Source organism: Coenobita brevimanus, chromosome 26 (assembly GCF_032717465.1).
Source record: "Coenobita brevimanus isolate Jiangsu-jjx chromosome 26, ASM3271746v2, whole genome shotgun sequence".
NCBI classification, from domain to species: Eukaryota; Metazoa; Arthropoda; class Malacostraca; order Decapoda; family Coenobitidae; genus Coenobita; species Coenobita brevimanus.
Window position 1 is genome coordinate 39,793,917 of NC_136979.1, and position 68,549 is coordinate 39,862,465.

At 41.3% G+C, this 68,549-nt stretch overlaps 1 protein-coding gene and 1 pseudogene across 5 annotated transcripts; both read right to left on the minus strand.

The window, feature by feature from the left end:
* Positions 1 to 8,455: 8,455 nt before the first annotated feature.
* On the minus strand, positions 8,456 to 8,574 carry LOC145394242 (5S ribosomal RNA; annotated as a pseudogene).
* Positions 8,575 to 19,582: 11,008 nt separating this feature from the next.
* LOC145394091 (battenin-like) lies at positions 19,583 to 53,032 on the minus strand. 5 transcript variants are annotated; one of them, XM_080268066.1, is made up of 11 exons: positions 52,806 to 53,032; positions 52,307 to 52,586; positions 40,812 to 40,890; positions 38,886 to 39,050; positions 37,670 to 37,902; positions 34,364 to 34,507; positions 33,008 to 33,161; positions 32,749 to 32,817; positions 24,176 to 24,325; positions 23,324 to 23,377; positions 19,583 to 21,168 (listed from the first exon to the last, which is right to left on the minus strand). In XM_080268066.1, exons 1-11 carry the CDS (start codon positions 52,921 to 52,923, stop codon positions 21,034 to 21,036), a joined length of 1,581 nt encoding a protein of 526 aa, XP_080124192.1. In that variant the 5' UTR covers positions 52,924 to 53,032; the 3' UTR covers positions 19,583 to 21,033. The 5 variants fall into 5 exon arrangements, with proteins under 5 accessions (XP_080124192.1, XP_080124190.1, XP_080124191.1 ...); XM_080268064.1 differs by having other exon boundaries at positions 23,324 to 23,464; XM_080268065.1 differs by lacking the exon at positions 32,749 to 32,817 and having other exon boundaries at positions 23,324 to 23,464.
* Positions 53,033 to 68,549: the final 15,517 nt, after the last annotated feature.

The window sequence follows — 68,549 nt, forward strand, 5'->3', positions numbered from 1 at the left end:
ATCAGGCTGCGCCACTGTTACCACTGCCTTGGGTTGGATGGTATCCGGTGGACAGCAAGCCGAAGTTGCTCTTCTGCAGTTCACCCCCTCCATTCATGAGTTAGAGAGGGAACTGGACAATGTTATGTGGGATCAGTAGACAGTGTTTGATAATATTAATCATCTTTCTTTTGTGAATACAAGCTGTGTAATATGAAAATGCTTTTGTTGCTTAAGCATGCTTTGATCTGTGCTTTGCCTTGTTTTTGCTTATTTTTTTTATGGTGGGTAAATGCTTGATATCTCAGTTTGTGTGTGTGTGTGTGTGTGTGTGTGTGTGTGTGTGTGTATTTACCTAGTTGTCATATACAGGAATTGAGCTACGCTCGTGGGTCCCATCTCCGTGTCTCAACCAGTCAAACTTTGCTTTAAACTCATTTAAGCTTTTGGACTGGACGATCTCTTTGTCCAGGCTATTCCACAGGTCAGTGCATCTGTATGTAGAACTGTATTTCTTGATATCCTTCAAGCAGCATGTCTTATTTTTCCATATCCTCTTGTTGCTCCCCCATCCCATACAAACAGATCTCTGTCAGTTTTGTCTACTCCCATCATGGTCCTGAACACGGCAATCATGTCACCCCTCTTCTTTCTTCTAATGAAGGCAGACTTAGCTTTTCTATTATTTCCTTGTACAATAGATTTGCCAGACTAGGGACCATCTTGTTCGCTGCTCTTTGTACAGTACTGTATACTCTTGAGCTTGTACTGTATATAGCTTTCTTTTTATGTGGGGACCACATCATTGCCGCATATTCTAACCTCGGGTGGATCATAGCCACTATCAATTTTTTCGTCATCTCATCTATGTATTGAAATGCCACTCTTGTTTGTCAAGAGCTTGTATGTCTCACTGACAATCTTGTTAATGTGTTTTTTGAGTAACATTATCCAGGACCAATACTCTCAGGTCCTTCTCTTCTCTCGCTTTTAAGACTGGTTCTTTTCCCATCGAGTAATTCAGTGATATCCTCTTGGTACTTTTACCCATTTCCAGTATTTTGCGTTGAATGTCATTTCCCATACCCAGCTCCAATCATAACAGATCTTCCTGCAGCAATTTACAATCCTTTTCAGCTTCTACTCTCCTCATGATCTTTGCATTATCTGCAAACAGACTTGGATAACTGTTCATTCCCTCCATCATATCATTTACTTAGATCAGGAACATTACAGGCACCAGCACTGAACCCTGCAAGACTCTACTTGTTACCTCCCTCCACCCTGACATCCTGTCCTTTTTTACTGCCCTCATCTGTTGGTCGTATCCACTCTAAAAGGTTCCCTTTCAGTCCTCCTGTGTGCTCCGATTTCTACATTAGTTGCTAATGGGGTGCCTTGTCAAAGGCTTTCTCCAGATCTAAGTACACACCATCCACCCAGCTATCTCTCTCCTGTAGCATGTAAATCGTCCTTGGGTAGAAATTCAGCAAATCAGAGACACATGACCTTTCATTTCTGAATTCAAACTGACTTTCTGCCCAAATGTCCATCTCTTCCAGATATTTTATCTGTCTTTCAAGATTCTCTTGCACAGTTTTGCGACCATGCTGGTCAGGGACACTGGTGTATAATTCAAGGGTTCTTCCTTAGTCCCTCCTTTGTAAATTGGTACCACACTGGCCCTCTTCCATTCCCAAGGCACTTTCCCTTCTTTCAGAGAACACACAATTAAACCATGAAACTTATCTGCCAGTTGTTCTCCGCAATCCTTAAGTATCCAATTAGAGATCCCATCAGGCCCTGGGGCCTTCCTTACATCTTGAGTTTCCAGCAATTTATACACTTCCTGCATTTCCACTTTTATATCTCTTAAAACTTCATTTCTAGTCGCTCCTTCCCCCTCCACAAAATCACTTTCCTTAGTGAAAAACGATTGGAAACTTTCATTCATTATATCAGTTTGCATTGCTGCATCTTTGTAGACCTTTCCTTCTACTTTCAGCTTATTGATTCCTTCCTTGTGTTTTGGTTTGCCATTGACAAACCTATGAAACAATTTATATTCCTTCTTACGTTTGTCAGTTATACCTCTTTCAAAGTTTCATTCTTCCTCTCTGTGGATTCTTGTATATTCATTTCTAGTTCCTTTGTATTCTTTTTTAGCTCTATTGTTACTTCTCTTTCTCTGTTTGTACCATGCTGCATCCCTTTCTGTTTTTGCTACCATACACATTTCAGTTGAACCAGTCCTTTTTCCAGTTCTCTCTCCCACTTACTCTTGGCACATATTATTCCACACCCAAGCCTAGAAAGATATCCCACTTCTGCATCTCTCTTGTTTGCCTGAATTCTCTCCAAACTGCTTCTTTGAAAAATTTCCTCAATCCAGTAAATTTTTACACTCCCCAATTTGTATCTTCCATGCATGTATAGCTCATCTCTTGGCACCACATTCCCTTCTGTCATTTGGAACTCAATCACATGAGCACTTTTTCCTTTAAGACAGAGATACAGTAATCACTCTAATATCCAATTTCTGAACATCCCCACTACCCGGACATAATCTTCCTGGGATCCAATATTCCCAAAATGGTCCGAAAATCCCAAAAAATAAAAAAAAATAAACGATTTTTTCCTGCCCGTTTCATACTGTACTTTTTTCCATACTATACTTACCTCATATCACTCTTTAATGTCCTTTATTGGTGTGAATAGGGTGTTAGGAGCTATGCATGTGCAGTAGGAAGGTGTTTTTCTGAGTTAGGCTAGGTTAGGGTCCATAAGTACCAGAATGTTTATTAATGCATGAACATACTTCTAAACCCTCATTTTATGTTTCTTTTGCATTTATTTCAGTCATTTATGTCCCTTATTGGTGTGATTTGGGTCTAAAATAGGTGCTATGCATGTCCAGAGGGAGTTGTATAGGTGTTTCTCTGAGTTAGGGTCCATAAGTAAAGTCCATAAGCTGGGGCCCAGTATCCGGACAGAACCAATATCCGGACCTACCTATGGCTCTATTACGTCAGATATTGGAGTGATTACTGTATTTCAGAGATTCAGTTGCATCAGGTTCTTTGGTTAGCAGTAAATCAAGTCTTCCTGGTATATCATCACTGCTAAATCTTTTCTTTGTGTGTGTGTATTCTACCTATTTGTAGTATACAGGAATTGAGCGATGCTTGTGTTGTCCTGTCTCCATATCCACATTTATCTAGTCTACCTTTACACACATGAATGTTTTTCTCCTGCACCACCTTTTCGTCTAAGTTGTTCCAAATACTTATGTATTTACCCAATATACCTAATTGTGATACACATAAAATATACTATGCTTGTGGGTTCCCATCACTGTATCTCAGTAAGTCAAATTTAGCCTTAAACTCATTTAAGTTTTTAGACTGGACGATCTCTTTGTCCAGGCTATTCCTTAAGTCTATACTTCTGTAAGGAAAGCTATATTTCTTGATATCCTTGAGGCAGCTTGACTTTTTCAATTTCATTCTGTGTCCTCTTGTTGCTCTCTTATCCCATAAAAACAGATCTTCTTGGTCAAATTTATCTACTCCCACCATGGTCCTGAACACTGCAATCATGTCTCCCCTCTTTCTCCTTTCCTCTAAGGAAGGCAAATCCAGCTTTTCCAGCCTCTCTCTGAATGACAGATCTGCCAGACTGGGGACCATCTTGTGTGTGTGTGTGTGTGTGTGTGTGTGTGTGTGTGTGTGTGTGTGTGTGATAGTACATGCATGTGTACATATGCAAGTATGTGTGCTTTGCCTGTGAGATGAAGCCAAGATTCTCAAAGGCTTGAATGAAGGATTGGTTGCATGACCCACCTCACTGGGTACTCTGTTGATAGGTGTCCAATACGAGGTCTGTTCAGAAAGTATCCGACCTCAGACCCCAAAAAAATAAATAGCTGACCTTTTGAGCAAAAGCACTAATACTCCTCAGAGTAGACCCCTTCTGACTTTACAGCCCAGCATTCTTTCCACTGCCTGAAACAGTTTTCAAAGTCAGTTTTCAGTATTTCCTGCATTCATCATGATCTCTTCTCATGGATAATGTTGCTGAAACATGTTGGAGTGTGTAAATCACGACCCAGACTTTCTGAAGACTGTTATCACTGGAGATAAGACTTGAGTGTACGGGAACGACCCAGAAATCAAAGTGGCCATCCCAGTGGAAGCATGTAGGGCTGTCTTGGCCGAAACAAGCACAACTGGTCCGCGGCAAGGTGAAATGCACTGATGTTGATTTTTTTTTTTTTTTTTTTTTTTTTTTTTGGTGACTACCATGGTGTTATGCATCATGATTAGGCACCAGAAGATCAGACTGTCAACAAACATTACCACATCAATGTTATCTGTTGGCTTCGTGATGCAGTTCAGTGGAATAGACCAGACCTTTGGAAGGCGGGAAGTTGGAAGCTGCAATATGACGATGCCCCTGCCCATTCTTCTCAACTGATTTAGGAATTCTTGGTCAAGCACAACATCCTGCAGGTCTGGCAGACTTCCTGCTCACCAGACATAGCTCTGTGCGACTTTTGGTTACTCTCCAAGCTCAAAACTCCGCTGAAGGGTTCTTGATTTGAGACATGAGAAGAGATCATAACAAATGCGATGAAGCACCTGCAGGAAATACTGAAAATCTGGCTTTGAAAAATGTTTCAGGCAGTGGAAAGAATGCCAGGCTACATGTGTCAAGTCAGAATGGCCCTGCTTTGAGGAGGGATTAGTGTCCTTGCCCGATAGGTTAGCCATTAATTTTAGTAGAGCCTAAGGTCAGATACTTTCTGAACAGATCTCATATTTGTGCTTTCTGTACACCAGGTTCTGAATACTACTCATTCCATTTATTAGCAGAAAGTAGCATTTTGATGATTTGAGTATGAGTGATGGATGTCAGATTTGCATCCCCTGAAGCATCTGCAAATTTGTCACATCTGCATCCACATCTAGAATGACCTGATGTATAGAGGATAAGATTTTTACCACACAGTAGTTGGTTACCTTATGAGGGTTCCATTTACATGCAAATCCTTTTTTGTGGTTGACCCAACTTACATCAGATTTCCTGCTTATTTACATGTTCCTAGTCAAGAAAAAATAAAGATGAGCGTCATGCATGTCTTCACAAATAAGTAACTCAAAATCACATAATTTAACACCTTCTTTAACTTCCTCATGCTTATTTTTATTAATTTTCTTTCCATTCTTTCTGACAACACTCAGCAAACATTTTGTATAATTATTTTTGCCACTTTTTTTTTTTTTTTTAAATCAACATTGCATTTACACAAAGGTATACTCATTCCACTAATATAATTTGTCAAATTTTCAGGCATAATTTTCACAAGCAGTTCATTGCTCACCCTCCACTACATTGCATCATTAGCCATTGCATAATTCTCATCAACACTGTCGTCTTCTCATGCATAACTTGTTCAGGCGCTTACTCAGAAATTTTTGTACCTATTACAGACAGTAGCTGAGTGAGAAGAGTAACTACGTATCATTGTCTGTTTCCACCAATCTTGTGGTGAGCCTGGTGCAGTGTTTGTAAGTTGATGTAATCTTGTTCATAGTCTGGTGTAGTTCTGTTTGTTATCTAATGCAGCTTTGTTTGTAGCATGGTGTGTGTATGAAGTGATGTAGCCTTATTTGTAGTCGTGTGTACTTTTGTTTGTGGTGTAATCTAGTTTGCAGTCTGGTATAATTTTGTTCACAACCTGATGTAGCCTACTCTTGTTTGTAATCTGGTGTAGACTTGTTTGTAGTTTTGGTATAGCTTTGCAAGTAGCATATTAGTGTACTGTATTGCATTTGTAGGTTGGTGTAGCTTTAAATATACAGTACAAAGAGCAGATAGCAACATCATGACCAGTGGCTTGAGTAGACGGTTTTAGGGACAAAGGCTGTAGTTCGTTTCGTTTCGTTTCATTTTTAAAGGCTCCAACATGCTTGCATGTGTCGGCCTTGGTCACCTAATGGCAGCTCTCCACGCTGCACGATCCATTGCAGCCTCCCTGTTCAGTCCCTTAACCCTAAGGTCATACTTAATGACCTCGTCCCATGTCTTTCTCGGTCTACCTCTCATAACCCCACCCCCAACATTAACGCTTCTCACCTTCCTCACCCAATTATCATCCCCCATCCTCTCCACATGTCCAAACCACCTCAATCTACCTCTCCTCATCACAACACCAATACACTCCAGTCCCATCCTACCTCTCAACTCTTCCATCGTAAATACACATAAAATCAGCATTATCTCGCAGTCTACCTCTGATACCACTACATCTCTTATTCACCCATTTATCACACACACCGCACAAGATGGAATTACTTCCCACACCCTTGTGGCAAACTGCACATGGCCACTCTCCCTCGTCTTTGACAGCACCGCCACCAACCCTAGATATCATCACTTTTGTTTTATCTGCATTTACCCTTAAACCCTTTTGCCCCATACCATCTCTCCACTTCCTAAACCTTTCCTCCACCTCCCTTTCATTCTCTGCTGTAGTTATTTAAAAAAAAAAAAAAAAAATCCAATTACTACTTGAGATAAACAGATACACAGTTAGATACAAGAATGAGAGAGAGAGATTAGTGTAAGAGGGCACTTGGTAACGATCAGGAAGAGGACATTTAGCAGCCTGCAGGTTGAAGAGGCAGGGACTGTGGCCTCTTTGATCTTTGCCTGTGTACTGTATTCCCTGATCCATGACCAAGGAAACATTTCTTTATAGTGTGCAGTACTGAAATACAATTTTTACCCCAATGATAGTTCCAGACAGTGCTGTCCTAACCCTTTTAAAGAGGAGACTTTGGGTTATACTGTAATATGACACAGTATGATGTATATACTGTACTGTAGTGCTACTCATTAACTGGAAATCATTCATTATATAATGTTTTGAGCACTAGTACGTTCTTTTGAAGAAGTGGCATATTTGCAGTGCAAAAAATTAGCCATTAATTATTTATTATATTATTGTTATTACTGTATTATTATTATTATTATTATTATTATTATTAGTGGTAGGTGGGAGCACTCACCATCCACTCACTCGATGTACAGTAGTGCTGCTCTCGGGTGCCCGCCTTTTCCTCTCTTCTTTCCTTTTTTCCTTCCTTCATCTTCTGTCTTTCTTTCCTTCATTCTTTCCTCTTCCTTCTGTCTATGGGTGACCCTACAGCACACTGAGTAACAAGCCAAATGGATTCCTGTATCCCAGGAAACCATTTCCTGCGGTGGGTGGTAACCAGATTATGGCACCAAGTGGTTTAGTGGGTAATTGAGGCACTCCAGTTGGATTAAGTTGGTGCAGGTTTATATCCAAGGGATGGTTGGGGTTTATTGCATACATAATGCCACTCAAGGATGATTGAGGCTGGTCATTCTCATCTGAAACATCCGGACTAACTTGCCTAGCCCTGGGCTCCTGCACTCCTCATGGGGCACCACTGGATTAGATGATGAATAAATGAGTGATTATTATTACTAATTATTATTATTATTGTGGTAGGTGGTGGCAATCATCATCCACTCACTTGATGTAGTACTACCTACTTCTTCCTTAGCCTTTATCATTCTTTTTCTGTGCCTGCCCTCCTGTCTTCCTATTTCTTCCATCTTTTCTGTCACTTTTTATTGCTTTTCTTTCCTTTACAGGTGGCTTTACATTGAGTGACAACCGTAATGGTTTCCTGTAAGCCAAGAAACCATTTACAACGCTGGGTGGTAACCATATAACCAACCCATATGTGCTCCCTACGTGTCAACAAGTGGGTTGGTGGAGGATTAGTGCCCCTCCCTGTAAAGCAAATAACTCAAAGTCAAATGGCCACCCCTTACGGGATTATGGCGTCTGGCAATAGATAGATAGATAGATAGATTATTATTATTATTATTATGACCTTGTTAGAAGGATGCAAGTCAAGAGTGAGAGCAGTGGAAATGAGTTATTTGAGAGGAGCATGTGGAGTTACGTGGAGAGAGAGAGACTGACAAATAAGGAAGTGAAGGAGCTTTGTGGTGTGGATGTGGATGTGATAGAAAACGTTAGGAGAAATACGCTGAGGTGGTTTGGCCATGTGGAGGTTGGAGAGAGAGAAACTAACAAGGAGAGTGTATGTGAGGTGGAGGGGGGGAAAGGGAGGGGGAGTCTGAGGATGAGATGGAGGGATGGAGTGGAGAGATATATGAGAGAAGGGGGTGTGAGCTGGGGGGAGGGCAATGAAATGGCAGGGGACAGGGTGACATGGAGGCAATTTGTTTGTGGCCACCCCTTATGTAAGGCATCTGGCAGTAGATAGATGGGTTATTATTATTCATTCATTCATTCATTGCCAGACGCCATGTATCCCAAACGGGGTGACCAGGGGCTTAGAGTTAATTGTTTTACAGGGAGGGGCACTAATCCTCCACCAACCCCACTTGACACGTAGGGAGAACATTATGCCAACAGCATCTGGTGTTACCAGGCGGTCACCCATCCAAGTACTAACCAGACCCAACGTTGCTTAACTTCTCTGATCGGACGGGAAGCGGTGTACTCAACGTGGTATGACCGTTATTATTATTATTATTATTATTATTATTTTGCTATAAATGAAATTAACATTGATTGTGGTCAGTCATAAATAGTCACAGATATGTAATGGTAAATGGAAGGCTTAAATGAAGAGATGAAGGTTTATTGACAAGTTCAGATAATTTTGCAGACAGATATTGTCAAAGGTAAGCAGCAGAGATAAATAGAACTCTGAAAGAAAGGAGAAACCCCTGTTGGAAGAATGAGTAGGAATATATGTGATGACAGATTCCTGAAAGTTGCAGGATAAGGCTGAAGTAGAGGAAACAGTTTGAAAATTAATGAAGAGAAATGAATTGTAGAACTACTGTATATGAATAAGTGTACTCTTTAAGCAACAGAATGAAAACGAAAACATGATTTGTGGTGTGCTAGTGATATACAGTAGGTTTAGCTTTTATGGAAGGAAAAAAAAGGAAGAAGAAAGATTCTTATTCAGAAGAATGTGCTGCAAGATCTAGTAAATGATTAGGGCATGAAATTAAAAGTAAGGGATTTACAAGAAGCCAAGAAAGGAATGGATATTAAATATTAAAAAAAAAAAAAAAAAAGTGTACACTACAATATCTTCTAAAATATATACAGTAAAAAGAACAAAACTGTCAGAGAGGAGGGAAATACAGCGTGCAGAGTCTTGATGGAAGGGTAGCCTATATGAGGATGTGGATAATATAGTTTTGAGATTGAGAGAATATTTTAGCCTGGCAGCTAGCTACAGATTAAAGTACAGGAGGGTTGTTGAAGGAACCAATTAATGAAGAGGAAATTAGAATGGTAATCAATAGGCTGAAGTCTAGTAAATCAGCAGGAATGGATGGAGTACATGAAATTTTTAGTTAGGGGGATGAACAGGTACACTAGTTAGCATAATGCACAAGGAAAGCTATATGAACTGGTGTAGTATGCAAGAAAAGATATCAGAAGACTGGACAGGTAGTTATAGTTCTTTTCAAGGAGATAGTAAAAGTGAGTGTAAAAAGCATGGAGATACTGGAGATACTGCGTTGGGTTTGTGTCCTCTTTGCTGAACTGGGCCACTCCCACAACTTGAATGCAAAGTAGAAATTTGATAAGCCTAGGTTATTAGGCAGGAATGAATCTTCCTGGTTACTAATCAAATTGACCCTACAGTCAGATTACACCTGACCCTCAGTTGAACTGAAAGGGATTAGAGATCTTCACATTTGAATATAGCACTATAGTTTGTAGAACACACTTTGAGAGTAAGCATATAGAGGAGACAAATCATTGCAGAGGATGAGACAGGTAAGGAACAGAGTAAGCTTAGAAAGGATAGGGTGTTGTATATATCAGATACTGACAGTGAAGACATTAGCAGAAAATTGTATTGCAACAAATAAGTTATATATTACATTCATAGGTTTGGACAAGGCTGATGATAGGGTGGATTGGGAATGACTGAGGAGGACCCAACTAGTTTATATGGTGTTGAAAGGATTTGGTAGGTAGAGTAAAATACTTTTTTGTGGGTATTGCTGTGGTGCATATGTGATGGTTGGAGAGAGGTTTAGTGATACCTTTCAGAGGCATAACCCAGGGGAGGGGAGGGGGTGCCTGAAACCTCTCCCTTCCTTCCCCTTCAGTAGGTATGACATGCCACTGATAGACCTCATTATAATGGACCAGTTGGGGGAAGATGCAGATAGTATATCTGATAGTTCATTATATAAGATGTTTGATAAAGACCAATTATACCGGACCTAGGATTGAAATAATGTATGAGGTCTGTCCAAAAAGAAACCGAACTTTTTAAATATCACACAGCTAGCAGGCCTAGTGTGATTGTGAAGGGAGCTCTGCGTAGCAGCGACTTTAAACATTAACACTAGCTGTATCATGTCACATTACTTAGTCATCAAGGTACATGTGCTTGAGTGAATGTGTGTTTAGTGCACTTGGCAACTTAATGCAAGCTGAACAATGAAGGATCTTGAAGGGATACACGTTTGTGTGAAAGTCTGTTTCATATTGGGAAAAACTCTTACGGACACTTTTCAGATGTTGCAGCAGGCTTATGGTGAGGATTGTTTGAGCCTTACACAGTGTCACAAGTGGATCCAGCAGTTCAAATCAGGAAGAAGATCCACGTAAGACAATCTCAAATCTAGACAACCTTCCACATCAAGAGACGACAATCACATTGAGAAGGTCCATGCTGTGATCCGCAAAAATCGTTGCCTGACCGTCCATGCAGTTTCCAAAGAAGTAGGCATCTGTAAAAGTTTGTGCCACATGATTTTAACTGAAAAGCTGAAGATGCATCGTTTTGCCACAAAATTTGTGCCGCATCTGCTGACAGATGAGCAAAAAGAGAACTGAGTCATAAGGAGCTGTTTGATTGTCCAAATGGTGATGCAGATTTATTGAAAAATGTCATAACAGGTGATGAAACTTGGTTGTATAGCTACATCAAAGCAAAAAGGCAGTTGTCACTTTGGGTTTGAATATAGTCATCACAACCAAAAAAAGCATGTCAGAGCTACTGAAATGTGAAGGTGATGTTGATGAACTTTTTTTATTGGAAGGGTGTCATTTATCATGAGTTTGTTACACATGGTCAGACAGTCAGTAAGGAGTTTTACTTGGACATCCTGAAGCATTTGAGGGAGGCAGTGCAAAGGAAGAGGCCGGAGGTGTGGAAAAACAAAACCTGGATGTTGCACGATAACAAGGCACCTTCTAATGCATTGCTCCATATCCATGATTTCTTGGCAAAGCACAAGATGACTATTGTACCCCAGCCACCCTACTCTCCGGATTTGGTGCTTGTGGACTTTGCTTTTGTTCCCAAAGGTGAAGTCCACCCCAAAAAGCCACTGATATCAAATGATAGAGGATCATATAGAAGAAAATTTGCCAAGTGCACTAAACACAGTCACTCAAGCACTTGTACCTTGATGACTAAGTGACATGGGATGATGCAGCTAATGCTAGGCTAAAGCTCAAAGTCACCACTACATAGTGCTTCCATCATGACAATGCTGTGCCTGCTAGTTGGTGTGCTACTGTATTTAAAAAGTTTACATTTACAACGCTGGGTGGTAACCATATAACCAAACCATACGTGCTCCCTACGTGTCAACAAGTGGGTTGGTGGAGGGTTAGTGCCCCTCCCCATAAAACAAATAACTCAAAGTCAAGTGGCCACCCCTTGCGGGATTGTGGCGTCTGGCAGTAGATAGATAGATAGAGTTTCTTTTTGGACAGGCCTCATACAGTATATGAAATGTACCCCATGTTGGGACAAGTTATAAGACATCAGTAAATCAGTATTGTGTGGGTTTGGCCTGTGTTCCTTGATATACAGTCGAACCTCACTGTACGATGGGATTATGTCAAGTGACAACCCATCGCATAGCAGTGTATCGTATAGTGAGGCAATTATAATGTGGGATCAGTGAGGATATGTTTTTGGTCAAGGGCCACCCACCCCAAAAAGTCTAAAAACTGTATGCCAGGCTATAGCTCTGAGGTACAAAATAACCAATCTGAAGTACAGGGTGTGCAAGGGAGAACAACTATGAGAGCAAAGATCAGGCAGTGAGGAAATTGAGGAGATGCTGTATTCTTGTATGTTCATTAATCATTGTGGAAATTTATACAGAAGTACAATACAGTAGAAGTCCGATTTTTTGGCATCTATGGGACCAGGCAAGTGCCGAAAAATCAAAATTGCCGAATTATCAAAAACCCTACCCACTCAGTACCTTATATGTTTCGGTGAACACTATCATCACTACTCATATCATTACAAATGTGTTTGGAGACAGTACTGTATACTGTTTGATACTGTACAATACTGTAATGAATACAGTACTATACATGAATATGAAAAATAAAGAAATTAGTGAACATACTGTATATAAATGTAAGTACAGTAGGCCTACAAGTTCACATGCACTTACCTAAACTTATAGTAGGTTCCTTATTTACATATGTACAATAGAAGGGGTTGATTGGAGTCTGCTACTGCTGGAAGAAGTCCCCAGCAGCAGAGGGTCCTGCAACAGGTCCTTAACAGCTCAATTTTCCGAGCAATAGTCAACACCTTATGTGTACGCTTCTTGCTAACACCAGTTAACTTTCCACTCATGGAGGCCATTTTCAGAGCACGCAGATGTTTATACTGTTCACAACACACGGCTGGTCCACTCAGGTGTTACAAAGCTCCTGTCTGATGTTACGGTGCTTACAGCACACTCGGATAGTAATCTCAGATATATTTCAGTACGAAGTTCACAAAGCACACAGAAGAATCGAGAGAAGTCGGCAGCAGCACGGCAACAACTCGGAAGAATGGCGGAAGAATGGCGAAACGGATTCTCTTTCCCATGCTAGACTCACTACATGATTGTCCTCTCTTTATGCTATGGGAGAAAGAGCTAGCCTCTGAGCTTCATGGCAGTGGTAGACTCGTTCCATCACTTCCACTATCTCACTCACTTAGGTGGGTAAAGGCGGGTAGCTAGCTGGCGAGCCTCATGGAGAATTTCAAGACTGACGAAAAAAATCGGAAAATCTGCTGAACGATCAGAGATTTTCATAAATGGGACTATTTCTCAAAACTGCCGAAATGTCAGATTTGCCGGGGAATTGGATGCCGAAGAATTGGACTTTTACTGTAGTAGTATAGTTGTTCCCTAGGCAGTCAGGCCGAACAGCCCTGAGTCCCAAAGGAAGGCCACGGCCAAGACCAGACTTTCCCACAGAGCTCTCAAGGAGTGTATGCCGTGTTGTTGGCACAAGCAGTTGTGTAAAGTGCAGCCTTCGATAATGACCTTAACAGTATGGGATACAATATTGCATCCTGGACAGGCATCCGCAGTGGAGTCATCCAGCCTCTTCTGATAACTCAAGAGGACTGGATGATGCCCACATATCAGCATGGCCAGGTGGACCCTGTCCTCACGAGGGAGGTAGGATTCAGAAGGGTGGATATCAGGAGGCCATGCATGCTGCTGTGTTTTGTATTTGAGTGACAGACTGGAGCAGTGAGTAATTTGAGCATGGATATGCTTTTGGAAGCTGGGTTGAGGCAGGTGACAGGGGGAGAGATGACAGTATTTGTGTTTGATATCGTGTGCTGGGTGCTGTTTTGATGTTCCTTGGTGTGTGTGAATGTGCTGCCGTGTTATGTAGTGGATGGTGTGGGTTTGTGGAGGCTGCAGCAAGAATTTATGTGCCTCTCATGTCTAGATGATCCTTGACTTTGAGAACTCTGGTTTCTTGGTGTAGGTGGTCTGTAGGTGTAGTAGCTGTGCAGTCTGTGATTATTTTTAGGGCCTTGTTCTGAATGGTCTGTAGGGTGTTGTAGTTTGTTTTAATGAGGTTAGAGGCCCAAGCAGGGCTTGCATAATTCATCACTGAATGTATATATTGTTTGTATACTGTGGTGGTGGTTTCTTTGTTGTGTCTGAATGTTGTATGGGCAAGTGACCTTTGGGCATTTGAGTCTTGGTGTTAACTTATTTTTAATGTTTGTGATGTGTTGTTTAAATGATATTGATGTATTGTATGTTACTTCAAGGATTTTGGGTGTCTGTGTGTGTGATAGGGGAGTGTTGTTTATGGTGAGATGTGGAATGTGACTATGTTCTGCTGTCCTGTTTGTGAGAAGAGTCACTGTAGATTTGGCTGGGGCTATTGTGAGTCTGTTTGTGGTGGACCATTCGTGTATTGTATTGAGGTAAGGTTGGAGGATGTGTGCAGCTGTGTTTGCATTTGGGTGTGTCAAGGTTGTTACGATTTAAATCAAATGATTTAAATCAGAGTGAAAAAAATCATGATTTAAATAAAAATGGATTTTTTTTATATAAATGCAGTAAAAATGAAGAAGACAATGTGATGGATGTGTATTGTACAGAGGCATTAGGTCTGCTTGGCCTGTACTCTTCCTGTACTGATCTTGATCAAGTGAGGCACCAGTGATTGCCTTTTATTACAAGGCAAATATTAAAAAACAGAGGAAAGAGGGCTCTTTGATAATAACAGTAAATGTGATTATACACAGTGTTAATGAATGAACTAAACTGTTCTTTGAATACGCAGTAATATGATTCAGTCTAATGATTATGATCCTAATTTGACAAAATATAAAAGACAAGTTGGCAACTTTCTTCAGTATCTGACAGTGTGAGACTGTAACCTCCCCCATACCAAGAAGTGCTAGTCTGTGGTGCACTGCCATACTCCCACTTCCCATTCACATTATTATTTTCAATTTTATAAGTCTGTTTACTTGAACAGTGATATATAATTATGTCTAATGGATGCATTGCAGCAAGTGGGAGGAAAAAAGACCCAGTATGGTACTCTTTTGACAGAATTTCCAAAGGCACAAACAGGGTTGGGAAAAAAAAAAAAAAAAATACAGATTTTAAAAAAAAAAAAAAAAAAAAAAAAATCTGATTTTTTTCCAACCCTGTGGTGTGTACGTGTAAGTGTTATGTCATCTGCATAGGAAGCTGTGTGTATTTGTGGTGTTGGGTGTGGGTATGGTATGTTGTCCATGTATAGGTTAAAGAGTGTAGGGGACAAAACAGATCCTTGAGGGATGCTGTTTGTGAAGTTTCTGATGTTCAGTGACTGACCAGCAATGTTATATATGCACATCTGTGTGCTAAATAGTTTGCCAGTCATCTTTTTGTGTTATTGTGCATGTTTGTGTTGAATAATTTGTTTGTGAGGTTATGGCAGGGAATGGCATCCTAGTGTGACTAGGATTGTTCTGTGTAGTGGCCAGCTGAATTGATGCCATCAAAAACTCTTTATGTAAGTCTGTAAGAAGAGTGTTTGTGGACTGTGATGGTCTAAAACCATGTCATGATGGGGCTAGGGGGATGTGAGGTGTTACTAATTGTCATACCAGTCGTTCAGTGACTTTCGAGGGGGTGCAAAAGAGTGTGATGGGACAGTGAGAGGAATTTAATGTGGGGTCTTTGTTGGGTTTGGGGATAGTGATGATAGTATCATGCTTCCAGATGTTTGGTATTATGTTGTGTAAGTAGCTGTAGTTTGATATGTTGGTGTGAGTGCTTGTATGCCTTGTGGTCCAAGATGTTTAAGATGTATATTGCCTATGTTGTCTGGGCCACAAGCAGATGAGTGCTTAAGGTTGCTAATGATGTGCTTTGTTTGGTTGTAAGTAGAGGGTGTGAAGTCTGGGTCTGTGGGGAACTGTCTCTTGCTTATACAGAAGTATATCCGTGTACTGTAGCTGTGTTGACATCATCCTGCATTCTCTTAGGAATGTTGGCAGCCATTTATGTAAGTATTAGTCTTTGTAAATTATGTGGATACTATTTTATAAAATTAAAGTACGTTACTGCATACACTTAAGCATACTGCAGTGTTAGTACCTTACCCCTTCCTTGAAAATACACACGTACCTTATTCTGCATAAAAACTACTGTGCGGTATTAGTATAAGTAAGATAAGTAGATTAAAAAGTGAATAAAAGAAGTATAAATAGGAATTGACTTTCACAAGGAAATAAAATGAAAATAATAAATACATGTGGATGACCAAAAGTTAATAAAAAAGAAAAATATCTTGTGTCTGGCCATTGCTGCAATGATTCTTGTGATTGCTCAGTGATTGAGTAGAACTTCTTATTCAGTAAACTCTCAGTTATCTGTTGTTGCAATATCCGGCCCAACAAAATATCTGGCGCTGCTGGCTCTGTTCCGTTAAAGCAATATCTGATGAAATTACGGGATGTAACTGGCAGTTCTATGCAATACCCGACATCAAGGTGTATCAACCGGCTCATAAACGGTAGCCACCTGGCATTGTATTACTGTATTGCTGTATTTTATCATTATTGTATTTTAAGCTTAATTTTCATCTTTTACTCATGGGAAAGCTTTTAGGATAGAGGGTGAGACATAATAATGCAATATCTGGCTCACTGCCAAATTTTGAGCCAGTGGGAGTGTACTATGCAATGTCAGGCATTTTGTAATATCTGGAGTTTTGCACTATCCAGCATGGGGCTTGGCTGAATTACATTGGATAATTAAGAGTTTACTGTACATTATTCTAGTGAGTCATCACATTGCAAGGTCCAGCAGGACAATAGGTCAGTAAGCAATACAGAGCTAATTTTTGCCTTATTTTCAATAGGTAATTGTGAAAAGAAGAGGAAATATCAGGCCTTGGTTGGGTACTTAACAAATTTGCCTTGTAGGTTGCCAGATGCACCCCTTATACTGCACCTTGGTTTGGTAAGGTCAAGGGGTCTGTTGTATCCAAATTCTAGTATAAAAGAGTCAGTTAAATCAAGGTCTCACAGTATTCTTTGATAGGTCATTGGAAACATCAGAAAAAATTAGGATAGGGTCCCAACTGAATCATGTGTTCTATACTATGTACAGAACAGTATATTTTTTAACACTTCCCTCTCCTCCCTCTCAACATTCTGAACTGAGGCTGTTTGCTTTGTGGAACCCACTCCATGCTGCAATTCTGATTACATTTTTGTCTTTAATGTAAGTACAGGAGTAAGAAGGATATGTCAAGTTTGTCTTTCGCTACATATGTGTAGTTGAGAAGCTGAAACTGGCAAGCATGTGTAGAGTAAATAAAGTTAGAAGGTAATGGGTAGAAAATGTTACCAGTATTTGTCTGTATGCAGAGGAAGCAGTTGTGTTGGCAGAGAGTGAGAGAGAGCTGCAGAAAGTGGTGAGTAAGTCTGAAAAGATATGCACTGGCAGAAATTTGCTGGTAGAATACTAGTAAAGACAGGTATTAATACTGTACTATGTAATTGGAGTGTAATAAGGTTTGAAAGAAAAGAATATTATGCTGAGATTTTAGTATGCACTTCAGGATAGAGTTAAAGCAAAATTAATTACCGAGTACAAATAGGAAATGAGGTGCTTGAGGAACTTGAAAAGTTATGCTGTTTTAGAGATGTGTTTGTAAGCATGGCAAAGTGGAATGAGTGAAAGATTAGTTAAGGAGAAAGTGATATTTGGAGAAATTGGTTATTTGGAGATGAAGAGAATCCTTTGGAGAAGAGGAGGCTTTAGGAAGGGGAGAGGTTGTGTAGATCAGATATTCATTCGTAGATCTTTAGTGGAAAAGTTTCTAGAGAAGGGAAAGAAGTTGTATGCGGCTTTCATGGATTTGGAGAAAGCATATGACAGGGTGGATAGACAAGGATTGTGGAAAGTGTTAAGAATATATGGAGTAGATGGGAAGTTGTTGAATGCTGTGAAGAGTATGTACAATGATGCGAAGGCTGCAGTGGGTGTGGATGGTGAACTAAGTGAATTTTTCTCTTTGAAAGTTGGGTTGAAACAGGGATGTGTCATGTCTCCATGGTTGTTCAATCTGTACATGGATAGGGTAATAAAAGAGGTACAAGGTAGGGTAGTGGATGTTGGAATGGCCCTGGTGAGATAGTGTTTGGAAACTCCCTGTACTGTTGTTTGCAGATGATACTGTGTTGTTGAGTGAAGATGAAGGGGAGCTGCAATGCTTGGTGGATGAGTTTGGGAGAGTGTGTAAGAAACGGAATCTAAAGGTGAATGTAGGGAAGAGTAAAGTGATGGTCTTTGAGAGAGGTGAAGTCAGTGAATGTACAGCGAGGTTGGATGGTGAGGAATTGGAAAATGTGAGTACGTTTAAGTACTTGGGTAGTGTGATGAGTAAGGATGGAGGTTTGGAGGGTGAAGTGCTTGAAAGGGTACAGCAGGGAAGAAAGGTTGCTGGTTCTTTGAAAGCAGTGATAAGAAACAGGGAAGTGAGCATGGAAGTGAAAAAGTTACTACATGACAGTATTGTGATACCAATTCTAACGTATGGAAGTGAAGCTTGGACGTTGTTGGAAGGACACAAGTCAAAAGTGAGAGCAGTGGAAATGAGTTATTTAAGAGGAGCCTGTGGAGTCACATGGAGAGACAGGCTGACGAACGAGGATATAAAGGAGCGTTGTGGTGTGGATGTGGATGTGATAGGAAGCATTATGAGGAACACACTGAGGCGGTTTGGCCATGTGGAGAGGATGGAGGGTGAAAGACTGACGAAGAGAGTGTATGTGAGTGAGGTGGAGGGGGGGAAGAGGGAGGGTGAGGCCGAGGATGAGATGGAGGGATGGGGTGGAGAGATATATGAGAGAGGGGGGTGTGAGTTTGGAGCAGAGCAGTGAAATGGCGGGGGACAGGGTGACTTGGAGGTGATTTGTTTGTGGCCACCCCAAACGGGATTGAGGCGTCTGGCAATAGATAGATAGATAGATAGATGTTCTTCATCAATCTTATGTAATAGTTTACAGTCAGGTAATTTATCAGAATACTGAAGCCTTGATTCCAGTCTCATTGTGAACACATCTGGCGATAGGACTGGTACAAAGGAAAAAGTTGAAGAATGTTTCATAAGGAGTAGGAGAGGGCAGGCCTTGAATGTTAGGTTTAAAAGTGAACATGAGATTATGGGAAAACGTTGTACCTGTAGGTCAGAGACCATTAAACATTTAAACTGAGGGGAAGGGATGAAATATGTCAGGGGAAATAAAAATAGGATTTATTGTATTCTGAGTAGTAGCCTACATGAGCCAGAGGTCACAGCAACAGTATATGTGTCATAAAACATTTTTCACTAATATTTGCAGTGTGATTTACTGTATACTGTACCACTTATCTCACTCACACCTTCAGGAGATCTTATTCAGAGAAATTAAATCCTAGGAGCATGACAACCTGAAGTCCACATTAGCCCCTTTGCAATGATGACATACCCTGTGTGTCATTTCTAGGCAATATGAACATACAAAGATGTACCCAGGGCATCAGAACCCAATGCTTTACTATGGGAATAGCAGAGGGCTGTCTAAAGCTTCCTAGTTCCTCCTACCACTTGGATATGGTACTGGTGGGAAGATAAGATCATGGCAAAGTGGTTTAGAGGTTAAGCTCATGGCGAAGGTGTTAAGGTGTATTTACATAGGGTATGAAGAAACTGTAAGGAGCTTCTTTTATTATTATTTCATATACAGTAGTTCAGTACACTGTTTCTCTTAGCTGTTATATTTAATGCATTACAGCAATAGAAAAATACCTGTATGAATATATGCATCTTCCTAACAGTCACGATATGATCAAAAGAAATACTGATAGCCATATAAATTCTTGCTTCCTTCTTCCTCTGCTGTGCATTTGGACGTTCTCTGGTATGGAAAATGTAAATTGCTGCCTACTTTTGCGGTAGATGCTTTTGTACTTTTACTATTTTTTTTGACTGTTAGTACTGTAATCTGAGTGTCACTATGCTTGGAAATGATAAATACCAGTACAGATGTTTATTATGTAGAGGTGTTGAAAGGTCACATATGTTTGTTAGACTGGATGATTGATATACTTGAAAACTGATGAACATCATGATACATTTTTGATGAATATAAACCCTGGCAGTAAGTGATAAAAAATGACTGCTGTGGTACAGTTCAGCTAATGATGGCTGTTTGTGTATCATTATTAAATTTATTCTGTGATTGTGTTCATGTAGAAATCTTGTCAAAATGTTAACTTTCTATTATGCAATTTTGTGGTAGGTAGGGATGCTCAACACCCACCCACTCGATGTAGTGCTGCTTTGGGTGTCTGCCCTTTCCAGTCTTCCTTCCTTCTTCTTCTGTTTTTCTTTCCTTCATTCTTTCCATTTCCTTTTGCCACTAAGGGATGAGTGAGGCTGGTCACTCTCATGTTAAATGCCAGGACTAACTTGCCTAGGCCTGGGCTCCTATGCTTCTCATGGGGCAATGTAGGATTGGATGATGGATGGATGGATGGATGTCTCTCTCCCAACCCTTCCCTGCGAGGGCTTTTTTTCTCAGCTACACAAAATTGTCTCCTGGTGGTCGAAATTATTAAATCTACCTAAGGCACTAGAAGGTTTCGTGTATTAGGATTTCGCGTACTGGGGGGATGTACTGTATCTATCTATCTATCTATCTATCTATCTGCCTATCTATCTATCTATATTTATATATATATAATTTTTTTTTATCAGTTAAGGGGGAATTTACTTCCCCTACTGAGGTAATCATTTGCATATTATATATATTACTGTAATTAGTAGGTATCATTGTTTATTTATAGACTATAAAAGCAAAGACTGCCCATTTCTTGGGATGCATAGCACATATCCACAGCATCGCCCTTTTTTGCTTCATAAGCCTTACATTTCTTTGAATCATACTGTAATATGCCCACCATATGAAGTTTATATTTAACTTTCAGAACCAGTGTACTTTTTCCATAGCAAGTATGACAGCAGTCAGTAGTTAGTACAGCATTGTACTTATCTTGCATTTCTTCACAGTATGCACCACTTCAGTGAGCTTGGTGCAACAGACCACCACTGAAGCCCCTGAAGGTTAGTCTTGATTTGGTTGCTCAGAGTCACAGGCATTAGGGAGACTATTGACCTTGGTTATACAAGTGATGATGGCAGAGAAAGTCATGAACAGGGATGGATATGAAGCCAGCAAGCATGGCAGGCAGGAAGAGTGATGAGGGGAAGATGCCCAGGCAGAATTCTCGCTCTTCATTTGCCTGAATTAGAGAAGAGAATAAACTATGTTAGTTTTAGTACACTACATAACTTTCATTAATGTCATGTGTTGGTTTGTGTGTTTTAGTATATTAATCCTAGTAATACAATAATGTTTTCTATCGTATTTTTGCTTCTTCTGGATTATTTTATTCAGCTTTGGGGACACTTTGAACTGGATGAGTTAGATATTGCCTCCAGTTACCACTTAACTAAGAGACATCACTCCTGAGATTAACAAAATTGACTTTTAAAGGATATCCCCAGCCTGAGGGAGTTCAGTTTAAGTTGATTAATTCACAGTAATTTATGCTGACATTAAATAAATCAGCAAATGTGCTGCTTTTGGTTTTTGCTTATGAGCAGTTTAGCCCCTTCAGGCACAGAGCTCTCTCCTGAGCTAAATAAAATCCTATCACCTGACTTGATTAGAAAAAACATCATCATACTGAACAAGTCATTCTCATCTTTGCAGTCTGGGGGTCTCTTCAGAGTTGAATAAAATTGTCCATAACAAGGTAGGAGAGAATAACAGCATTTTTCTTTATGCCCTTGGGGTTGAAGCAGAGGAAAGTACAGGAAAATTTCAAGCACATGTCATGCTGACATGCCAGGATTACCTTCTTGCAAGATAATAATTACTCATATATCTTAGAAATCTTTCATGCAACCCACTGTGAGGCATCGTGCACACACGAGGTACATGCATACTTCTTCAGTAGCAATGTTTTAGATTTTTGTTGTTTTTTATTTGAATTTGACAGAATCTTGAGATGCAGTTACTACTTAAATTTACTGTAGACTTAGTAGCAAATATTTAAATTTTTTGGGGGAAAAAAAAAAAAAGGACTAATGTCTATCTATAGTATCTGTCTATTGCCTGACGCCTTAATCCCATAAGGGGTGGCCACAAACAAATCGCCTCCATTCCCTGTTCCCTGCCATTTCATTGTCCTGCTCCCAGCTTACTCCCCCCTCTCTCATACCTCTCCACTCCATCCCCCCATCTCATCCTCGGCCTCCCCCTCCCTCTCCTCCCCTCCACCTCACTCACATACACTCTCCTCGTCAGTCTCTCGCTCTCCATCCACTCCATATATCCAAACCACCTCATTGTGTTTCTCCTAACGCTTCCTGTCACATCCACATCCACACCGCAACGCTCATTCACTTCCTCATTTGTCAGTCTGTCTCTCCATGTGACTCCACATGCTCCTCTCAAATAACTTATTTCCACTGCTCTCACTCTTGACTTCTGTCCCTCCAACAAGGTCCAGGCTTCACTTCTATACGTTAGAGTTGGTATCGCAATACTGCCATGCAGTAGCTTTTTCACTTCCGTGCTCACTTCCCTGTTTCTTATCACTGCTTTCAAGGAACCAGTAACCTTTCTTCCCTGATGCACCCTTTCAAGCACTTCACCCTCCAAACTTCCATCCTTACGTATCACACTACCCAAGTACTTACATGCACTCACATTTTCCATTTCCTCCTCATCCAACCTCACTGTACATTCACTGACTTCACTTCTCTCAACGACCATATTTACTCTTCCCTACATTCACCTTTAGATTCTGTTTCTTACACACTCTCCCAAACTCATCCATCAAGCCTTGCAGCTCCCCTTCGTCTTCACTTAACAACACAGTATCATCTGCAAACAACAGTACAGGTAGTTTCCAAACATTGCCCTTTCTAACTAGGGCCACTCCAACGTCCACTGCCCAACCTTTTATCTCTTTTATAACCCCATCCATATACTGATTGAACAACCATGAAGACATGACACATCCTTGCCTCAATCCAACCTTCAAACAGAAAAATTCACTCAGTTCACTATCCACATGCACTGCAGCCTCAGCACCCTCATACATACTCTTCAAGGCCTTCAACAACTTGCTATCTAATCCATATATTTGTAATACTTTCCACAATCCTTGTCTATCCACCCTGTCATATGCTTTCTCCAAATCCATGAAGGCCATATACAACTTCTTTCCCATCTCAAGAAACTTCTCCACTAAAGATCTAAGAATGAATATTTGATCTACACAGCCTCTTCCCTTCCTAAAACCTCCCTGTTCTTCTCCAACTAATTCCTAATGTCCTTGACATTAATGTATATTATACATCACAGAAGAACTGTGTTAATCTGACCTTTTTGTGGATATTGAATACAGTAGCCCTGAAAGCAGCTCCCTCCAGCAGGCCCTGAAGGAGGAGGAGGGCAAGGATAATGTACTCTGAAGGCAGGTAGTGGTAGTGAGCCTCTGTCCCCACCACCACCAGGATCAAGATCTGAGGGAGGGAAAATTAGGACTGGAAGTAGGGAATTAGTGCTTCCAGGCACTTATAGCCCATTCTGACTGAATGAAGTTGTCTAGTTTCAGTTGGAATAGAATACTAGAAATATCCCAGTTGTGACAGGGTTAATAATACCATTAATAATACTGTAATGCCATTATGAGCCATTTTCAGCTGACGTAAATAATCTGGAACTGGCTAGAATACAGTAAGGGAATAATACCATTAATAATACCGTTATGCCTTATGAGTCATTTTCAGCTGAAGTAAATGATCTGGCATTGGCTAGAATATAGTAAGGGATATAACATGACCATTAGAGGGTTAGGATCATGACAACAGGAAATGGAAGAGTAATGGCACAGCTCGAAAGAAAGGTTGTTGACTTCCTTAATTTCTCTCCCTCCTGGATCTGCCACTGTAATGTATGGGTTTATATTTTCTTTCCCATGAGATGGTAAGGACAGTAATAGAAAGCTGCATGTCCATTGCTTTGCTCACTGATGCATCATATAAAAGAAATGGTCTATAGACAGTAAAACATACAAAGCTTTTCAGTTAATGTTTATTAGCTGAGAGAGGCATTGTATGTTTCTTTGTCCATAAATGATTGCACTTTGTTATAATGAAGCAGGGAGGAAAGTGATGGACATGAAAGTGCAAGAGTAAGTGAGACTTTGTCCCTAAATGCTCCTTGTAACTTACAAGAGGGATGTTGTAGAGCCATACAGAAGGCAGGAGGAAAAGTTTGTGCATGCTGCGTGAGATGAGGGTGCCCAAGCAGCGTACAGTATTGCTCCAGGAATATTGTTGTGCATGAGTCAACTGTGATGCAGGGAAATACACCAGTTCTAGCTGTGAGAGATAATTAAAGAAAAGAGTTTATGTTCTGCTAAAATATGGTATTAATAATAAAAGGATTTTACTTGAGATGTACAGTACTCCTATAATAACCATTAGGCAAAAGATGAACCCATTGAGCCCAGAGATTTTTTTTTTCTTTTTTTCTGTTCTTGCAACCATCAGACTAGCTCAGAAGAGATTTTTTGATCTGGAGGAGTTAGATCATAGCCTTAGTAATCCTTTCCAATGAAAGAAATTTTCAGAGCTGAATAAAATTATCTGACAGCAGCATGAATACTAAAAAAAAAAGGACATCATCTGGCTCCAGGGAGTTAGTGACCTGAAAATGGCAGTTGTTACAGCATTTAAGGAATATGGAAAGTTTGGAAATGAAATACTTTAAAGGACTGTGTTAATTGGGATATCAATTAGTGAAGGTGGGAGATAATGAATGTACAGGTATACCCTGCTTAACAAACAGTAAGGTTGTGATTTTGTTTGGTTGAACAGTTTTGACTGTTCGGTTTAGTGGCTACCTAACTTGCATCAGGCACTGACAGGGAGCCTACACTTGGTGGCCCTGTGTACCCTGGGTAGAGCAGCTGTGGTGTCCACCCAGTAACCGAACCTCCTCATATTTCCCTGCACCATATCATAGGGAAGAACCCTGATCTGACCCTGGTGAGGCACTGTCTACCACAAGGGGCCACCGAATCCTTGCATGATGTATGTAGTATCCCTTTAGTATAGCCTCACTCAAGCAATTGCCTACCTGTGGTCAAAAGGTCTGCTTGGCCAGGCAGACCAGAGTTAAGCAACAGTAACAGCAGTCTAACTTATCTCTCAATAATTAGATGTAGTTAGAGATCAGCAGACTAATTTCTGACTGTTTCCCTGTTGTTTGAGTGTGATTGGATTCTTTTTTTCATGTGAATCTTACTACTACTTATAATTTCCCATATTCTCAGCTACAAATGCACTTGCAGGTTAATAGTATGGAATTGCCATAGTGTTTTACTGGTATATGTACTTTGATTTTGATTGAAGTTAAGATTCATTGAGAAGGAGAATCACATTTACATAATGAATGTCATCATTATCATCATCCATATAACCATGTAACAGGGAAAGGACATTACACAGCTGCCTCCAATTTACTTTGTCCTCACATACCTGTCTCACTATCTCAAACAGTTGTCTTTCTCCCCCATCTCTCTCACATTTACAGTCATCAAAAACGTATATCCAGCGGACTCACTACATGTATTTATTTAACAGTTGGTCTCTTAACAGCTGTTGTATCCATTGATGCCAGCACAGTAGTTGTTAAGGGTAGGATACCTGTAGCAGGCTGTGTGAAAGGTGATGAGAAGATTGCAGGCAGTAACTAAAGTTCAGTACAATACAGTATTCAAGAAAGGCAAGCAAAAAAATAATTTATGGTAATTAATATTACAAAAAGAAAGACTACATTAGAGGGGCTGGATTTGTATCTAGAAAATATTCTAGAGGTTATAATACTCTAGCCACCATTTCCCTGGTTTAGGCTTTCCCTCACACACCCAGCTTCCTCACCTTCTCCCTCCGCTCCTTCCAAGCCCTGAGATTTCCCTTCAGGGTGCTTGCCCCTGGACCCCCCCCACACTGAGCAGAGTTGGGGGAAGGGAGGGGTCCAGTGTTGGCTGGGGTCACCTGCACACGCTCCCACCTCCCCTCTTCTATGGGAGGGTTTGGGGGCTAGCTGGCTGTCGTTCCATGCTCACCGCCCTCAGCTTACTGTAAGGGTTTCATTTTCACTCTCTACCCTCTTCCAAGCATTCCACAGCAGTCCATATTTCTATAGATCTTTGTTTTTATAAATGACACACTTCACTCTTTTAACTGTCTGAATTTTGCAGTGTTCCACATGTTATTATTTTTTATTTTTTTCAATATTCCACTCATTGAGTTAAACTATATTAGGTAATTATTGTTGCTATCATTAGTAATTATTGAGGGTTTAGTGTATGTGACAAGTGATAAGAAGGGTGAGTGGTGAACTGAATGAATGGAAGGCAATGACTGATTATTTGTGTGTGGACAAAAGGATGAGAAGGTGTGTAATGGGTGCAAGTGTATATAAAGGTTGGGGGAGTAGACTTTCTGACCACCACCAAGTGATGGTCAGAATCAAGGTCCAAAGGAAATGGAGAAACAGAAGAAGGGAAGGACAGGAGGAAGTAGTTCACGCAAGGAGAGTGGAAGGGTTGCAAGAGGATGGAAAAAAAGACTGAATATAAGAGGGAAGTGGAGGAGCTATTGGATAAATATGGATTGGAGCAGATGGGGGACGTGGAAGGAATGTGTAAGATATTCACAGAAGAAATCTGTGCAGCATGTGAGGTGGTGTGTGGGTTGAATAGAAAACGAAAGGGGATGCAGGGAAGAGCATGGTGGAATGAAGAGGTGAGAGAGGCTGTGGCACAAAAGAAGAAAGCATATAGTGAGTGGATGAGAAACAGGGGCGTGGAAGAAGTTAAGAGATGGAAGAGAGAGTTATATGTAGAGAGGAAGAGAGAGGTGAAAAAATTAATAAGAAAGAGTAAGAAGAGAGTGGATGAGGAATTTGGAAGGAATTTGAGTGTAAAGTGGAGGGAATGTAAGAAAATTTTCTTGAAAGAGGTAAAGAGAGTTAGACAGGGTGCCAAAGAAGTTAGTTGGGGAGTAAAAGATAAAAATGGTATATTACTAGTAGAGAAGGGAGAAGTGAGCAGATGGAGAGAACACTTTAAAGAATTGCTGAACATAGAGAGTGAAAGTAAAGCAAGTGTGGTAAGTGGCTGGGGAATGGCTGGGAGATGGAGAGATGTGAAAAGAGAGGAAGAAATCAGTAGGATGGAGGTTGTGGAAGCAATGAAGAAAGGTAAAATAGGGAAAGCCCCAGGAATTGATGAAGTGTGTGATGAAATGCTGAAGCATGGGGGAGAGGTAGTAGTAGAATGGATGTGGAAAATGTGCAGATTGGCCTGGGAGGAAGGTAGAGTCCCGGAGAATTGGAAGTCAGGTATAATTATTCCCCTGTACAAAGAAAAAGGGGAAAAAGAAGTATGTGGTAATCATAGGGGCATTTGTCTTCTTAGTGTACTAAGAAAAGTATACGGTAGGATAGTTAATGACAGAGTTAGGGAAATAAAAGAGGAATTATTTGGAGAAAAACAGGGAGGTTTTAGGAAGGGAAGACATTGTGTAGATCAGATATTCATTCTAAAATCTTTAGTGGAAAAGTTTCTAGAGAAGGAAAAGAAGTTATATGCGGCCTTCATGAATTTGGAGAAAGCATATGACAGGGTGGATAGACACGGATTGTGGAAAGTATGAAGAATATATGGAGTAGATGGGAAGTTGTTTAATGCCATGATTAGTATGTATGAGGGTGCTAAGGCTGCAGTGCATGTGGATGGTGAACTGAGTGAATTCTTCTGTTTGAAGGTTGGATTGAAACAGGGATGTGTCATGTCTCCATGGTTGTTCAATTTGTATATGAATGGGGTTACAAAAGAGATACAAGGTGGGGGAGTGGATGCTGGAGCTGCCCTATTGAAAGAGTGCAGTGTTTGGAAACTACCTGTACTGTTGTTTGCAGATGATACTGTGTTGTTAAGTGAAGACGAAGAGAGCTGCAAGGCTTGGTGGATGAGTTTGGGAGAGTGTGTAAGAAATGGAATCTAAAGGTGAATGCAGGAAGGAGTAAAGTTATGGTTTTCAAGAGAAGTGAAGTCAGTGAATGTACAGTGAGGTTGGATGAGGAGGAAATGGAAAATGTGAGTGCGTTTAAGTACAGTACTTGGGTAGTGTGATGAGTAAGGATGGAAGTTTAGAGGGTGAAGTGCTTGAAAGGGTACAACAACGAAGAAAAGTTGCTGGTTCCTTGAAAGCAGTGATAAGAAACAGGGAAGTGAGCATGGAAGTGAAAAAGTTACTACATGACAGTACTGTGATACCAACTCTAACGTATGGAAGTGAAGCTCGGACTTTATTGGAGGGACAGAAGTCAAGAGTGAAAACAGTGGAAATGAGTTATTTGAGAGGAGCATGTGGAATCACATGGAGAGACAGACTGACAAATGAGGAAGTGAAGGAGCATTGTGGTGTGGATGTGGATGTGATAGGAAGTGTTAGGAGAAACACACTGAGGTGGTTTGGCCATGTGGAGAGGATGGAGAGTGAGAGAGACTGACGAAGAGAGTGTATGTGAGTGAGGTGGAGGGGAGGAGAGGGAGGGGGAGGCCAAGGATGAGATGAAGGGGAGGAGTGGAGGTGTATATGAGAGAGGGGGATGTGAGCTGGGAGCAGGGCAGTGAAATGGTGTTGGATGGGGAGACATGGAGGCGATTTGTTTGTGGCCACCCCTTATGGGATTAAGGCATCTGGCAATAGATAGATAGATAGTTATTAAGCCAGTGTCCTCCATGCTAACAGTAAGTTAATATTATTACTGTACCATTACTGGTATTCATTCTTCAGGGACCCAGTCATTTCGGCATGGTTCCCACTCTTACATTTAAGCTGTGTCAACTATTATTATAGAAACTACCAGTATTCACTATCTGAGTCTTTACCCTACAGTGGTTTTATGATCTGTGCTCTGTTACTCATCTACTTTTACCAATTCGTACATTACTGCAGTGTTTCTCATCTCTGCATTTATGCTTTACATACCAGGACTGATATGCCATGCTGCCCTGGAGGTCATAGTACTGCAAAATACAGTATTATATTCATGGCTACTGAAACACATCCTGCCACTGGATTCTCACATGCTATGTTGTTCCACAAATTCCTTATTATACTTTATTCATCACTGTTGAACCCATGTTCTCTCCCTAAGAACCCATTATCATATAACTTTTCACATAGCACATAAGTTGTTCTTTGCCTGTGTCAACTTTTGTCTTAGTGCCAATTAGCAGCATTAGTAAGTGCTCATTATTCCAGTTCTCTCATGCTTCCCATTCTTCATCCACAGCACAGTGACATGCTGTTGTAGTGAACTATAGTGTGTTCTTATTGCGCAACCCACCATACACCATTGCAGAGAAGGGGTATGGGTGTCACATTCCATTTTATCCCATATCACTGTTGCCCCTGGAGCGATCAGGTCTTCATTATCAAGAATTTCTCTTATGGTACTTGTCACATGTTATAAGCTGACCAAGCTCTATTATGTGACATTAACTTCCTTTACATAATACCATGGTGTTTACTGTACCTTGTACGTTCATTTGTGAGGCTTTCTGTCTTCGCTTCTCTACCTGTGCTATTAGTGGCATTTAGGGTAAATGTCCTTCACATATATGTATCCTGTAGTTACGCACACAACCAGAAAGGTCATGAACAGCTAGGCACTCATTGTATTGCAACAGTGCTGTCTTTCCAACTCCTTTGGACCTCAGCATGCTGCCTCCCTACAATCCACCAAGTTTTCATCTTGGCATGGAGAGTACTACCATCATTGCTTATAGGACTTGCATAACCTGGTGGTAGGGCATAGGGTAGTCACATGATGACATATTCCTCTGTATCAAATTTCCTAGACGGCAGTTCTTATCATTGTGTGATCTTCGTCACCTGGGAAAACATCTATCTATCTATCTATATACCTAGGCTGCTTCCCCCAAGGAAAGGGAGGTAGCCGAGACAGGACGACTCACTCTCCATTTACTCATCCATTCAAACACATTCATTCGCATCTTAGCCCCAAAGGGGAGAACGGACAGATCCTCACTGCACCACACCGCACAAGGGTCAACTGCACAATGCAATCAGTGACATCCGCAGCAGGGCCCAACAGCAGAACTGGTTTACCCCTGCCACATCATAATAGACCCATCCCCTTACCCGCACCTGACCTGACTAGCTGATCAGACCAAATGCGGGAGAATATCCCCTCAGGGCTGCGTCATCACTTATTCATTCACAATTTCTCTCCATTTATTTGTCACGCACAGCCACTCTTCCTTGCTCAACAGACATCCCTCTCGCATCCAGCGCTCTCTTCACACTGTCCATCCATCCTATTCGTGGTCTTCCTCTCAGCCTTACACCTCTCACATCAGATCTAGTTATCTTTTTCACCAGTCGCTCATTATCCATTCTCTCCATATGCCCAAACCATTGCAACACCCTCTGCTCAACTCTACCAGCCATCTCCCGAACAACTCCAGTTCTCCTTCGCACTTCATCATTTCGCACTCGATCCATACGCGTCACTCCACACATACTCCTCAGACATCTCATCTCCATTACATTCAAACTTTTCCTCTCTGCTACACCCATATTCCATGTTTCAGCCCCATATAATGCAGTCGGTACCACAACACCCTCATACAGCCTTCTCTTTACATCCATTCTAAGCGAACGACATTTAAATACTTTTTTCATTCCTCCCAGCACCAGCAACATGAGAAAACAAACTGGGAATTTCCCTCTCTCTTTCTTTCCTCCTGCTTTATTGGCATTTGTGTCAGTACTGCACAACAAAGGAGAAAATATGCAAATTTTTAATCAGCCAGAGTCCCATATTCCCTCCTTCACAAGGTCATGAAGGCAGCTAAACTTCGTGGGCATTAGCATACTGTGTTAGATAATCAATATCGCACCAACACAGAGCAGAGGGTCATACCCAGCAAGTTTGGACTGAAAATGACCTTGTGTCCAATGTCTCATGCAGATACAGTACAACCAGTGCTAGAGTTTAGCAAACTTTGGAGACAGTTTATTTAAATGCACAGTAAAGTGGCAGCACGTCTTTCCCCGTGTTGCTCTTCTTTTGGTGCTGAAAACCTCCCAGCACAGAATTTTTTGCTTCTTCACAATAACTTGTGTTTATATTGCAGTACAGGCATTGATTTCTCCTTTCTATATTTAATTCTTTCTGTTCCTTGTGCCATGCAGTAGTTATAGTTTTCCAAATTCTCTAAGCTATAATTTTTTCATTGTTTTGCAGAAAAGTTGTGGGTGGTGACAACAACCATCCACTCACTTGATGTAGTGCTGCCTACTTCTTCCTTCACCTTTATCATTCTTATTCTTTGTCTGCCCTCCTCTCTTCCTACGTCTCCCATATTTCATGTCATCATTCATTCACCATTCATCGTCTAATCCTGTGTTACTCCATTAGGAGCGTAGGAGCCCAGGGCTAGGCAAGTTGGTCCTGAAATTTAAGATGAGTGACCAGTCTCATTCATTCCTGTGTGGCATTACATGAGCAATAAACCCCAACCACCTCTTGGATATAAACCTGCACAGGCTCAATCCGACTGGAATGCCTCAATTACCTACTAAACCAAAAGGCGCCATAATTTGGTTATATGGTTACCACCCAACATAGTAAATGGTTCCTGGTGTATTGGAAACCATTTGGCTTGTCACTTAGTATAGAGTTACCTGTAGACAGAAGGAAAAGAAAAAAATGAAGGAAAGAGAGACAGAAGAGGAAGGATGGAAAGAAGGAAGACAGGAAATGGCAGGCACCCGAGAGCAGCACTACATTGAGTGAGTGGATGGTGAGCACCTCCACTGACCACTATTTCTTGTCACTTTTTATTACTGTACTTTGCCTTCCTGTTCAGGTGGCTTTACATTAAATGACAAGCCTCATGGTTTCCTGTAGGCCAGGAAACCATTTACATCACTGAGTGGTAACCATATCACCAACTTATACGTGTTCCCTATTTGTCAACAAGTGATTGGGCGGAGGGTTGTTGCCCCTCCCCGTAAAAGAACCAACTCAGAGAGAAACGGCCACCCTTTATGGGATTATGGTGTCTGGCTATAAATAGATAGTTTGGCAGAAAGTTTAAGTAGTTCTTAAAATAATATACAGGTAGCCTTTAGATGTAATCACAGCTGATTGTGGAAATGGTGTACTGTACATCAGCTGTATGTCAGATATCTGAAAGTACTATAATAACTCTTAGTTTCATAAGAAACAGTAATTCCTCACTGACTAAAAACTACAGTACTGTACTGTGTTCAGTGAAAATTGCCTAAAGCATGGGTAATGTTCCATCAAGAAAGGTTATCATCACAGATAATAAAAAGTCATCTTCTAGGCTGCAGATGAGTGCCAGATTATAATTAATAGTGTAACTGGATGTATCTGTGCATATTAAAAAACCATTTTAAAGAAATGAGCAATATTTTACGATACTCTAAATTGTATCGTGAATTGTGTCAGCCTTGACCTATCATTGCACATCCTGACCACTTAATGTACAAAGGTGTGTTATGCGAAGAGTGCTCTGTGTTGAGTAACAGCTTTATAGTGAAAAATGTGTTACTGTAAGTGAAAATGCACTGAATGAAGAATTACTGTACTCATTAGTGCTGTGATAATTCTTACATGTATTGCGCTTTGTCACTGAAACTTTGTGAACAGCCTTTATGTAACTTACCAGACCCTGATTGGTAAAGTACATGACGAGGTAGAAGACTGCTAGAGGCAGTAAGTATGTCTGTGCTTTCTGAAAAATCACCCAAAATATTTTTGTTAGAAATGACAAGTAAATATATTTTGTCTAAATATAAGTCCATTATATTGTACATTTAGCTGAACTGTGGCAGCTTGTAGTCTTTACTGGAGGCTCATGGATCTGACTTAGAATATTTTTGAGGCATTTAGAGAAAAGAAATGATCCCCACAGAGTACTGTACCAGGAAGAGGAAGAACTTTTCCTTGATAACTGCCACCTTCTTTTGGTTTTTGCTTTCTAAGTCCTGGTCTGATGGAAATCTCACTACTTGCTGTCCCTCTATATCCTCAGAGCTGCTGCATGGTTTCATCTTGTGGCTCAGTATGCATGAGAAACTGTCAGAAGGGAGAAGGATATTGGTAACAATATGCTGGTAACAATATTTTAAAATAACAAAGCATATGCCAGTCCAGGACAGCAGCAATGAAAAGTAGAAAATCACCAACAAAACACATCTTTCTTGTTTGGTTCTGTGAATACTTCAAACCGGACATACCATATCTTCAAGATAAAACATGACTGGCAATATTCATTTTTCATTCATTGCCAGACGCCATATATCCCAAATGGGGTGGCCAAGGGCTTAGAGTTAATTGTTTTACAGGGAGGGGCACTAATCCTCCACCAACCCCACTTGACACGTAGGGATGCCAACAGCATCTGGTGTTCCCAGGCGGTCACCCATCTAAGTACTAACCAGATACAATAACAAAAAGAAGCAGAAAGCAAAGTTGTATACAGATAGTGACGATGTTCATACTGTTTGATTTAACTGCTGAATGGAGATAACAAAGAAAACTCCCCACACGGCAAATGAGAACACACTGGACTATTAATGGGGTATCCTGGAAACCAGTAAAAAGTTTCAGGATAACATTTTGCTGTGGTTTAATAGTCAAGGCTGGCTATCAGTGTAGCCCAGAATTTCCATCCACTGAAAGGGTGCCATTCCTGGCTTGATTGACTGGATACTGTATGCATGCCCAAGATTCAGAGCAGATACACTTACAAAATTAGAGATCTGATTGCTGTACACTGCCTGTATTGTTTGTTTTCTGTTTCACATTAAGGTCAGCTGGGAAGGATGGTTATAATTTCATTGTTTCTGAGATTAGCACATTGCTGCCATTAGTATAGATAATTCACTATCCTTTATTCATGCAAGTGTTTCAGTGGTTCATCAGTGCCATTAGGACATAAATTAGGAAGTCTTATTCAACTAAACTTTGTATTGGTGAGGATTCACTTTTCTTTATTAGTCAGGAATGTGTTCTAAAATATCAACCTTTTCCATACAGCTGGTGTTGTAAATTGTGGGAAACAGGCAAATCAGCTTGATAGCTTTCATTAAAAATTTTATTAGACAATTTTCTGTAATTTCCTTTGCACTTAAGAGTAAAAAACTATATCAGTGAAGATAACATACAACAGGGATTTACTGACAGAAAAACTGTGATATTTTAGAACACCCTCCTGACAAACAATGAGGACTGCATGTATAGCAGTGATGATTTAAAATAAGAAGCTATTGCCTCACCTAACAACAATGATGATAGGGATTGTAATGAAGATCAGGAGGGTGTGCTGAGGGTCGACGCCCCCTGTAGTTAAGAGAGAGTACAGCAGTGGCCCCATAAAGGTTGCCACACCAGTTCCACTAGACCACAATGACAGCACATGTCTGAAAAAGTGTCAGCTGCATTAAATCCTTAGTTTATCACTAACAGCTGTTTAATTATTAAGTTGCTGATGATTCAACAACCCACTCTTCACTTAAAGTTGTTTTTAAAGTTACTGATAACTGAACACCTAAAGTAGCCTTTTTTTCACTTGTTATTTCATTATTAAGTTGCTGATCAATTAACACCTATTTTTCAGTTTGAAGTTGCACGTGATTCATTATAACTTTGTCTTAAAGTCAGAATTGAGTTTGTGTGTGTGTGTGTGTGTGTGTGTGTGTGTGTGCATGTGTGCGTGCTTGCTTGCATGTGTGTGTGTGTGCCTTTAACCTCTAGTCATAAATCAGAAGCATTTCTCATCTACTGTTGTTTCACTTAAAGAAGCATTTTTGCCCCCACACATTGTGGACTGTATGTGAAAACTAACTCTACTGTTTTGCACAGATGTAAAGTGAACTCTAGCCCTTTAAATACAATTAGGACACTACATGAATATATTGTATTTTGTGTTCCACCCGATGATTTAATTTTCTTGAACAACTTGCCCCTAGAGGGTGTCCAACTTGTACACAAAAATTCATCATACAATGCTGAATGTTAAGGTAAAGTTGATGCTCATATCTCTGTGCAGGAAGAGCGTTGTAAAAGAACACTACAGTACATTATCATGTTGTAAACTCCATCAGTCTCATGACATAATGTTTACCAGGTAATTTTGATCAAGCTACCATCAAGTGATGTTATTCAAGTTAGGAAGGATGCCTAGTATGAGGAGGTTAATAATGGCTACATTAGTCCTCTCCAGTTTGAAACATCTCATTTGAAAAAATATTGCCTAAGGAAAACAAAACTAAAGTACAAATTCCCACTGTAGTAAGTTAAGTAAGGATCATTAAGCTGATGGTGTGCTGTTACATAAATGTTGAACTTCACTAGTAATTGCATCAAATATTTTTATGATCCATTTACTGAATCAGATTTCTGCATTCAGTCAAAGTTCATCCTTGTTATCAGAGAAAGATGCATATTATTTTTAGTTAATAGCTGAATGGTTTCTACTTATATGCTGTATACTTCATGTTTCCTACCATGAAGGATGGCCACAGCAAGTGGCTCTTTAGATTTTCCTATCCTACTGTAATGGCTTATCCTCCTGTAACCCATCACCCTCCCACATCTGTTCCCCTTACCCCATCTGTGTCATCTGTTGGAGCACGAGTATATACAGACAGTCATATTTGTATTCTCATTCTTAGTTGCACCCAAGTAATCTCAGTTATATCTTCCTATAAGCTTTTTTTTTTTTTTTTCTTACTGCTTATTTCTTATTTCAACTGTTGTTTTTAATTAATTGATTTATTAAATAACACATTTACATAAATATTTTTGCTGCTGCAGAACAAGTACTCTCTCCCTCGTTTACTTTTGCTCATACACCCATATCATAAACCCACAGCCTTTCATCTCTCCCTTGTAGCATTGCTTTATTCAGCCCATATACAGCAATGCACTGTACAGATGTTTCATCCTTCCTTCCATGTAATTTGACATATATGTGGCAGGGCCATAGTACTATAAGTACAGGAATGAATACACACTGCGTAAGCCAGCGAGATACTTTTGTTCTAGTATGGTACTGTACTGTGACTACCACATATATGCAAAAGTCCTCACAGGGGGAACAGAATACACTGAGGCAACTGTGGTGTACATCCAGCCAAACATTTCATGTACCTGTACATGTTCATACATTTTCAATCACCTTTACAAACTTTTTGCTTTTTGAAATATCATTCATATCCCTAGCATTTCAAGCTATAATCTTGCCATTTCATTTTCTGATCTCATGTCACCATTCCCATTACTTTTGTCACTATCAAGCACTGGATTTTTCTTCCCACAGGATGCTGACCCACCCCTGCCCAACCCCCGAACATCAGCTGGAATATGTGGGAGTTAAGATGTGAGAGATGTGGGAAGGCATGTAATGTACTGTACTCACACAGGTATGTGTTGTGGTCAGCACTGGTGTTCTGATGCTTATGATAAAGTTCTCTGTCCCAGATGGTCTTGAAAGGTATATATTTGTTGCACCAAAGTTAAGGTAAGAGACTGCTGTACTCAGGTGATTGTATCATATAATACAGCAAACAGTATATAAAAATGTTGAGAGAGAGAGAGAGAGAGAGAGAGAGAGAGAGAGAGAGAGAGAATACCATGACTGCCCTCAAACAAAATCTACCGGAGCTCTACTGCATGAGGATCTCTCTTCTTTAAGTTGTTGTCTACCCTTGTATTTACTGTACTTGTTATACATCAAGATACTCATAATATTTAGCTTACCTCCTTTTTGAACATGTAACACACAGTGTCTACAGGTCAGAATATCACCTTAGGAGAAACTTCTGAATGTTCAGTCTACTGTAATGGTAACGGCCAATCTCATCTCACACCCTCTGAGGTGTAAGGGTCCAGTGCAGGGCTACTCTTGTCCAGAATATTTAAAGGTATTTGGCTGCCATATGCTGCTGACTGAAATGCATAACTGATAAACCATTAGTTATCCGTGGCAGTTTCAAAGTTATAGTACCGGTATGTGCATTGCAAGGCTGCCACCATAACTGATGCCTTCTAATCAGCAGATCATCATGCAGCTAATGTACAGGTACTTTGAAAAATATTACTTGTTTATTCTTCATTGGTTGTCATTCCAGTTTGAAAATGAAACTAGGTCAGCTAATGCATGAATCTCTGATAATTATGTGTTTCTGTTTAATATTATTTAATCCAGATTCATGCATCAAACACTCAGACAACTATTCTTTTTATATATATATATATATACAGTTCACCCGCACAGTACTGTACGCGTGGTCACAGTGCGCGAATCGCATAGTACACGAGTGACAAAAAATCATAACCATAAAACTTTGAATGCGCGAGTTTAGTGCACAGTATGCTAGGCAGAGGCAAGGAATGGCCCAAAACTGCTATTTTCCCTGAATACGCGACCTCCCTCCCCGCACAACATGCCCATCGTGACTTAGAGGCTCATGGGGAAGGTGCTCAAGAGGAGTCTACAGTATGTATGTGTGTGTATACTGTATATGTACAGTATGCTGCACTAATAAATCCCCCCCCCCCAAACCATTGTCAGACCTCACTTGTGGTAGTGCGAAGCATGTGCCAGGAACGTTGTGTCTGAGAATCCTCGGGAAGCTGAAGCCAGCGCTACACCTAGGAAGACAAGATTTGGAGTGGCAAGGCCTAGGATGAGGTAGGATGCCACACACAGCCCTGACAGTACCATCACACGTGGCCACACACCCACTAGCAAGGTTAGGGGCGCTGCCAGAGTTAATGCTGTGGCAGGCAGAGTGTCAGCCACAAGAATGGCCTGAAATGAAGAGACATTTTCCATGATTTTGTGTGTGTGTGTGTGTGTGTGTGTACGTGCGTGTGCGTGCATGCATGTGTGTGTGTGTGTGTGTGTGTGTGTGTGTGTGTGTGTGTGTGTGTGTGTGTGTGTGTGTGTGTGTGTGTGTGTGTGTGTCATTGTAGAGAAACCACCATGTTTTTTTTACTTAATTATCATTATTTTGCCAAGTGTGTTGAAAAAAATAGATCACCGTTGATGTTTTGAGTGCTAGAAATGATGAGTGCTATGGAAGCACAGCAACTCAGTTTATGCCATATAGTCACTGCTTGACACATTTATCATATGTGACTACAGGGAGACTTGAACCCCATGGCATGGTAGTCATACAAAATCAGCGAGTCAAGATGAGTTCCTTGCTTCGCTACCAGACTAACAGGCTTTTATGGGGATCAGCCTCCCCCCCCTCCCCCCTGCCACATTAATTTTGTAATTCAAACTTCCTAGGATGTGATAATGTATTTCAAATAACGGAGGCCAGCAATCAGAACACTATTTTCACATCACTCATGGACCCAGTGGTAATTCCTGGGATGCAAAAAACAAGGGCAGTGACCAGGGCATTGACCATCTTATTCAAGATCATACTGTTGATACCAGTACTCATCAGTATATAGGACTGACATGAATGGGGGGAAAAAAAAAAAAAATTAGTCATGATGAAGGGGGAATCAAGCCCCTGTCTCATATGATGGAAGTCAGTGATTTAATCACTGAACAAAGAACACTCCATTTGGCTGTTGTGCTAGGTTGACTTTATAAACATCACTACAGTTAAATGGTGTGAGGTAACGATGTCATAGAAACAATAACTGATATTTTGTTCTTATCATTAATATATCTCTCATGAACATATTAATCATACAATATAGATACAGTTGACCCCTTCTGTGGCTTCCCACCACTAGCAGATGCAATCAAGTGGCCAGAATCCTCCTTCTTACCCCTGTGGAGTGGCGGCGGCACTTGAAAGTGTTGTCTAATAAGGTGGCAGAGTCATTAGTCCAGGTTGATGCAACATCACTGGTCATTTGAACAAACACTTCACTGCTGTGGTTGCTGATGTATGGGGATCCAGGTGGTGGCTGTTGTGATCTTTCCATGTAAGTCTGGAAACAGAAGGCAAAAATACAGTGGAATCTCCTAAATCGCAACTTTATAAGACTGGGCACATGCTGTGATTTGAGAATTCTGCGAATTAGAAATAACTGATCTTATGGGGAAAATTACTAATGGGTATATCATCTCAGAAAAGCTGCCCCCCTTACCCCCAAACTTACATCAAACTGGTCACCAACGAACATTATCCGGGAAAAAAATTAGTAAAGCATATTTAATGGGAATGAACAATTGTAAGATTCTTACCTGACTCTCGAATGATGACATTGCTTGAATGGGGAGGGGTTCCGAGGTTTGAGGTGGACTACGGCCCCTCAGCATGAGATGAGTGTGCTGCCACCTCTATGCTGCTTCCTGCTCATCAACTTTCCTTGGAAACCCGTCAAAGTCCAGTGTGGAGACAATGGAAATGGTGTCATCATCGCCCTCAGCTGCCTCTTTGTTGTCTTAAGGATCATCGATTCGTTGTCTAGATTCATTCTTTACCAAACGTGCAGCCTTTACATATTTTATATTTAAATGAGTCCTTCACAGGTTACTTGTTATAATTCCTGGATTATCACAGCTAATGAGCATTTTTATAAGCTTACCTCTGAAAGCTATAAATGAGGATTTAGAATGTGTGATACACTGATGCATTCAGTCAGAGAAGTAGTTGGTAAACAACGCAGCCAGTTGGAGAGATCGTTGGTAAACACTGCCGCGGCGACCTGTCCTCTTCCTTAAATACCCCAAACTAGGTATATTTTGTTTTTAACCACTCACTTCTTGCAGTCACAATTCAACAGATACCGGTAACTATGTTGCATATGTACCAAAATTACTTAACTTGAGATCAGGAGTTTGTTATAATATAGGTGGAATCACTTCGCCCATTTGGTAAAGAATTACCTCATTTAAAGCCCATAATGGTGGGCAACTTTGGCTTTCTTCTCACCACTGTCAATCCTCCTTATTACATTTAACATTTGGGTGTAATTTAATGTCGGTTTCTTCTTCTTTCCCGCCCTCGAAGAAATTGTAGGCTTAGGAGGGTTACAATCGGCCATGGTAACAGTGGACAGGCAGAGGATGCACAAGGAGGAAAAAAAAAAATCCCCGTAACAAACCACACTGGAACCACATGCTAACAATGGAGAGGAGACAGGGCATTGAGACAGGCGCTGGGGCATCAAGCACATGCGTCTTTCATGCTTGGCATGGAAGGGAAGCACTGTGATTGGCTTACAGTAAGTGTTGTGCTTGAATATGATCGGTTTAGTAATTGCCATGCTTGACTGCAATTGGTTTATGCCCAGGTATGTGCGCGGGCTTGAGGTAATGGTTGCGTGTATTACAAGAGACATAAAAAAAAGTGTCACTTTTGAGGCTAGCCTCACGAATTTCGTGTAATTTTCACGAGTTACTGATATTCCAAACTGTTGCTTGATGTTGCCAGGTATTATGAATGCACTTATTAGGATTGTGCAATTTAGGAGATTCCACTGTAGATATTAAGAGAGGAATTTACTGGAGAAATGTATTTGCTGCAGTGAAAAGAGACCCAGAACTTGAAGCTGACAAACAACAAAAAGGTACTTTCTAGAAGAGTGCCTTGATATTTTTTTTTTTTTTTTTTTTTTTTTTTTTATAACCCAGATTACCACTGACTGCTCTCATTACCTTCTAATCTTTTCTGTGGGTATGCTAATGGTGAAAGAGGAAAAATCCTTTGAGTGTGAACAATTCCAATGTGTATAATGGCTGCTCACCTGTGCCTGGACGCTGAGCAGATCATAGGCAGCGGTGATCATAACCCAGTAAGTGAAGTTGTTGCAGAACCCCAGCAACCTGTGGTGATAGACAGCTTAGACATGTGCAAAGTTAGAGGATTCATCTCACCTTGGAGTGGGAAAGGAAGTCTGGATGATGATGATCAATGTAAGAAAGTCTGAGTTGGAGCAAATGTTGTACGTATTCACTTGGAGAGGTCATGGGAAGTGAGAGACGAATGAGGCCAAACCTCTTAATCTGAGCGTTCAAGGGAAGTCTGTACCTAGTCTGTTTGCTTGCCACGCAATAGCCAGACACAGTATTTCCAGACAGGATGGCCTGAAACAAATCACCTCCATGTCACCATGTCCCTTGCCCTTTCCACACCATGCCATTTTGTATTACTGTACCAGGGAAAAAAAGCCTTTGTATTTGGCAAAGATGTTGTTACAGTTCAGTAGTGGATTTAAATGCTGAACCTTCCACCAGTGTTTAACTGATTTCTTACAGGAACTCAGCTTCAGACCCAGCATGTGGGGGATGCCTGTTCTGCCATTACACCAATCAGTAACTAAAAGACAAGACCAACATTTATTTTATTTGAAGGCAGGCTTTCACTGCTAAGTGCATTATTACCGTGTTTCATAACCATTCAGTGGTCATTTTTGCGCAACATCACTGCTTTTAAGTAGTGGGAGATATGGTGATTACAGGGGGGACACTGACTCTGTCTGTCCCCTTTTTGCACATGCGGCATATGGTAGGTGAAGGGTTTCCATCACCCATTCACAGTGTAGTGCTACGTACCCTTAGGTGACTACAGGTAGCCACAAGCCAAGTGGTTTTCCAGAACCCAGGAAGCCATTTACTATTTTGAGTGGTAGTCATATTTATCTGCTTATTGCCAAACACCTTAATCCCATATGGGGTGGCCATAAACAAGTTGCCTCCATGTCGCCCTGTCCCCCGCTATTTCATTGCCCTGCTCCCAACTCACACCCCCCCTCTCTCATATACCTCTCCACTCCATCCCTCCATCTCATCCTTGGCCTCCCCCTCCCTCTCCCCCTCTCGACCTCAATCACATACACTCTCCTCATCAGTCTTTCACTCTCCATCTTCTCCTTATGTCCAAACCACCTCTGTGTGTCTCCTAATGCTTCCTATCACATTCTGATCCACACCACAATGCTCCTTCACTTCCTCATTTGTCAGTCTGTCTCTCCATGTGACTCCACAAGCTCCTCTCAAGCAGGGTTGGCACCAAGGTGGGTTACCCGGTTTTACCCAACCGGGTTTTTTCAGTAAAACCCACTTGAAGAAAACCACTATTTTACCCACTTTACTGGGTTTGTTAAAAATAATGTATTTAATAACAAATTCAGTTTTATTTGATTAAATGGTTATATTTTTGCACACAATAACAGAAGTAAATAATAGCTACTTAATCACATTCTATTTTGCAGTTTAAAAAAAAAAACAGCATCGCCAAGTATTTATAATATAATATCTTGGAAGCATAATCTTAGTGATTAAAAAGAAAACTTATTACATTTCTCACCACCAACATAAGTAAAACATGCTCTTTGCATTTTTTTTTTTTTTTTCAATGCAAAAAAGAAGGAACCAAACACAGAAGCCCACAAACTGTTCCTTCCAAGAAAAAACAAAAAAATACAAAAGAGAGCCAAATTCAAGATCCGTTCATTTCAAGATGCCTGGACACACTGCGTTTGAAAGACTGGAGATCATAGGAAGTAGGAAATACAGACAGAGTGAGACAGTTCCAGAGTTGACCTGTTGCATAAACAAAGGACTGGGAGTAATGGTTAACTCTTGCATTAGAGAGTTGGACAGAAAAGGGAGGACAGTTTGTTGCTAGACGGGTGCCACGCACCCATCGCAGAGGTGGAGGGATGCAAGCAGACAGTTCAGAGAAGTGACCATTGAAGTAGCAACAGAAAAGAGATAAAGATGCAACTGCACGGCGAAGAGACAGAGGTTGAAGAGAGCCAGTAAGAGGAGGAGAGTTGATGAGGTTAAAAGCCTTTGACTCCACCCTATTGAGAAGAGCTGTACGTGGGGAGCCTCCCCACATATGAGGGTTGTACTCTAAACAGGGGCGAATAAAACCCGTGTATAAAGTCAAGAACTGTGCAGGGGTAAAGAAGGTACAGAGTCAGCTTAGCACACTCAATCTTTTGAAAATACGAATGTTGTTCTTTGATTTTTTCAAAACTGTTCGTAATACTTCTATTTTTCTAATAGCATTTATAGCCAATATCCTTTTCTTTTGAAATGATAATATTTTTGTAATGTAAATTATGGTTCTTGTCATGTTACCCTACCAGTATAATCATTACTGGAGTTAACTTATACCATATGTTGTCTTATATCATTACCAAATATCAATACTTCTATAGAAATATATTATAAACACTGCTTTCTGTTTAAAATAGATGTATTTTATAGGCTTAGATATTTGGTTACCAAAAGTTATTATAACTGTAAAGATAATGTGTGAAATCACTTATGCAACAGAATTTTCAATAATAATTATTTAGAATATTGGCCATGTGGAAAGGATGGAGGGTGAAAGACTGACGAAGAGAGTGTATGTGAGTGAGGTGGAGGCCGAGGATGAGATGGATGGATGGGGTGGAGAGGTATATGAGAGGGGGGGGTGTGAGTTGGGAGCAGGGCAGTGAAATGGCGGGGGACAGGGCGACGTGGAGGCGATTTGTTTGTGACCACCCCAAACGGGATTGAGGCATCTGGCAATAGATAGACAGATAGAGAAATGCAAGTATATAATTACCAAAGAAAGGAGAGTAGCAAGGCAAATGACTCCTTCTCCTATTGTGTAGTGTGGACTAATCTTTGCTAGCTCGTGAGTTGTGCAGTGCTCTCAAGCCTCTCATGTTGAAGCATGTTTTGCTGTGTAGCAGGCAGCCCAAGTGCGGAATTTTCGCGGGCCATTTTGGACCATTTTAGACCGGTTAGGACTCATAAGTGATCGCGAGAACGGGCTAATGTCAGTCCGATCCTGTCCGGGCTTGCTATTGGCTGCATGAGTGACTGGGCATGACCTAGAAGAATGTAAACAAATGTCGGGGAGTAGCGTTGATTACACAAATTTCATGCTTCCCCTCAATTTTTATCTTAGTCATTAATGCTTTAATAATCTTATTTCATGCGCTTCGTAGTAATACAAAGCCTCTACTTCATGGTGAGATTTATTTGGATCCTTTCTTGGATGATCAGGGGCTTCTGCTAGCATTAAAAATGGAATTTAAAACAAACCTTATTCCCAAGTCTGCCATTGTTGACCATCAATATTTACACCCTGCCACAGATGCTCCTCGCCTCCTTCTTGGCTGTTGCTGATGTGCATACGTTTGTTCGCGGACCGGTCTTGCCTAGGCTAGCTTGTGGGGTAGGACTGCTTTGGACCTGTCTGTACCGGTCTAATTGTCTCGCCAGAACAGCAATAAGACCAGTCTAAACCAGTCGATACCAGTCTAAAAGCCTCACGACAACGCGTCTAAAGATAACAGCCAAACAGGTCAAAACATGATCGTGTTCATTTCCCTTATTCAAATAACTGTGTGAAAAATAAGATTTTATTGGGCTATTCATAATTATGTATAATGGAAACATTATTTTATTTAAATTTAAGGAAAACTTTGAGAAAAATGACTTTTGCCCGTTTTGGGGGGGGTAATAAGTGGGGGGGAAAAAAAAAAAAAAAACTGGTGGGTTGGGCTTAAAAAAAAAAAAAAAAGTGTGTTTTTTGCCAACCCTGCTTTCAAGTAACTCATTTCCACTGCTCACACTCTCAACTTCTGTCCCTCCAACAATTTCAAAGCTTCACTTTCATACGTTAGAGTTGGTATCACAGTACTGTCAAGTAGTAGCTTTTTCACTTCCATGTTCATTTCCCTGTTTCTTATCACTGCTTTCAAGAAACCAGCAACCTTTCTTCCCTGTTGCACCCTTTTAAGCACTTCACTCTCTAAACATCCATCCTTACTCATCACACTACTCAAGTTCTTAAATGCACTCACATTTTCCATTTCCTCCTCATCCAACCTCACTGTACATTCATGGACTTCATTTCTCTTGAAGACCATAATTTTACTCTTCCCTACATTCACCTTTAGATTCCGTTTCTTACACACTCTCCCAAGCTCATCCACCAAGCCTTGCAGCTCCCCTTTGTCTTCACTTAGCAACACAGTATCATCTGGAAACAACAGTACAGGCAGTTTCTAAACACTGCCCTCACTCATTAGGGCCACTCCAACATCCACTGCCCTACGTTGCATCTCTTTTACAACCTCATCCATATACAGATTGAACAACCATGGAGACATGACACATCCTTGTTTCAATCCAACCTTCAAATAGAAGAATTCACTCAGTTCACCATCCACATGCACTGCAGCCTTAGCACCCTCATAAATACTCTTCATGGCCTTCAACAACTTCCCATCTACTCCATATAATCTTAATACTTTTCACAATCCTTGTCTATCCACCCTGTCATATGCTTGCTCCAGATCCATGAAGCCGCATACAACTTGTTTCCCTTCTCTAGAAACTTTTACATTAAAGATCTAAGAATGAATATCTGATCTACACAACCTCTTCCCTTCCCAAAACCTCCCTGTTCTTCTCCAAATAATTCCTCATTTATTTCCCTAACTTTGTCAATAAGTATCCTTCCACTTTTCCTGTTACACTAAGAAGACAAATGCCTCTCTGATTACCACAATCTTCTTTTTCCATTTTTCCTTTATATAGGGGAATAATTATAATAATTATACCTGGCTTCCAATCCTCTGGGACTCTACCTTCCTCCCAGGCCAATCTGCACATCTTCCACATCCATTCTACTACTATCTCTCTCCCATGCTTCAGCATTTCACCACACAGTCCATCAAATCATGGGGCTTTCCCCATTTTAACTTTCTTCATTGCTTCCACAACTTCCATCCTAATGATTTCTTTCTCTCTTTTCATATCCCTCCATCTCCTAGCCATTCCCCAGCTACTTATTACTTTCATTCTCTATGTTCAACAATTCCTTAAAGTGTTCTCTCCATTATATTTATAAAACCAACATATAGATGCCTTTTGGGACAGTAGATTGAGCCCCTCTAACTGAATGTATTAATTATTTAATAACTAGTGTGTATTGCTCCTAATACTTTACCACTCAACGGAGTGACTGGTCATCCATGCCTGAGATGTTTAAATATAGTAGCCTAGCCCTTGGTCCATATGCTCCTGCTGGGGCTTTAAAAGTACAGTATAATCCCTCAATCATCCAATCGTTTTCACTAGGATCCTGGGGTGAGGATGATCAGCCTTGCTCCTCCCCTGTGTGGCATTATGTGAGCAAAAAACTCTAACCAGCCCTAGCTCCTAGGATATAATCACATTCGAGGCTTAAACCGACTGGAGCACCGTCACTTCATTATATGGTTACCACCCAACGTAGTATATGTATATGGCTTCCTGGTTTACAGGAAGCCATTTGACTTGTCATTCACTGCAGCATCACTGAAGGCAGCACAGCATCAAGTGGGTATATGGTGGTAGCCGGTAGGCACCACCTGCTGCAAAGGTGTACTATAGTAAGAAAGTAAAAGACTCCTTGTATTGTACAGTATTAGAATGGGATGTGTCTGATAAAGCCTAGTAATTTGTAATTTTGAATAAAGGATGGAAGTAGTGCGAGTATAAGTGGCTGGGGAATGGCTGGGAGAAGGAGGGAGGTGAGAAGTCAGGAAGAAATCAGTAGGATAGAAGTTGTGGAAGCAATGAAGAAAGTTAAATTGGGGAAAGCCCCAGGAATTGATGGAGTGTGTGGTGAAATGCTGAAGCACGGGGGAGAGATAGTAGTAGAATGGATGTGGAAGATGTGCAGATTGGCCTGGGAGGAAGGTAAAGTCCCGGAGGATTGGAAGTCAGGTATAATTATTCCCTTGTACAAAGGAAAATGGGAAAAAGAAGTGTGTGGTAATCATAAGGGCATTTGTCTTCTTAGTATAACAGGAAAAGTGTATGGTAGGATACTTATTGACAGAGTTAGAGAAAGAACAGAGAAATTAGTTGGAGAAGAACAGGGAGGCTTTAGGAAGGGAAGAGGTTGTGTAGATCAGATATTCATTCTTAGATCTTTAGTGGAAAAGTTTCTAGAGAAGGGAAAGAAGTTGTATGCGGCTTTCATGGATTTGGAGAAAGCATATGACAGGGTGGATAGACAAGGATTGTGGAAAGTATTAAGAATATATGGAGTAGATGGGAAGTTGTTGAGTGCTGTGAGAAGTATGTATGATGGTGCGAAGGCTGCAGTGCGTGTGGATGGTGAACTAAGCGAATTTTTCTCTTTGAAAGTTGGGTTGAAACAGGGGTGTGTCATGTCTCCATGGTTGTTCAATCTGTACATGGATGGGATAATAAAAGAGGTACAAGGTAGGGTAGTGGATGTTGGAGTGGCCCTGGTGAGAGAGGATAGCGTTTGGAAACTCCCTGTACTGTTGTTTGCAGATGATATTGTGTTGTTGAGTGAAGACGAAGGGGAGCTGCAAGGCTTGGTGGATGAGTTTGGGAGAGTGTGTAAGAAGCGGAATCTAAAGGTGAATGTAGGGAAGAGTAAAGTGATGGTCTTTGAGAGAGGTGAAGTAAGTGAATGTACAGCAAGGTTGGATGGTGAGGAATTGGAAAATGTGAGTACATTTAAGTACTTGGGTAGTGTGATGAGTAAGGATGGAGGTTTGGAGGGTGAAGTGCTTGAAAGGATACAGCAGGGAAGAAAGGTTGCTGGTTCTTTGAAAGCAGTGATAAGAAACAGGGAAGTGAGCATGGAAGTGAAAAGTTACTACATGACAGTATTGTGATACCAACTCTAACGTATGGAAGTGAAGCTTGGACGTTGTTGGAAGGACACAAGTCAAGAGTGAGAGCAGTGGAAATGAGTTATTTAAGAGGAGCCAGTGGAATCACATGGAAAGACAGGCTGACGAATGAGGATATAAAGGAGCGTTGTGGTGTGGATGTGATAGGAAGCGTTATGAGGAACACACTGAGGTGGTTTGGCCATGTGGAGAGGATGGAGGGTGAAAGACTGACGAAGAGAGTGTATGTGAGTGAGGTGGAGGGGGGATGAGGGAGGGGGAGGCTGAGGATGAGATGGAGGGATGGGGTGGAGAGGTATATGAGAGAGAGAGGTGTGAGTTGGGAGCAGGGCAGTGAAATGGTGGGGGACAGGGCGACTTGGAGGCGATTTGTTTGTGGCCACCCCAAACGGGATTGAGGCGTCTGGCAATAGATAGATAGAATAAAGTAATATGTGGATTTGTGACATTTCCGCTCAAAACAATTTCTCTCTCTTTCTCTCTTCTAAGTTACCTGCAGCGGGAAATATTTTTCTGTAAATTATTGTTGTCTCGATAATTTTTTGTGTTGGAAAGGGGTACCAGTAGCCTGATATTATTATTATTATTATTATTTTTTTTTTTTTTCCGGGAGGAAAAAAAAATTACGAATTTTCGGTGCACCAGCGGCAGCAACACCGTTGTCCCGTAGCAAAACATACGTCTGCTTACTAGACCTTGCTGAATGCTGACAGTAAGACGTTTGGTTGGCAGCCCTTCAGGTACGTATCATTTTTACCAGTGCAAAAGTAGCATTTAAGATTAATTCCTTACCAAACGGGCGCGGCCTTTCCACATTTCCTGTTGAGTCTTTCACACGTTACTTGTTATTATTCCTGGATTGCCACAGCTGCAGGTGATTTGTATAAACTTATCTCTGAAAACTATAAATGTAGATTTAGAATGTTTAAATATTCCCCCGACGTCTGCCAGTAGCCAGCCTAACGCGCATTTTTAATTTTGAAAGCTGGCTGTCAAACGCAAGTGAGGTTAGGTTGGATTAGGTTTGATTGGGATAGGTTTGGTTAAGTTTCCCATTGCTTTGACAAGGGATACTCTGACGCGTTCAGTCGGAGCCATGATTGGTAAACAACGCGGCCGGTCGGTCAGACTCGGAGATCGTCGGTAAACATTGGCGCGGGTGACGTGGCTGCTTCCTTAATACCCCCAAATAGGTATATTTTGTCTTTTTCCCCATCACTTCTAGCAGTCACAAAGGAACAGTTAACAATCTGTGGTACGTACCAAAATTACGTACCTTGAGATCGTTTGTTATAGGTGGAATCGACGGGCCCCGTTTGGTAGAGAATCATTGGCTGGCCATAACGTTACTAGCGCGCATTTTTTATTTTGAAAGCTGGCTGTCAAACGTAAGGGGGGTTAAGTTGGATTAGGTTTGGTAAAATCATTAAGTTTCCCATTGCTTTGACATGGTATTCTCTGAAGCGTCCAGCTGAAGCCATGATTGGTAAACAACGCGGCCGGTCGGTCAGACTCAGAGATTGTCGGTAAACATTGCTGAGGACGATGTGGCCGCTTCCTTAAATGCCTCAAAACAGGTATATTTTGTCTTTTTCCCATTACTTACAGCAGTCACAAAAGAACAGTTAACTATCTGTGGTGCGTATGTACCAAAATTAGCTACCTTGAGATTATGCGTTTGTTATAGGTGGAATCGCCGCGCCCCGTTTGGTGGAGAATTACCCATTTCAGCAGGCATTTGTGTTATGGAATGCTTGGTAGATTCGTTTTGATTAACAGTTCGTTAGTTGTCAAAAGAGAACATATCTTGACGCCTGTGCAGGAAGTACTGCCCCAACATAGGTGACAAATACCGGTATATTTTTGCGTATTTTGCTCTCCCCCGTATTTAATACAATGTTCCTACGTCTGATCAGTATTTAGTGTTTTGCACAAATTTGAAGCGTTCTTAGATGAATCCTTGTTATGTATTTTTTTCGAAATAGCATCCCGCTGAACTAACCTTGGCACCCTTCAGCTCTAACTTACGCACTCTTCAGGCGTTACCCTCAGCATCCCCATTATAGGTTTAGGAAGGAATGGGGAAACCACCCAAACTTAAATTAACGATCAGAAGTGTTGTGGTGTGGATGTGGATGTGATAGGAAGCGTTAGGAGAAACGCGTTAAGGTGGTTTGGCCATGTGGAGAGAATGGAGAGTGAGAGACTGACGAGGAGAGTGTGTGAGTGAGGTCGAGGGGGGGGAGAGGGAGGGGGAGGCCAAGGATGAGGTGAAGGGATGGAGTGGAGGCGTATATGAGATAGGGTGGTGTAAGCTGGGAGCAGGGCAGTGAAATGGCGAGGGACAGAGCGACATGGAGGCGATTTGTTTGTGACCACCCCTTAACGGGATAAAGCGTCTGATAATAGATAGACATCACTGAAAGCCAATTTTTCAACCTAACCTCGATAGTCTTTAAATATAGTCTTTGCATATTTTTATTTTGGTCACTTTCTTAAAAATAGCGACTTACCAGGAATTTTTAGGTTACCAGATATTGATGTGAAAATATAAAAGAAATTTTGACTACCTTGAATCCAGTGACGAATGTTTATTCTTGCCAGCCTTCGTTCCTCCAGACGATTTTATTAGGAAATGCCTCGTATTGAAGTGGTTAATGATGCCTATGATCTGAAAAGTCTACCCTAATCTGAGTAAAATTGCTTGAAAGTAGCGAGAACATGAAAAATATCTGCATCATTAGAGTTAAGTTTCAGTCGAATACGCCCGTACGATGATATGTGTTTTGCTTTTTTCCAAATGGTTTTATTCAGTTTAGGGGATCCTTCAGGTTAATATGAAAGGGTAAATGAAGTCTGTATCTACCAGAAAAGTAAAAAACGCAAACAGTAAAAGTGTGAGGTGGCAGGCAAGAATAAACAAGGCGACTATACGAGTATATGGAGAATTAAAACAATAGTAACCTTGAGTTAGATGTCATTTTTATTTTAATGAGGCCACCACCAAACGATTAAATTTAGCTTTAAGTAGAGAACTCTTGTAGTTTAGAGGATAATGAAGGTAATATCAAATTCTTCAATTCTGAGTCTCCAGAACCGAGTAAAATCGTATGGTGACTACTACTACTACTACTACTACTAATAATAATAATAAAGGAAGGAGATCTACGTTTACCCATTTATGTGTAGTGCTGTGGGAGAACTGAATTGCTTGAATCAGCTGGAAGAGTGAAATCAGGCAACCAGTGGAAAGGGAAAGTATAATAGTGTGTGTGTGTGTGTGTGTGTGTGGAAAATAAATGAATATATCCAGCAATCCCGTGACGTACTTTTTTCATTTTCTTATGTTACCACAGTTACCACTAGACATGTAAATTATTATTAAGGGAAACGTCTTGCAGTGCGGGGCTGTATCTCCTTCCCCCTTCCTACCCAGAGAAGAAGTATTCGTACGTGAATAATCGCGTTTGCAAGTACAAAATCTAAAATGTCATTGGATTGTAGGTGTTATCGTGAGGTTATGGTAAGATTGGTAAGAAGTAGGTTAAGTAATAATGAGTTGGGTGCTTAGAGGTGGGTTAAGTTATTGTATGGAATAGACACTGCTGTATATCATATTGTCACTCTTCCAGTGCCTTGGTAGAGTTAATAATTTCGACCACCAGGAGACAATTTCGTGTAGCTGAAGAAAAAAACCCTCGCAGGGAAAGGTTGGGAGAGACATTCCACAAAAACAAATTCTGTTGAGATGATTTTTGCTTTTATCTAGGTCTAATATATATATATATATATATATATATATATATATATTCAGAGAGAAAGAGAGAGAGAGAGAGAGAAACAGCCTTTCACGTTGGCAGCATCTCGCCTAACTCTTTTACGTTACACCTACGCGTACATCCACCCTCGTGTGCCAACGAGCAACAACACACGAATCTGTGCTCTCTTTGCCATAGCCAGGGGGCATCATAGTGTCTCTTCATTGGCGATTCATTTTGCTCCTTAGCGATTTATATTGGATTATGACGCCTTTATTCCTGTCCCAGTACGTCATTTTGGCTTTATTCCTGCTATGAAAGATAAAGCTTAGATTCTTTTGAACTACCAGAGGCAGAATAGGGTTTTCATTAACTTCACCACATTCAGTACCCCCATTAAATTTAATGTGGATAACAAATACGTATCACGATCGTTTCCTAGTATTCAATCAGTCGATGAGAGAGAGAGAGAGAGAGAGAGAGAGAGAGAGAGGCCTTAATCTGTACTGCATTCGTGTCCTGATTATTCTTCCACAGCCAACACGGTACCGGTACTTGTTTTGCTGAGCCCGCGGAGTGGTGGTGGTAAATGATATGGTGCTGAGTCACTCGCGTCAGGGAGAAATCATATAGACGGAATGGAGGAAGGAGAAAACATGATGTGAGTAAAACACTTGCTTGTGTGTGTGTGTGTGTGTGTGTGTGTGTGTGTGTGTGTGTGTGTGTGTGTGTGTGTGTGTGTGTGTGAGAGAGAGAGAGAGAGAGAGAGAGAGAGAGAGAGAGAGAGAGAGAGAAACAAACATCACTCACCAGAAAGCCACCAGGTCTCTAACACGACGAGGTGGCCCAGGACCCATCTTTTTTTCAGTTTCTCTCCCTCCTTCCTTCTCCTGTTTCTCTCCCCTCTCCTCACCATCGTCGCCACTGCTCCCATCCCTGATCATCAGTTGTTTTCTTCCCACTTCTTCCTGTTCTTCTTTTCCTTCCGGTAGTAGAGAACAGGTGTCCTGTTGATCTTCCTCGTTATGTGTTTTGGGGAAGGGAGTCGTTTGGTCTTTCAAGAGGTTTTTGTTGACATCTCCATTGCGCTCTGTGGGAAAAGGACTGAATTTAGACTTTTTACTGTGTATTGGAATGTTTTAAAATTATTGGTGATGAACGTTATTTACCTTATAAAGTACATGATGGACACAAAGTCTCTCTGCCCTCTGAGCGAAATATTGTGCTTCGAGAATGATGGAGCAGATAGTTACTCATCCATTGGACGAATGGGGCCTGGATATAAGGCAAAATAATGATAATTACTCACCTGGAGTGTCAGTGTAAAGTCCCACTTGAGGGAGAGGCTGATGGTCGCCCTCCAGTAAGCACTGGCGTTCCGCCTCGGTCTTATCCTTCAAGGACTTGTTGCACCGTTCTGGGGCCATTTCTCGATACGCAGTTGAGTGGGAATGGAGAGGGAGTGGAGGTGTAGGAAAACAGTGGAGGTGGGGAGAGGTGTAGAAAATAGTGATGGTGGGGAGAGGGAGTGGAGGTGTAGAGAGATAGTGGAGGTGGGGAGAGGGAGTGGAGGTGTAGAAAAATAGTGGAGGTGGGGAGAGGGAGTGGAGGTGTAGAAATAGTGGAGGTGGGGAGAGGGAGTTCAGTAGCCACAAAGGTATGGCGCTGTGGATTTATGGACTGGGAGTGGTGTTGTGGAAGGGTTGTCGTGGCAGTGAGGCTGTGAATTGATAGTGAAGTTCGGATGTCTAGGCTGAAGATGTAGACAGTGATCTGGTAAATTACCAATATGCTGGGAATCGAACCAGGGACTCTCAGGTGAGAGCCAGGCAGCATACCACTACACCACGACCAGAGTGGAGTTATAAATAGGGAATGCAGTAGTGAAGAGGGGGTGGGATGTGAAGGTATAAAGACAGGGAAGGAAGGTTGAGAAGTGATTATTTAGACCACACGGATCATAAGGTCCTTCAGTTCGTATAGGGGTGACTAAAGAGTTGGAATACAGTAGGCCAGAGGGTCAAGGGTTGAAGGAAAGGAGGATCGCGTCCAAGTTCACAATCCTCTTCATCACCCTTCCTCGTTTTTTCGATTTGAGTCCAGACCGTCCCAGTTGTAGTGGCTTGTGGTTGCACCTGTTGGGGGAGAGAGGGAGATTAGTTGTTAAATTATATTATGATTTATCATCATCATAATCAGCAGGATTGTTATTATCATCATCATCATCACCGTCGTTGTCGTCGTCATATCGTCCTGCTTTTACAATAAGAGTACTGTAGTAGATGGGACGTTTGTACAGTCATCCTTCCCCTTTCCTCTCCCTTTCCTTCTCCCCGTCTCCCTCCCCTTTTCATCTCTCCCTGCCATCCTTCCATTGTTTCTCTCTTATTTCACTTCCTCATCCTCTCGCTGCCCTTCCTGTCTCCCTGCCCTCCCTCCCTTACCCTTCCCCCCTCCTCCCCCACCCATCCCCTTTCTTCACTGTTTTCTCCCTCCTCACCTCCTTCCCCTTGCCTTTCTCCGTCCCCCCCATTTCCCCTCTTCTGGTCTTACTTCCCCTGGCACTCCCTCACCATCATCTCCCTCCTTTCGGCCCCTTTCGCTCCCTCCCCACGGTCCTTCTCTGTCCCTTCCCTGGGTCGGTCCCTCTCTTATTCAACTTCCTCGCTTCCCTCTCCTCGGTCCCTCTCCCTCCATCCTCACCTCTTTCCCCTTCCATCCCCCCCTCCCTCCTCCCTATTGTACTGTTTACACTTTAATATCTAAACTGCTGGCAAGGCACTGAGGCAGCATTCCCTCTCTCTCTCTCTCTCTCTCTCTCTCTCTAACTAGGCCCCTATCATTTGTTTCTTACCTGTATGCTGTATTTCTGCATATGAACATTTTGTAGATAGATAGGTAGGTAAGATAGATATAAAGATAGATATAACACCTTCTTATGTGATTGTCTTTCTTCCTGCCAGTGCGTACGTGCGTATGTCTGTTTCTGTCTAGTTCATCGGTTGTCATGTCTGGATGGTTTCCTGTGTGAAGACATGCCTCTACGTTTTAGCGTACATACATGGTGTTTTCCTGTGTTGACAATGACGTGTGTGTACATTTCAGTGCACATACATCAATAGTTCGTTTACATTGGATCGAGACCGCATCGGAACCTGAGAAAATTTCCTTAACTTTCCTGAATCCGTGACTTAATTCTTGCTGCCTCCAAACGATTTTATTCAGCTAACAGCGCGCGTGTTTTACTTAGGTAATTCTCTTATACCTCCAGACGTTTTTCATTCATATTACGAAAAGCCTCTTATATGGAAGGGATTGTTCTATTGCCAGACGCCTCAATCCCGTTTGGGGTGGCCACAAACAAATCGCCTCCAAGTGATATAGGAGTGATTGTTGATAAAGGATATATCTGCCCCCTCCCCCCCCCCAGTTCGGCCCCCTGGAGAGGGGGGAAGAATACTTCCCTAGTATCCCTGCTTGTAAGAGGCAACTAAAAGGGGCCTTTTTGCTTCAGTGTTTCTCTCCTTTGCTCTTCTGTCCTGCATCTCTTCTCAATACTGGGGGCATGGCTCAGTGGTAGAGCATCAAGCTCGTTATCGGGGGATTGCGAGTTCGAGCCTCGCCCGGGACTGCAGTGCTTCCCCCCATTTTTCTTCTGGATACTTCCGTGTTTCTTCTGGACTTTGTTTTTACTCTACATTGCCATATAATCATATTATGGTTTGGTGCTAATTCTTCATTATTCCTTCCTTCCTTCCAATTCGAAGAGTTTCTCCTGATATAAATATAAGTGTTTAAAAGTAGGAAAAATACGATACACGCCATCATAGTGGAAAGAGTAAACTGGTCCGCAATAATCAAAAGGGGTTTGAATTTAGTTTTAGTAGTACGGGAATACCAAACGTGTTTAAGGAATTATTGATTGGTAACAAGTGCGTTTATACGTATATAGGAGTGATTGCCTAATGTCTTGAACTTGAGAGTGAGTGAGCAAGGGGGAGGAAGCGGTGAGTGACAAAGGTATATAGACAGTGGGAAGTGATGTGAGAGGGGAGGGAAGAGGAAATGGCAACAAGTGTATGCAGGGTAAGCAATAGGAAGTGATATGAGAGAGAGAGAGAGAGAGAGAATTGCTGAGGCACGGAACAAGTGGGTTAGGGTGTTTAATAACAGACTTGTGGGACCAGGCATTGACTTAGACTGAAACTTGTTGCTTAGGCCAATATGCACTGGGTTACACACACACACACACACACACACACACACACACACACACACACACACACACACACACACACACACACACACACACACACACACACACACACACACACACACACACACACACACACACACACACACACACACACACACACACACACACACACACACACACACACACACACACACACACACACACACACACACACACACACACACACACACACACACACACACACACACACACACACACACACACACACACACACACACACACACACACACACACACACACACACACACACACACACACACACACACACACACACACACACACACACACACACACACACACACACACACACACACACACACACACACACACACACACACACACACACACACACACACACACACACACACACACACACACACACACACACACACACACACACACACACACACACACACACACACACACACACACCTATCCAGCCATACGTTTATTCATCCTCTCATTCATTTATTCATTCATTCATTCTCTTATCAGTCCTTCCATCTTCGCTCTCTGTCTGTCTGTCTGTCTGTCTGTCTGTCTGTCTGTCTGTCTGTCTCTCTCTCTCATTGCGTAACATCCACACCACCACACACAATAGTTCTTAGGCCTCATAATGACATCCTATACCCCACTGGACTACCATAAGCCTACGCCCAACATACATACAGTAGGCTTATTTATACTGCGACGTCTTGGTGGTTACGTGTCTGGGTCGCTTTCTTTACTCTCTCTCTCTCTCTTTCTCTCTCTGTATAAAGTTTTTCAATTCGAGTATACCCCCTTGTTTTGTTCTTGATGTATCCAGTTGATTTATTCAGGTTAAGGTGGAGAGTTCTCAGTGAATGTGTTAGATACACCCTTACCATGCCCTTCATGTAAAGTAAGCTCTCCTGAATTGATTAACACCCCCAGGCCTCGCATTCAAGGACGCTCTACACATCCATGTAAAATGACAGTGATTAGATGGATGTGTAGTGCTTCCTTGAATGCGAGGCCTGGGGGGATTCGGACTGCGATTGCAGAGTTGAGAGGAAGGATGGGATTGGAATGTATTGGTGTTTTGATGAGGAGGGGTAGATTAACATGGTTTGGGCATGTTGAAAGGATGGAGGGTGACAAATGAGTGCAGAAGGTGAGAGGTGCGAACGTCAGGGGCAGGGTTGAGAAAGGCAGACCGAAAAAGACCGGGACAAGGTCGTAAGAGTGTTGCTTCAGAGCTCCGGTAGGGACTTAATAGGGAGGCTGCCAGAGATCGAGCAACGTAGAGAGCCGCCATTAGGTGACCAAGGCCGACACATGGAAGCATGGTGGCCCCTTATAAACGATATGAACGAGATTGCAGCAAGAAGTAGCTACTGTATGAAGATGTCGCCAGAATGAATTGGTAATCGAACCGCAAAGGCATTGTGACTTGTGTATGGTTAATTATTTCAATTTGGACTTGTTAACATGTATGAAAGCGTCCTGATCGTATTTACTTAATTTATAATTTATGAGTGACTTACTCCGAACTTTTTTTTGCAGATCAGACTCGCTTTGTTTTAGCGTGAAATGACGTAGACAGGTACTCCAAATTGGCGACATTGCGAATCGCTGTAATAATTAATCCTTTTCAGTATAGTTAAGTGTTGTGTATTTTATGCCTGTTACCGTCAGACGATTTTTTGAGTTGTGATGGGGTTGAAGCAGTCTCCATTAGCTTTTTTTTTTTTTTTTTTTTTTTTTTTTTTTTAGCGCCAAGACGATATTATTCAGTATCATTGTGGAATTCCAGTAGTGAAGGGGTTGCAGCAGTCCTCGTCAGTCCCATCTGTATAGGCCATTTGCATTTTTTTCTTCCTGCCACAAGACGATTTTCTTTAGTTGAGCGAAAGGGTTATCCCCCTTACCATTGAAAGTCTGTCAGATGAACAAAATCGGTCAGCCTGATTTAAATTACCAAGTGCATTCTTAAAAGCAAAAGGTTTAGAGTGCCCCAGTCGTGCTTCACTTTATTTCCCTAAATGATGCTCACATACAGGGTGCTTTACTAGCGAAGATTCATATGACGCTTCACTTTAGCGTAATCTCGTCTCTTATCTTTCAAGGGCCTTGTACATGTTTATTTTTGCTGGCACTAGTCGATTATATTTACCCTAGGACAGTTCTTCGAGCTGGGGCAGTTAGATATAGCCCTCTTTAACGCCTTCAGTACTGAGGTGATTTCCAGTCTGAATAGAAACTTCCAAAAGCAGGAATAATTAAAGAGTACGGTATCGGAGTGTAAGTGGTTAATACCCTTGCTACGATGGTCTATTTTGTAGTATAATCTAGCTACCTTACTGCCGGACGAGTTTACGGAGCTTTTATTATTTTTTAAATGTACGATATTCCCCATAGACAGCTTCTTCCTTCAAGCCCAGTAGTCCCACACGCCACACAGCTTCACATCATCACCACATCGGCGGTAATAGCCTACTCACTGTTCATATTGAGTAGATTCTAGGTCTGTCATTCAGGGCTGGTGTGATGATGTTCGCGGGAGTGGTTTCAGAGCGTGTTGGTAGATCTTGTTTTATCGAAATTCATTTAATAAAACTTACCTTCCCCTGTCTGTGATCGAACTCGAGTTCTGTTAGACAGAAGCTTGCCTCTCAAACGGTCAGAGTAGTCTAACCACATAACTATTGGGCTAATGGACATTCCCTCTAATCCCTTCGCTACGGGCGGAATCCTTACATCAAAAATATTCTTGAGGCATCCAGAATAAAGTAATAATAGAAGTCATTGTATTGACGTAGTTAACCCTTTGCTTGCGAGGGTGTCTTACTGCTGAATGAAAATACCTTGCATTTGGCAGGAACACAGTCGTATCTGCGAAGGGGTTTCATTAATTCACATCGACGACGTGTTTCCTGTTTTGTGACATGGTACCAGGCAGTCTTATTCGGTTTTAGAGGACACTGTTTTTGAAGTAGAGTTAATGTCTTACGTAACTCCTTTAGTTGGAAAAGGCTCTCAAGCTGGGTAAAAACGTATGGGGATAGCAAAAATATAATGAAAAATGTCATTGGAATGAAGGGGTTGATTCATTCCGATGACCTATTAATAGATTTTATTTTTACCACCAGATGATTGTATTAAACTTAGACAGGCCTCTAATAGTGATGGTATAATGAAGGCTATATCTAACTCCTCCAGTATTGAGTCTCTCCAAAGCTGAGTAAAACCCGTGTGATGATGGCAATAATTGTATGTTATATATTTAACTGACCTGGAGGTGTTGATCTACGTATGATGCTTGCCAAACCCGCCTGGTAGCAGGGTGGGACTATAGATGGTCCGGGAAGGCCTATTAAAACTCGTTCACTGGCACAGGCGCAGGTGGTGGACCTTGTGCAAGGCCAGCTTAAGCACATCAGCCCCATGACGTGTTTTCTGTGTCACTGGCAACCACTAGACGATTTAAGTAAGTGTAGGAGAGAATTTTCGAAGTGGAATTTTTATTTTATGCAAACACCAAATGATTCTATTTTGTTTAGGGGAGAGTTTTCGAATTGGAGGGGATAGATACAGCCTTCAGCAACCCTTTCACTACCAGACGTATCCCACAAGCTGACTTAAAATTGTCTGTGGAGGTATCAGACATAACTGAAAAATATGTCATTGCACTGAAGGGATCCAAAACTGAAAAAGCTTTTTGGGGATAGCCAGCGTGAAACTTTTTGAAGTATCACGTCTGGGGCGGGGGGTTATTACTCATTTTTTCGAACTTTTCCCTTGCAGTTCTGATGACATTTTTTTTTTAATGTTTGTAACTGCTAGACTTTCATCTTAGCGGGATAAATTTGTACTAAAGGGTTTAGTTATTGCATTGATTAACCCCTTTGGTACGAGATTCCTTTTCTAAATTTCTTAGAATTGTCTGCAAGTGGCATAAACAGAGAGAGAGAGAGAGAGATTAAACATATTGAAGGATGTAATTAACTTCTAAACTGAATAAAATCGTCTGGGGGCAGTCAAAATAAAATGATTGATTTGTTACGACCTTTGGGCTTGTTACAGACTTTTAGGGCGCGTTTACTTGATAAGCCTGGGATCATATTTTCGAGGCATGGTAACACAGCTGTGTTTAGGGAATGATTTTGTAGACAGGAAAGCTGAGCCACGACCCCCCACCCACCCCTCAGGCAGTCACGTATGGGATCCTAATAGACTGACTGCGTGGGCGCGTGTTTGAGTCCCTGCCACAACACAGACACATGTGTGCTCGTTAAAAGCAACAGTGGACGTTATGCAGTTACCTATAGCTTCCACGAGAGAGAGAGAGAGAGGCGGGGAGGGGGGGGGGCTGTCATAAAAAGCTAACTGCATCCTCGTTATTTCACTAATTCACTTAGATGACGTATTTTACCCTCAGGCGATTTCATATGGCTTAGGGGAAACTTTCGAACTGGAGGGGTTAGATGCAGCCTTCATTAATCCCTCCAGTACAAGAGAAATACGTTGATTGAAATCAATCTGGATGTATCAGAAGTAATAGAAAACCACCTCTTTGGGTTCGAAGGACTTAAGTAGATTTATTTTCCACATTGCGTCTTAAATATCCTCTTACGTGTTGCTATGTAGCTTCTCATATCCGAAGTGCTTAATTGTGGCTGCGTGAAATTCGATAAGCTTTAGTTTTGAGGTAGGAATGAATCTCAAAACATTCAAGAGAACATTATTTCTTTCAGTACGATGACGTCTTTTATTTATTTCTTTATATATTTATATATATTTTTTTTTGCTACCGCCAGACGATTTTATTCAACTTATGAGTAACCTTGTAAGATTATTAAAAAGCCTGCTTCACTAACTCCTTTCGTACGAAAAGTCTCCTCCGTAGTTGAATTAAATCGTGTAGGGGTAGCAACAATGAAATGTCATCGCACTACTGTCACAGCTGTTATCAGTCATTGAACTTACTACATATAACTGGTTGTGAGAGATTTGACTGTTTGTCTCATTATTATGACTGCGGTATGGCAAGTCATCAGTTAATAAACCTTCCATAGAAAATTAAAGTGTGTGGGGGGTGGGTTGGTCTTCCAGTATCAGTTCAGTGAACTCTTGAAGAACATTCTGTATCCATCCATCTATCTGTTTCGTTATCTGCCTGTCTTTCATTTCTGGAAAAGAAAGTCGACTTACTAATACTGGACTTGACACTTAACTACTGTAACTAAGTTGTGTAAAAACCACCATTGTTACTCTTTGTACTCAAATTATGTCTAAAATTGCCACCTCTCCATCCTAAATGCTGAGTTGTAACAATAGGTTAGCTTTGGAAGATGTTGCCAGTTACGAAGAAGTGATATGAAAAGGATGTACAGCCGTAGTACTTTTTTTTTTCCTGCCACTGAGCAGCGTGAAATAAGCTGAAAAGGACGAAAATCAGGGTCATGTTAAGTTAAAAAGGGTATAGTTTTGAAACGAGGCAAATTAAATATCTCATTTTCAATGCATAATTGATTGTGCGCTCAGTGTGCGTACAGCGAACCGTAGAGGTGTTGCCACGACCATGCCTGTGACTATTTGTGTTAGGGGCCGAGGTGGGGGTGGGGGCCAATGCCAGTGGTCTTGGCCTTGTGGCGGTGAAAGTCTTCCTGGTTATCCTCGCCTCGTCATGTAACATGTTGATTTGTGGGTGCTGCTACTCTCTTACCTAATGATAGGGTTAATTTAAATGAAATGAGGTTAGGATGGGATAGGATATGTTACGGTTAAGTGGTTGGTCCCTCCCTTCCTGTTTTTTTTTTTTTTTTTTTTACTTGTTTATTGCAGGATTTGGGTTTGGTAAGGCGAGAGTAAGTAAAAATATTCGTGGATGGGTGCGGATAGTATTGGACAGGATTGATTAGGTCAGATTAGGTTAGCGTTCAGTGCCGAAGGGAGGTACACTGTCATAGAAGTATCTTTCAATCAGTAATTAATGGTTTCTAAATGACTGTTGTTGCTTCTTACGTGTTCTTTCAAAAGCCAGTGAATGATTTATTTCACATGTTGAGCAAACTTTATGGATTATGAGGTGTTGATATAGCAGGCATACGCATGCATGAGGGGTGATTGGAGAACATTTTCAAGCGGTATTTCCACTGTTTCAAAGCCTAAAGACGGCAATGTGTAAAGTTACTTTGATCGAGTGTACATTCAAATAAAAGAGTCCGCACGCCTCTCTTATCCCTGTTCCATAGATTGATTCATAAAGGCCTGAATATATATACCATGGTATAATTAGGTGTATATTATCCATTTGTAGATGGTTCTGCACCTTTTTCCACCACATCCCATTGAAGCATATTTAAATCCCTCAATGAGAGAAAACGGCAGGAGAGGTAAACGTACTTTGATGTTTGACTGTGCATGTGGGTGCCCGTGACCTTGGCATGTTTGTGCTGGGTGCCAAGGGGTTCATGCAGGAGTAGGTGCCTTGTTTCCTGTCTCGTCGCGCTCCGGGTAACATGTTGATTGTTCGTGCTGATGTGTTGCTTCATGGCGATTAAGTCACCATGCAATGTTTGGTTGCCCTTGCCTTTATCGATGGGGATATTCTGATACAGTTCCATGGAAATGTTATGTTCCTACTGCGCCCTTGAGTGCACAAGTACAAAGCCACGGAAATTTTGTGTGATTATTCATAATGCTGCCATATTATGTAATGTGGTATCAGGTACAAAGCAATGAGAAAATGTCTTATATGTTTCTGCCTTGATTATTGATAGAGTGTTCAGGTACATAGTCACACAGCACAGTCTGGTACCTAGTAAAATAGGATTTGTGAAGAGAAATCTGATGATACGTCATGAAACTTTTACGTCGAGCGGGATGACTGGGCGAGACAATTTATGCTCTTGGCCATGGATGTCACATGGCAACAGGTTTCGAAATTAAACTGTGTATATCTGAGTAATGGGGTGGACTGGTGGAGTCACACACAGCCTGAATACCATAGACCCTTTGATGAGCCAATCATGCACACTGACAATAATTATCGGGTACTCTAAGACAGTCACGAATATATACATATTGATATTCATTAGACGCATTTATTTCTGTATATCCCAGTGTCTTGATGGTGAGGCCGATGTCAGAATTAATGATGGGAAAAGTGATAATTAGTATTATATGTTGATACCATATTTAAAGTCAGGGTTTTCGTAATTTTTTATACGGTATCATGTACAGTTGGCATCATTCTCGCGTAACCCACTCAACACTGCCATTGCCGTCACTGTTTGAGGTGCAAGCCCAATACCAGGACAAGTGAAAGAATTCATAACTTAATGTCGAGCAGGGAAGAAGAGAAGACTTAGAGTAATATCTGTCAACTACTGAGGCATTTGCAATGTTGGGTGGGTCACGGAGGAATGGAGCCAACTGTACTTAAGTTTGTTGGTTAGTGGTCTGGTGGTAGAACTCTCAGGTCGGACAACATCGCTCGAAGGCGTCGAGGTTTGAATCCAAGAGATTGCCAGTGACTTTTGTATCATATGCGAGTACACACTAGCATGGACGTAAAGCGACCCACGACTTAATAGGTGTGGACTATGGCAGCCTTGTGTGGGGTACTTTGGGGCCTCCAAGGGGTAGTATGGGTTGGCTGTTATCATTATCTCGGTCAGTTCTGTCCGTGTTACCAGTACTGTTAATTAGTCTAATTATGTATCTAGTCTTTCCATCTGTTGATCTACCCCAGCCACGCAACCTCTGTCACATTGCTTGCTACTTTCCTGACAGCCACCACTCACATTATCTGATATACCTTTATCGATCATTCTATCTGTCTGTTTCTTTATCTGTCTACTTACCTGTCTCCATGTTTCCCTGTATCTATCTGCCAGTACCCTATTTATCCCTCGTCATGAACCACCATCACATATCAGTCACCACCTTCCTGTCTACCACCATTCACATTATGAAGCTATTGTGTTGCTTCCTCCCTAACACATTGCCCAGCTGTCAGTGTAATCCATCCTTCCTCTTCCCACCTCCCTTTTTATTCTTCCCTTTTTTATCTTCCATTTCCTATTTCCCTCTTAATATTCATCTTTCTTCTACATTTCCTTTTAGTTCTTTTTTGTCCCTTCTTTTTTCCTTTTTCCACCTCTCTCTGTTCTTCTTCATCCGCTTTTACCATCATTATCAGTCGCTCAGTCAGTCCGTCAGTCAAATATCAGACCGTCGTAATCATCATCATCATCATCGTCATCATTATCATCATCATCTATCCTCTTCGTCGTTGTCGTCCATCAGTCAGTCCATCATCTACTATCATCATCATCAGTTATCAGTTATTAATCATCATCATCATCATCATCATCCACTAATAAATGGGGTAGGAATACGTAAATACGGAGAGAAGATTACAAAAGCAAGGGGAGCATAAGCGGAATGCCTTGTTAAATGGAGCACACATCCATTCCTTCACCATTCAGCCCTTTGTCAATCTCTGCTTCGCCCTACATTACCCACAGGCATACTTTTTTTAAAGCTGGACCTTGATTCACACTATATGGCCTCTATTTGAATATTATTGCTGTTGAAGTAGATACCAATACTTCGAGAGGTGGGCTAAACAAGGAGTGCAGCCCTTGTCATGCGATTCTTCACACACACACACACACACACACACACACACACACACACACACACACACACACACACACACACACACACACACACACACACACACACACACACACACACACACACACACACACACACACACACACACACACACACACACACACACACACACACACACACAGACCGGCTCGGTGTTAACGCTCTCAATTAGCATCTGCTAAGACGGGGATTCTTGCATTGCTCGGGATGCGAAAAAGTTTCAGTGACGAAGCGGGTGGTTACTGTCCTCCTGGAGCAAGGAGACGGGTGTGTGCGTGTGTGAAGGTCAAGGTTGCCCTTAAATGGGACCGTATGAGCTCTCAGCTCTTCCGGGAGGGGAAAAAGCTGATGATCACAACCATATCACGTGATCCTGACCGACCCGGTGAGCTACTCCCCCCCCCACACACACCGTAAAGCTATTACTAAAACAAGAAGCCAATCGCCTTTGTGAGGAGGAGTGGGTTGACACCGTTTTATTTTCTGGTCTCATCGTGAAAATTACCAACCACTTACTGAAACAACGGCTCAGCAGTTTATATCTTTCAGTTTGACGTCGTTTTCATATTATATTCTTTCTACTACCAGACTGTCTTATTCAACTTCGAGGCCTTTCATAAGTAAGTAGTTAGAAATTAGTTTCCATGAACCCCATCAATACGATACAAATTTTCTCTTACGTTGGTCATTGGTTTGTTATTTCTTTTTGTTTGTGTTCCTTCCACCTCATGTATTGGTACGTAATATGGATGTGATGATGATGATGACGACGATGATGATGATGACGACGATGATGATGATGATGATTGTTAGCGGCAGGCAATTTTGTTACATTTAGGAGATATACCCTGTATACCTGAAAAAGTATGTAGCTGGTACAATTATGGGAAGTTTTAAGGAACCAACACTATATTTGGGATTACCGAAGGCTTTATCTAACCCCTATTGTTTTGCAAGTCTCTCTGTTGTTGAATAAAATAGTTTGGAGGCAGCAAGAGTAAAATGAAGAACACGTCACCGGATTGAAGGGGCTAAGGGTTGGTGGAGACGTCTTGCTTGCTTGGTGATGCGCTGTGCATGAGTGTATTTCTGTGCTTTACGTTTCCTTCTGTTTGTGTCCGTCGCTGGCCAGTTCGCTGACCTAGGGTGGGGTTCGTGAGGGTATTTCAGATCGAATACCAGTCGTAACTGTGAACTGTGTTTTGCAGGAAGGACAAGAAGAATGTACAGTTTTCGTCGTGTGTTTTTTTTTTAATTCCTGCTCAAACAAATACCAGTTACTAGAGTGAAATTGTTAGAGATCTCAGTTTTTGTATGAAGGACAAGGACAAGAAAAGTAAAGTCCAAAATATTTCAGTGTGTATTGTTCTTTGTATAAAAAAGGTCTAAGGTACGACAGGAAACCGATCGTAAATATTTTTGAGAATGTCGCCCCAGGAACATTTTCAAAGACGGTATAGTTTGGCACTATAGACGACAGCTACTGCAAAATCCCAGATAATTCTTCTAAGCCTTAATAAAGTTGGTTTCTTAAGGAATGACACACTCGTATATCGCTTGCTTGATATTTACTAGTCACTGCTGTTAACATACTGTACGTATATTCACATGATAACAGATAAATTACCTCGGAGCATCAGCAGCTATATTGATCATTTAGGATATCATCGGACCCATCCTGCATAATATGTACGGTATTTTTTTTATCCAGTGCACATTTTTTTTTTTTGCAAGTGGACACATTGCATACAACCTGCCTCATGTAGAGTGAGAAGGATGGACTTAACGGGTCTCATTGGTACATATCTGATCACTGACCTCAAACAAAGCCAGTAAAGTTAATCAAAATTTAACCCAAAATAATCTAATCCCGTTAAATGCAACCAACATTAGTTTTGGTGCTGCACTGCAGCTGACTCAGAGTTGACACACACACACACACACACACACACACACACACACACACACACACACACACACAGAAAACCAGTAGTGACGTAAGAAGCGTACGTGAGACTGCACAAACAATAGGCCTAATGAGTGTAATGCAACCTAGATGTTTACTCGTTCCTATAGACTGGTCATTGCAGCACCCCCAGGATCTTTGATTCGCTCACAGATTATAAAATTGTAACTGGGTGGGACAGAAACATTGTAATAGTAGATTCAGCACTCAGGCTCGTGTCTCTCTTTCTCGGGTGAATCAAATCATTTGGAGTAGAGCTGCATTTAGTTGGAATATGGTGCTAGAGTTATCCCGACCATAATTTTTTTTTATCAGTATTAGCATTCAGGCGTCTGTGACTCACTGTCACCTTGAATAGCCATTTTGCAATAGCTGGAATGGGATGCTAGAGTTGTGCCGACCATGAGAGAGTTAATTAAAGTCTAATGTTTTGATAAAGTCTGACTCATCCATGAATTTTGTCCTCATTTGTATTTTGTTTGTTTATTTATCAGTTTATTTGCTTTCTTGTCCTTCGTAACTTTGTAACCTTGGTAAAATATTCCCCTCTACTTACCAAGGACATACGGTATATATCTTTTTCATTATTTATATACTTAAGCGTGTCCATCCATTGGCCTCACCTCATTTATATTGCTTCCCCTCCCCCTCTCTCTCTCTCTCTCTCTCTCTCTCTACGGTATATATATATATATATATATATATATATATATATATATATATATATATATATATCCTGCACGCCTCACTATCATTTTTTCGTGCACGACCATGCAAGCAGGGGTCAGGTCTGGCGCCAACCGTATTCCTGGTTCATATTAATGATCTCCTATCTGTCACCCACAATCCAATCCACACATACGCAGGTGACTCAACACTACATAGTTCATTCACACTCAGACACCCATTTACAAAGTCTAATATCTCTACCTCTCAACTCAGTACAGCCATCTCCATAAATCAAGACCTATCTTCGATCAGTGAATGGGGACAAAATAACGTTGTCTCTTTTTAATGCTAGTAAAACTAAATATATACAGTTTACTAATAGACAGATATTGCCAGATTCGTACATTACCTTCAGTGCTACTATTATTCCCATCTCCAAAAGTATTGAAATTCTCGGCGTCTCACTTAACAATGCCCTGAGCTGGACCTTTCATGTTAGGTCACTTGCTAAAACCCCCTCAAAGAATCTTAGATTATTGTACAGAGTCCGTAACTTCTTCGCTGATGAGCAGTTAGCCATAATTTATAAGAGTCATGTGCGCTTTCAGCTTGAATACTGCTCACCCTTGTGGAATGGATGTGGAGAGGTTGCATTAAAACAACTTGACAAAATTCAGAACAAAGCTGTTAGAATTATTAACAACCCTGCCATTACAAATGAACTATCTTCCCTACAAGTAAGAAGGAATGTTGCCTCCCTTGCATTATTTTACAGATTTTTTTTGGCAAATGCTCAAACGAAGTTGCGTCCATGGTGCCACCTCTCCATGCCTTCCCTCGTGCTACACGGGCATCTGGTAGCGCTCATGACTGGAATGTCACTCAGTCATATTGCAGAACTTCTGCCTATCAGAACTCTTTCATTCCCCAAACTGCAACTCTCTGGAACTCGCTTCCCCAGAGTTGTTTCCCTCCAAATTTCGACCCACAGCTGTTCAAGTCTAACTGTTACAGATGTTTTATGAACGGAGGACACCAGTAATCTGGTGTGTGGATTATTTTTTTTTTACTCATTTGTATTTCCTTCCTCCGTTCTAAAAAAAAAAGAAACGTAATAAAGGCCACAGAAAACAGCTGCGAAGTACTGTCTGTAAACAAAAACGTTCCACACAAACAGTTAGCCATTTTTTCTTACGAGGACTTCCTTATACCTGCTGTTCCCTCGCGGTTTTGCGTCTGTCGCCGCCAGACGATTTTATTCCTAAAATCCTATTGAAATTCAAGCATGCTTTCAGCAGTTTTATCCTCCTGTCATAAATTTTGTGTTCGTAAATTTTCTTCCAACCCTGTTTCCCTCCAGCAACCTCCATCAGAAATTCTTTTCACCCTATGTTTCACTCATCCACTCCCCCATTTTTCTACCCTCCCTACCACCTAGCTTTCTACCTCCCTTTTTTGAATTACATCCCTGCCCCATTTCCAGCAATTTCCCT

Bases quoted from the DNA above. Each gene is read 5' to 3' on its own strand.
- LOC145394091 (XM_080268064.1), bottom strand. From the start codon at position 52,923: ATGGCCCCAGAACGGTGCAACAAGTCCTTGAAGGATAAGACCGAGGCG. The intron at 33,162-34,363 runs GTGAGGCAATAG...CCCTTCTGACAG, and splicing joins CCTATCATCATTGTTGTTAG to TTTCTCATGCATACTGAGCC. The intron at 24,326-32,748 runs GTAAGTTACATA...TATCTCTCACAG, and splicing joins ACTTTACCAATCAGGGTCTG to CTAGAACTGGTGTATTTCCC.